The sequence below is a fragment of the Salvelinus namaycush genome, chromosome 28 (genome assembly GCF_016432855.1).
Source record: "Salvelinus namaycush isolate Seneca chromosome 28, SaNama_1.0, whole genome shotgun sequence".
Classification (NCBI taxonomy): Eukaryota; Metazoa; Chordata; class Actinopteri; order Salmoniformes; family Salmonidae; genus Salvelinus; species Salvelinus namaycush.
In genome coordinates, this window is record NC_052334.1 from 6882545 (window position 1) to 6953099 (window position 70555).

At 45.2% G+C, this 70555-nt stretch overlaps 5 protein-coding genes across 5 annotated transcripts in view; 4 read left to right on the forward strand and 1 right to left on the reverse strand.

The window, feature by feature from the left end:
• The window catches only part of LOC120023003 (intersectin-2-like), a 113305-nt gene extending 105458 nt beyond the window's left edge, over positions 1-7847 (reverse strand). The window contains 1 exon segment of the mRNA XM_038966955.1: positions 7697-7847. Within this exon segment, the coding sequence (XP_038822883.1) occupies positions 7697-7847 (151 nt within the window).
• Positions 7848-15160: 7313 nt separating this feature from the next.
• Positions 15161-28164, forward strand: gcfc2 (GC-rich sequence DNA-binding factor 2). The gene is made up of 18 exons (XM_038967588.1): positions 15161-15558; positions 16072-16167; positions 16261-16437; positions 16797-17039; positions 17355-17458; positions 17541-17668; positions 17841-18024; positions 18192-18315; positions 18479-18542; positions 20251-20345; positions 20604-20803; positions 20925-21069; positions 21910-22031; positions 24261-24337; positions 24660-24726; positions 27321-27467; positions 27646-27779; positions 27887-28164. Exons 1-18 carry the CDS (start codon positions 15228-15230, stop codon positions 28002-28004), a joined length of 2556 nt encoding a protein of 851 aa, XP_038823516.1. The 5' UTR covers positions 15161-15227; the 3' UTR covers positions 28005-28164.
• A 329-nt stretch (positions 28165-28493) lies between these two features.
• pfn4 (profilin family member 4) lies at positions 28494-31017 on the forward strand. Its single transcript, XM_038967742.1, has 3 exons — positions 28494-29722; positions 30060-30194; positions 30356-31017. Exons 1-3 carry the CDS (start codon positions 29606-29608, stop codon positions 30596-30598), a joined length of 495 nt encoding a protein of 164 aa, XP_038823670.1. The 5' UTR covers positions 28494-29605; the 3' UTR covers positions 30599-31017.
• Positions 31018-38808: 7791 nt separating this feature from the next.
• Positions 38809-59374, forward strand: LOC120023833 (protein eva-1 homolog A-like). Its single transcript, XM_038967950.1, has 4 exons — positions 38809-39283; positions 57007-57344; positions 58124-58480; positions 58595-59374. The coding sequence occupies exons 2-4, from the start codon at positions 57236-57238 to the stop codon at positions 58705-58707; spliced, it is 579 nt and encodes a 192-aa protein (XP_038823878.1). The 5' UTR covers positions 38809-39283; positions 57007-57235; the 3' UTR covers positions 58708-59374.
• A 5156-nt stretch (positions 59375-64530) lies between these two features.
• LOC120023670 (XK-related protein 5-like) overlaps positions 64531-70555 on the forward strand; it is an 11241-nt gene continuing 5216 nt past the window's right edge. Inside the window, exons 1-3 of the mRNA XM_038967722.1 lie at positions 64531-64752; positions 66518-66713; positions 66818-66984. Coding sequence (XP_038823650.1) covers positions 64635-64752; positions 66518-66713; positions 66818-66984 — 481 coding nt within the window. The 5' untranslated portion in view covers positions 64531-64634. The remainder of the gene's footprint in view (positions 64753-66517; positions 66714-66817; positions 66985-70555) is intronic.

A 70555-nucleotide genomic window follows, 5' to 3' on the forward strand; every position in this document is an offset into this window, starting at 1 on the left:
GAATTTCGGTAAAATCTCTTCGTTTTTTTGTCTCCCCATGTTTTCCAAAAAGTCTTAAATATCTGCTCCGAATTAAGATTCACCGATGTCTTCAGAAAGAACGGGGTGTCAGCTACGACATGACACAATGACTTTGAAAAAAATCTCTTTTGGTTATTGAACTAGGTTAACATTAAGTGAAGTGGATTTACACCCGGTAACAGTATTTCATCATGGGATCTGTACTACAGAAATGCATAATGATGGATATGAATGTCATTCTCTTCATGGTGATGTATCCTAAATAGGTACACAAAAACATATAAATATACAATATCCTCCTTTGCATATTTGGGTATTAAACAACACACTGGCTATTATTGTAATGAGTTCTACCCCAAAACAAGACCAAATTTGGTTGGTCCACATAGGACCAAATCTGAACCAATCATAGACGTCTGTTTCACAAGTTTCAACATCAAAGTACAGCACAGTAGAGTTCAGTAAAGTAGAGAAGACTACAGTTCAGTACAGTATATAATTTCAGTAATACCAATTACCCTACTGAAGATGTTCCTTAAAAAAAAAGTATACTTATACTCGGTCATAAGACTTTATATGGGCCAATAAAATTCAAAATAAAAAGGAAAGTTTTACATCTCCCATAGTCTGAGGGTGGTTTTAACCTTCCTGACTTGGAAGTGTATCAACTCGCTATTCCAGGGCTTCTACTTGTGACATATAGTTCAACGCACTAAAGAGAAACAATGGGAACATATTGAAGATGAGCATGCTCATCCCCAGAATATTTATCCCTGTCTATTTTCAAAGGATAATGCTAAGAACATTAACAAATTCATAGTTAACATCACTATAAAAACATGGAAGAAAATGAAATGTATTCTACAAGAACCAGTATTACTCCCTAAAAACACAACCTTCTGGAACAATCCTTGGATAGCTTTTAGGAATTCACCGATGCATTGGTCCGCATGGAAAACTAAAAGGAATAGAAACCGTAAAGGACTTGGTAACAGGTCATTAAAAAGGCATTTTGGACTGACAAATTTAGAAATTTTCAATATCACAGCTCTCTTTTATTCATGTCCCCTAACACAGCTCTATTTATCCCCGTCCCGTCCCTTGACACAACTCTGTTTATCCATGTCCCTGTCTCGACACAGCTCTGTTTATCCCCGTCCCCTAACACAGCTCTGTTTGTCACTGTCCCCTAACACAGCTCTGTTTATCCCCGTCCCCTAACACAGATCTGTTTATCCCCGTCCCCTAACACAGATCTGTTTATCCCCGTCCCCTAACACAGCTCTGTTTATCCCCGTCCCCTAACACAGATCTGTTTATCCCCGTCCCCTAAGACAGATCTGTTTATCCCCGTCCCCTAACACAGCTCTGTTTATCCCCGTCCCCTAACACAGCTCTGTGTATCCATGTCCCCTGTCACAGATCTGTTTATCCCCGTCCCCTAACACAGCTCTATTTATCCCCGTCCCCTAACACAGCTCTGTTTATCCCCGTCCCCTAACACAGCTCTGTTTATCCCGTCCCCTAACACAGATCTGTTTATCCCCGTCCCCTAACACAGCTCTGTTTATCCCCGTCCCCTAACACAGCTCTGTTTATCCCCGTCCCCTAACACAGCTCTGTTTATCCCCGTCCCCTAACACAGCTCTGTTTATCCCCGTCCCGTAACACAGCTCTGTTTATCCCCGTCCCCTAACACAGCTCTGTTTATCCCCGTCCCCTAACACAGCTCTGTTTATCCCCGTCCCCTAACACAGCTCTGTTTATCCCCGTCCCCTAACACAGCTCTGTTTATCCCCGTCCCCTAACACAGCTCTGTTTATCCCCGTCCCCTAACACAGCTCTGTTTATCCCGTCCCCTAACACAGATCTGTTTATCCCCGTCCCCTAACACAGATCTGTTTATCCCCGTCCCGTAACACAGCTCTGTTTATCCCCGTCCCCTAACACAGCTCTGTTTATCCCCGTCCCCTAACACAGCTCTATTTATCCCCGTCCCCTAACACAGCTCTGTTTATCCCCGTCCCCTAACACAGCTCTGTTTATCCCCGTCCCCTAACACAGCTCTATTTATCCCCGTCCCCTAACACAGCTCTGTTTATCCCCGTCCCCTAACACAGCTCTGTTTATCCCCGTCCCGTAACACAGCTCTGTTTATCCCCGTCCCCTAACACAGCTCTATTTATCCCCATCCCCTAACACAGCTCTGTGTATCCATGTCCCCTGTCACAGATCTGTTTATCCCCGTCCCCTAACACAGCTCTGTTTATCCCCATCCCCTAACACAGCTCTGTGTATCCATGTCCCCTGTCACAGATCTGTTTATCCCCATCCCCTAACACAGCTCTGTTTATCCCCGTCCCGTAACACAGCTCTGTTTATCCCCGTCCCCTAACACAGCTCTATTTATCCCCATCCCCTAACACAGCTCTGTGTATCCATGTCCCCTGTCACAGATCTGTTTATCCCCGTCCCCTAACACAGCTCTGTTTATCCCCATCCCCTAACACAGCTCTGTGTATCCATGTCCCCTGTCACAGATCTGTTTATCCCCGTCCCCTAACACAGCTCTATTTATCCCCGTCCCCTAACACAGCTCTGTGTATCCATGTCCCCTGTCACAGATCTGTTTATCCCCGTCCCCTAACACAGCTCTGTTTATCCCCGTTCCCCTAACACAGATCTGTTTATCCCCGTCCCCTAACACAGCTGTTTATCCCCGTCCCCTAACACAGCTCTGTGTATCCATGTCCCCTGTCACAGCTCTGTGTATCCATGTCCCCTGTCACAGCTCTGTTTATCCCCGTCCCCTAACACAGATCTGTTTATCCCCGTCCCCTGTCACAGCTCTGTGTATCCATGTCCCCTATCACAGCTCTGTGTATCCATGTCCCCTGTCACAGCTCTGTTTATCCATGTCACAGCTCTGTGTATCCATGTCCCCTGTCCCAGCTCTGTGTATCCATGTCCCCTGTCACAGCTCTGTGTATCCATGTCCCCTGTCACAGCTCTGTTTATCCATGTCCCCTGTCACAGCTCTGTTTATCCATGTCCCCTGTCACAGCTCTGTGTATCCATGTCCCCTGTCACAGCTCTGTTTATCCATGTCCCAGCTCTGTGTATCCATGTCCCCTGTCACAGCTCTGTGTATCCATGTCCCCTGTCACAGCTCTGTTTATCCATGTCCCCTGTCACAGCTCTGTTTATCCATGTCCCCTGTCACAGCTCTGTGTATCCATGTCCCCTGTCACAGCTCTGTGTATCCATGTCCCCTGTCACAGCTCTGTTTATCCATGTCCCCTGTCACAGCTCTGTGTATCCATGTCCCCTGTCACAGCTCTGTTTATCCATGTCCCCTGTCACAGCTCTGTGTATCCATGTCCCCTGTCACAGCTCTGTGTATCCATGTCCCCTGTCACAGCTCTGTGTATCCATGTCCCCTGTCACAGCTCTGTGTATCCATGTCCCCTGTCACAGCTCTGTTTATCCATGTCCCAGCTCTGTGTATCCATGTCCCCTGTCACAGCTCTGTGTATCCATGTCCCCTGTCACAGCTCTGTTTATCCCCGTCCCCTGTCACAGCTCTGTTTATCCATGTCCCCTGTCACAGCTCTGTTTATCCCCGTCCCCTGTCACAGCTCTGTTTATCCATGTCCCCTGTCACAGCTCTGTTTATCCCCGTCCCCTGTCACAGCTCTGTGTATCCATGTCCCCTGTCACAGCTCTGTTTATCCATGTCCCCTGTCACAGCTCTGTTTATCCATGTCCCCTGTCACAGCTCTGTTTATCCCCGTCCCCTGTCACAGCTCTGTTTATCCATGTCCCCTGTCACAGCTCTGTTTATCCATGTCCCCTGTCACAGCTCTGTGTATCCATGTCCCCTGTCACAGCTCTGTTTATCCATGTCCCCTGTCACAGCTCTGTTTATCCCCGTCCCCTGTCACAGCTCTGTGTATCCATGTCCCCTGTCACAGCTCTGTTTATCCATGTCCCCTGTCACAGCTCTGTGTATCCATGTCCCCTGTCACAGCTATGTTTATCCATGTCCCCTGTCACAGCTATGTTTATCCATGTCCCCTGTCACAGCTATGTTTATCCCCGTCCCCTGTCACAGCTCTGTTTATCCATGTCCCCTGTCACAGCTCTGTTTCTCCCCGTCCCCTGTCACAGCTCTGTGTATCCATGTCCCCTGTCACAGCTCTGTGTATCCATGTCCCCTGTCACAGCTCTGTTTATCCCCGTCCCCTGTCACAGCTCTGTGTATCCATGTCCCCTGTCACAGCTCTGTTTATCCATGTCCCCTGTCACAGCTCTGTTTATCCATGTCCCCTGTCACAGCTCTGTTTATCCCCGTCCCCTGTCACAGCTCTGTGTATCCATGTCCCCTGTCACAGCTCTGTTTATCCATGTCCCCTGTCACAGCTCTGTGTATCCATGTCCCCTGTCACAGCTCTGTTTATCCATGTCCCCTGTCACAGCTCTGTTTATCCATGTCCCCTGTCACAGCTCTGTTTATCCATGTCCCCTGTCACAGCTCTGTTTATCCATGTCCCCTGTCACAGCTCTGTGTATCCATGTCCCCTGTCACAGCTCTGTTTATCCCCGTTCCTCACTAGCTCTGTTGTTGATCCCTATTCGATGGTCCTCAAGTTATGGAAAACAAAGCAGGTTGTGTGCAGTGCAGTCTGTTTGACAGTGTTAAATAATCAACCATGAGTTCAACCTTCCCCACCTGCTATATACAGGTGAGTCTGGATCATTCAGCGCTACCCAAATGAATGCAGGCCTAATAGAAGATAACACATCTAATACCATGTCCACTCCACTATCAACAACAGCAGCCTGTCTGGGGGATGGGATGTTACATCTGTGTAGAATCACATCACCAAGGTTTGCTGCCAGAAAACAAAAAGTAAACAGGCACGATGCTTTATACAGTATGATCTTTATACTGTTTGGAATGACCAGATGATAATGATTGAAATTGCTGTGACGTCCCTGGGTATGTAGATCCATGGACAACATCAGACACAAAACAACCGTTCAAGTGGAGGATAGGACGGCTTAGTTTATTTACAATGTAGGCTAACAGTATCGATAGTATCAGAAGCACTTTGCATTGTGTTATGTTGTACTGCTACTATCAGATCTAAAACTGACACCTAGCTGGCTACTGTGGAATTCTCTGATCACTTGTCTCAAACAAGAGAGACAAATTAGCAACCTGCTCAACAAGTTTGGTTTGAGAAATCTAAGGGAGTTTTTGTGCATGAAATACGGTTTTAAACACAACAGACTAATTATTGGCTATCTAGATAGCAACGTCTTCTTTGCCATTTTAGCTAATCTTTTAGTTCGACCAACTTCAAACAAGTTCGTGTGAGGAAGGCACACTATCAGTGTTGATTTAAAAAACAATCCATATTTCAAGTGCATCAACAAAAAAATCCCTAGTTAGGCATAATACAATTATTACGTAGCTAAGTACATTCAATCAATATTTTATTTAAATAAGGGCAACAACTCAATGTAAGGACGGGCAGTAGCTCAATGTTTTCGCAAGCAATATCTTCCCAACAAAAATAACATGGGCTCGCTGGGAAAGGCAGTTTGGGGTCGCTTACCTCTCTCCATGGGGAGAAAAAAAACATAAACTTCATCTTCTTTTCTGTCCGCAGTAAAAAAAATCTAAATAGCCCCGACAAGGTCTCCCTGGCGTTATGCAGCCGTCTCGTAATGGCAGAATGGTGTAATTCCGAGAGCAATGTGTAGTTTAATAAACCAGACCTGTTGCTGACAGCTTGGTCACATAGACAACATGGATGATAGGCGGATCGCCGGTGCGCGGGCACGGCGAAGTTTGACTGGGAGGAGGGGAGCGCGCATGGAGTTATCCAGCTGATTAGACAATCTTCTTCTTCGGTATCGTAACGTTCGAACATTTGTCTGTGCATGCCGCCACCTACTGTGCGGGAGTGTGTGGTCGATCACGTTACATTTGGTGATACAAACATTTAAAGGAATCACCATTTAAAATTGTAGCAACAATTACACCTATATAGCATAACTTTGACCCTTACTGCTCCTACTCCAGGCTGGTGGCCTGGGAGGACAGGTCTCTTTCGTTCAACACACCTTGTTGCTCTTCTGCAGTAAAACCTTGTACACCCAAGTACTTAAAAAAAAATGTTTAATTTAACCTTTATTTAACTAGGCAAATCAGTTAAGATCAAATACTTATTTGCAATGACTGCCTACCCCAGCCCAACCCGGACGAAGCTAGGCCAATTGTGCGCCGCCCTATGGGACTCCCAATCACGGCCAGATGTGATGTAGCCTGGATTTGAACCAGCTACTTCTCTGCAGCTGTCAACACAACATCTATTCTCTGTTATTTGCATTTGATTTATGCGGTACAGGTGATAACCATGGCAATTAATGCTAAGAAGCCAACCTTACTGAAGCACAAATTTGTATCTCTATGTATTGGCCTAGGACTACTACTCACCTCTGACCTATCATCCTCTACTCAGCATACGGCACCTTCTGTTCGACTCTGACAACCTCAAACTGTCTCTATTGCACCGGGACCTTCTGATTCCCAGCAACATATCCCCACGATACGACACTTCTGATCCCCACGATACGACACTTCTGATCCCCAGCAACATATCCCCACGATACGACACTTCTGATCCCCACGATACGACACTTCTGATCCCCAGCAACATATCCCCACGATACGACACTTCTGATCCCCACGATACGACACTTCTGATCCCCAGCAACATATCCCCACGATACGACACTTCTGATCCCCACGATACGACACTTCTGATCCCCAGCAACATATCCCCACGATACGACACTTCTGATCCCCACGATACGACACTTCTGATCCCCAGCAACATATCCCCACGATACGACACTTCTGATCCCCACGATACGACACTTCTGATCCCCAGCAACATATCCCCACGATACGACACTTCTGATCCCCAGCAACATATCCCCACGATACGACACTTCTGATCCCCAGCAACATATCCCCACGATACGACACTTCTGATCCCCACGATACGACACATTTGTTTGTCCCATGCCCTCCTGCACAATTCTCACATCTTGGAATCTCCATCCTATACACTGTTGCATCATGACCATAAGCTTGGCATCTAAAACACCTTAGTGGGTTCGGCACAAAAGCTCTCAAGGGATAACTGACATATACTAACATGACATTGCCAGTTAAAGACTCCACTTCAAAACTCAAAAGGACAGACTGTGTCTTCTCAGTTTCAACACGCTCGCCACCGGGTCTGCGTCACACCAAACAATGGGCGTCACAGACACAGGCAATCCTTTATTTCAGTTGCACCACCTCCACACTTAACGCCACCCCAATAATCACTCCTTTTAAAGGTGCCCTGCTCCGGAGAACAAAGCAAGTCACAGATCTTGACTCAAGACGTGTGATGCGAAGCACCTGCTCCATCTGGGTGGAAGAAACATGGAAAATTATCACATCACTGATTTAACTGTAACCAATTTATTTTCCACCCAGCCTGACACTAAATGTGGGTCAGCCAAAAGGCAGGGATCCACATTCTCCAAAAATGTCACTCCAACTGGGGCAGAATCATTCTGCATGACCATCGGGAGGTCTCCACCACACCTGCCACCACAGGTAATTCATCCTCACTCTCGTCAGGTTCCATTTCTGAGCCATCAGAGACAGCAGAGTATGGTTTGTAGTACTTGGTGCCATTCTTCCTCAACACATCTTCCGTCCTGCACTGGGCTCCTTCTTCTTCCTCGCTGTCCATAACCACGTCTATCAGTTCACCACACTCATGCCTCACCTTCATCCACTGTATTGTTTGCAGAACATACCCACCTTCTGTTCCTTAACCCAATTTCATAGTCTGGCTATCGCTGGCCTGGCCATGCCCGCAAAATGTGCCACAGTCGTCAGCCAGGTCTCCTCCTCGTCATCCATCTTCGGACGTGTCACATCCTTCCACCCCTGATCTAAGGTCAGTTTTGCGGTCAGTTATTGGTCGTATACCCGTCCTAAGACGGGTTGCATGCATCAACTAATGGTTGGGTGCCACATCATCAACTGCTCCGTTGGGCATCTGATTGCTATAATGCTGTGTTCAAAAGAACTGGGAACTCTGAAATCTCCAACTTCTGACTTTAGTGAGTTCAAGACAACTAGGAACTCAGAAGAAATAAAGCTAGTTCCGACTGGGGAAAAATCGTTTTGAATGGTCATCCAACTCAGAATTCCAAGTTGGAAACTCTGGCATCTCTGTAGAGCTCTGACTTTTCCCGACTTTTTCTGAAATCCTCAAGACGTTTCCTAATCACACAAAAAGGACAAATGTTGACATAATATTCAGAGGAAGCATAACACACCCATTTGTGTACACTGAGCTAAAACCATATTTTCAGTTCACGTTTGGTAAACTGTGACAGAAGGTTAGATAGACTGGGACAGTCTATTTGTACACCACAGACAATTCAATTACATTTTGTGTAATTAGGAAACATGGCATAGTAATTTAATAGGATATCTGTGGTTGTACTGCCAGAGGGTAAACTGATCCAAGATTTATGCCTACAGACATCCTGACTTCCCAAGCCAGCCACACACACCCAGCCACATGGCTCAGCCCCCCCCTGGAAGTTGCCCCATCAGTTGTTTGATACATTTTAAATTCTACTGCCTAAAGAGGCCTTGCAGTTGCATCACAATCACCTAGCAACTGCACCAGGCGCCATGTTGGAAGACCAGAGTCGGTCTGGTGGAGAAGCCACTCAGCTGTTGTCAAAAGAATTGATGCGGTAGCCTTCCAACTTCCCTCTATGGACGGGTTGGTTGTTTAGCAACAAATCCGACTGGTGCGCAACTATGGGGTAAACTATATTTCATCCCCAACGTTTATTGAAAACAAAGTTGCATAATGAGCACTTGATTCTCAAATACATCTTTACAGTTGTTGATTAGCTAGCTAGCAAATATTTTGCCCTATTATCATCAGTTGTGTTTATTCATGGACGCCAAGGGAAGCCAGGCCCCCCACCCCCAAAACAAACATTACATTATTTATCTTTCGTGTCTTTTTGTTTCATAATTTTCCTTCAATTCACAAGAGGCAGAACGTATCTCACAGGAGAAAGCATCACGGCGAGTAAAACAGCGTCCCTCTGTCTCTCTACGTGTAGGCCATCTATCTGATACTGTCTGGTCCAAACGAGTATGACATTGTTGCCGCCCGTAGCATTGAACACAAGGGAAGCCAGCGAGAATTTGGACACCCTTGACAAAAAAAGTATTAAAAAATTTGCCAATCAGCGTTGAACTAAACTGAGCGAGCTCAACTGTGAATGGTCCTGCCGTGAAGGAAAAAAAAGTGTCAAGGGCAGCCAGCTTTGATTTGGCGTATCTCTTGTCAAATTGCTTTGAGAGCATACATCATTAACAGAAACAACTTGAATTGTTGCGTCTCATTGTGTTGTTGTCCTCCGGTGGCTAGCTAGCTAGCTACAATTGTCCATTTCCTAAATTAGCAATGGATGGAGTTAGGGATTTGGACTTGTGGTTTTACTTAATTTTCAGTACTGGCCAATTATTATAATGGTGATTCTGATTCAACCATTAATTCAGACAGTGTTGCGCCCCTGGTCTGTGAGGATGGAAGTTTAATATGTAGCCAGACGTAGAAGGCTAATGTTAACTAGCAAACGTTGCCCATGAATGGAAGTTAGGCTAGCGAGCAAGCATTTTAGCCTGGTAGCCCAGGACAACAAAAAATAAAAGCGTGTACTGTATGATAGACCGTTTCCTCAACATGAAAGAGAGGATGGCATTGGCATTTCTCTACAAGTAGGGTGAGTCATGTTTTTTTCTACTTGCTCAAACGATCACTCGCACACGAGCAAACAGAAATCAGAACCATGGACAGCCATATCATATTTAGCTTATGTTGATTGGACTAAATTGTTTTTGGTATCTTTTAGTTGTCACTGTATTAGACTAAGCAGAGGTGATTTGATGATGTTTAAATGGTGCTGGAATAGTGGAGCGGCTCCTGACTTGCAATATCTGTCTGTGGTTCTAAATCAATAGTTGTTTAGTAGTCCGAAAATGTTGGAAACTAACTTGCTTGACCATGCTGTAGGTCACGTCTGTTACATGCAAAATGCATCGTGGACTTCACCGGACAGGAGTTGCTATCTGGTTTTGTGATAATCAATCAATCAAATGTATTTATAAAGCCCTTTTTACATCAGCAGATGTCAAAGTGCTATACAGAAACCCAGCCTAAAATCCCAAACAGCAAGCAATGCAGATGTAGGAACAACATGGCTAGAAAAAAATCCCTAGAAAGGCAGGAATCTAGGAAGAAACCTAGAGAGTTGTATGGCATTGAAGCTCGTCTGGAGGTTAGTTAACACAGTTTCCAAAGAAGAAAAAAACTTTACCTCACGTTAGTCTCATTCCAAACGTCGTAAATTGTTGGTTATCTGCACGAACCCAGCCTTTACAATGAATCATCCATACATGAATTATATTAATCATTTATTTACTAACTAATTAAATAATCACAGAAATGCATAAACAAACAGTAGATATGGTTACAAGGAAATGATAGGGGAGGTTCCCTAGTGGGCTAAGCCGATATGATGGTTTGGTGGACAAAGGGAAGTGGGTGTGGACTGAGAAGGGTGGGAAAGACAAGAGTCACAACACAGTTGATAATTATATTAATTGAAATGCTAATACTTTGCACATGAACGCTCACTCATTCGGGAATAATTGCAATCCATATATATTTACGCTCAGTGTGTCGTCGTGATCTCTGTTGGAATCGTCCGTCTTTCTGTTGGAAAGTTCATCTAAGCGTCTCTCTGCTTCCCTGGAGTCTTTCGTGGTTAGAATGGATACATCAGAGTAACATTCAGAAATGTTCTATAGAATAGATGTTTCGGCGGATGTCGGTCTTCGCATTTCAGGTTGACATAATGTCTAGCTGCAGACTAGTAATTAGTATCTAAGATTTGCTCTTATTCTGTCAGGATTGATAGTCTCAGAGTTTAACCATTTCCCGCCGTGTAGCCAATACTCCACGTGGTATGGTTAGGAATTCAAAAACCATTACAACCTTAGCTTATACTGAGGTTTTTATGGTCTCTTCTCAAACCGTGACTGAGGTACGCAAGGTCTGAAGAGGATTTCTTCAGGTGGGGTTTTTATTCCTAACAGTAGAAAAGGGCTGTCCCATGAGCCAGATCATGTCTGTGCTCATGGGGGCGGGACAATGACTTAGTTGAACTTTAAAGGGAATACAATTCTCTCACATTAACATCATTACATCATTTCACAAATAGTTTCATCTTTACTCATTCATTTTATACAATAATTAGACGCAAACCTCATAACGGGGGCACCTGTATAAACAGAGTTATGGTAATGTGGCTGTATTGTCTTTCATGCGGTCACAAACATGAATCAAAACGGACCGGGTCGTAGCTGGCTTTTCCACCGACCGTTTACACATTCTTCAAAACATGGACATTGTTCAGTTCTCAAGTTCTGTGATTTAGAAGAAGTTCCTTTGTTCTATTGTGGAACTCTCTCTCTCTATACTGCATGGCCAGGAGGACGGTTTCTCCTCCAGGAATTTATGACCTGAGATAACAGAACCTGGGTGTAGGAGGGAGAGAGAGGGGGATGCCACACTCTATACCAAGAAAGGGCCACGTCATGACAGCAGTTATGATATCATTTAGGACCTTGAGCTTGGCTGAGGTGCACCCATGACCAGCTCTGAAACCAGATTCCATAGCAGAGAAGGTACGGTGGGATTCGAAATGGTCGGTGATCTGTTTGTTAGCTTGGCTTTCGAAGACCTTAGAAAGGCAGGGTAGGATAGATATAGGTCTGTAACAGTTTGGGTCTAGAGTGTCTCCCCCTTTGAAGAGGGGGATGACCGCGGCAGCTTTCCAATCTTTGGGGATCTCAGACGATACGAAAGAGAGGTTAAACAGGCTAGTAATAGGGGTTGCAACAATTACGGCGGATAATTTTAGAAAATTATCCAGATTGTCTAGCCCGGCTGATTTGTATGGGTCCAGATTTTTGCAGCTCTTTCAGCACATCAGCTTTCTGGATTTGGGTGAAGGAGAAATGGGGGAGGCTTGGGCAAGTTGCTGTGGAGGGTGCAGGGCTGTTGACCGGGGTAGGGGTAGCCAGGTGGAAAGCATGGCCAGCCGTAGAAAAATGCTTATTGAAATTCTCAATTATCGTGGGTTTATCGGTGGTGACAGTGTTTCCTAGCCTCAGTGCAGTGGGCAGCTGGAAGGAGGTGCTCTTATTCTCCATGGACTTTACAGTGTCCCAGAAGTTTTTGGAGTTTGTGCTACAGGATGCAAATTTCTGTTTGAAAAAGATAGCCTTTGCTTTCCTAACTGCCTGTGTATATTGGTTCCTAACTTCCCTGAAAAGTTGCATATCGCGGGGGCTACTCGATGCTAATGCAGTACGCCACAGGATGTTTTTGTGCTGGTCAAGGGCAGTCAGGTCTGGAATGAACCAAGGGCTATATCTGTTCCTGGTTCTACATTTTTTTGAATGGGGCATGCTTATTTAAGATGGTGAGGAAAGCACTTTTAAAGAACAACCAGGCATCCTCTACTGACGGACTGAGGTCAATATCCTTCCAGGATACCTGGGTCAGGTCGATTAGAAAGGCCTGCTCGCTGAAGTGTTTTAGGGAGCGTTTGACAGTGATGAGGGGTGGTCACTTTGACCGCAGACCCATTACGGACGCAGGCAATGAGGCAGTGATCGCTGAGATCCTGATTGAAGACAGCAGAGGTGTATTTGGAGGGCAGGTTGGTTAGGATGATATCTATGAGGGTGCCCGTGTTTACAGATTTGGGGTTGTACCTGGTAGGTTCATTGATAATTTGTGTGAGATTGAGGGCATGTAGCTTAGATTGTAAGACGGCCGGGGTGTTAGGCATGTCCCAGTTTAGGTCACCTAACAGTACAAGCTCTGAAGATAGATGGGGGGCAATCAATTCACATATGGTATCCAGGGCACAGCTGTGGACAGAAGGTGGTCTATAGCAAGCGGCAACGGTGAGAGAGTTGTTTCTGGAAAGGTGGACCATCAGGGTTAAATAATATTCACAGTGGTTGTAGAGGGTGCAACAGGTCAGTACCTCAGGAGAAAATGTCAGTTGGCTTTTCATAGCTGAGCATTCAGAGTTCGAGACAGCAGGTGCGGTTGAGAGAGAGAGTTGAAAACAGCAGGTCCGGGACAAGGTAGCACATCTGGTGAACAGGTCAGGGTTCCCTAGCCGTAGGCAGAACAATTGAAACTGGAGCAGCAGCACGACCAGGTGGACTGGGGACAGCCAGGAGTCACCAGGCCAGGTAGTCCTGAGGCATGAACGTAGGGCTCAGGTCCTCCGGGAGGGGAGGGAGAATTAAAGGGAGCATACTTCAAATTCCGTTAAATTCTGTTCAAATAGAACTTTGTTCTCTTCGTTATGCTTGACGCGGTGCAAGTCCCATCTCTCCCATCTCCTCATTGGTTTTTAGGAGCATTTACCCACATGGGTGATTGAAAGATAAACTGAGGTTCACACTCCAGTCGGTGGTGGTGGCAATGCTCCTAGTAAAGTTGGTTGTTAACCACCATATAAAATCCAAAGAAGAAGAAGCCTAAATAGGAGAGATTACTAGAAACAAACTTGGTTTACACTTTTATCTGTGGATTAATTCTCGGAGTAGAGAACCTTGTGCTTTTCAGGTAAAATAACAACCCAATGTTTGGCTTCCTCAGTGATTTTACCCCCGAACCGCTACTGATTAGCATAGACATGACATCATACAAAACACCTCCAAACAAGACACGGTATTAAGAACAAGATCAAACGAACATACACAATTCACCACGACAGTTTCTTGTAATTATTGCTTGCAATCTGGCCAACCATAACAACACACTGCCTTTTGCCCCTTTGAAGCTCCTGCATCGTTTTCGTGACTTTGCTAACTCTTCAGAGGACAGAATATTTCCAAATAATTCCCATAGAGATAGATAGAGGACTGTAGTGCCCGGAAACCTGTTTTAGCATGGGCTGCGCCATGGAGGACTTTCACCATTTTGAAGTAGTCAACTGGGTGGGACTTCCTATGGTTTAAGGAAGGATCACATGATTCCATCTGGGTCATCAGGAGGGATCAGTCAAAGACAGTACAGTATGAAGATAGGCAGAAACTTATTCTCTCATTGAAATCCCTGATCACGCTTTAAGGTGGTGTCATGGCGACGTTGGCTAGCTCGTGCAGAAACACATAATTTGGATTTGATTTGATTTGAAAGGTCGTCTGGCGAAGGAACTGTGCAGGCCGTCAAATCAAAGGAACGCCTTCGATATAAAGTTGTTTTTGACAAAGATGTAAATGTGTGAGTTTGTCACTTTCATGAGGTTGGAGTAATAACATGTTCAACTACTTAAGACATTGGCTCAAGTTGAGGTTGTGCCTTTAGATTTAAAAAAAAAAAAAACTATTATAATAATGTTTAACTTCTTGTGAGCAAACATTCCATATCTGTAGGTGGCAGTAAATCGCCAACCTTGGCTTTATACATGCTGAAACAACACACTCTAGGTGGAAGTATGCACCCTTTCAGTTTGTTTGCCAATACATAGAAGTAGTAGAATAAGAAAATTGACTAGGCCTACTTCAAAATGGAGATGGCCTCAATGGCGCTGCCCATGCTCTCGCAAATGCCATGATGGATCAGATACAATGATGCGATGTCTATCTAAGTCTATGGGTATTCCTCTTGTTGGATCAGCTAAAAAGGAGGACTAGGAAACAATAATAAGAAAATACTCTTACTGTTTTTCAGACTTCCATAGTGTTTTTAATCTATTAATCACATAATACTGTAACTATCACATAATACTATAATTTCAGAGATTGGTAAAATATTGATATAATTAAAACGTCGTTATTGTGACCGTGAACGCACCCCACCCCCGAGTCCTCGACACTGACTAACTACATGACCCAAAATGCATTTCGAGAGGATTGCCGACACATTTACTTCTTCTCAAATGTATTTCCGACTTACCGTATTGCGATTTATTTACATGGCGATCACCTTGTCTTGAAAATGTTCAACAAGAAACCGCGAAGAAACTTCAGGCAAAGGAAAGGAAAATCGAGCGATGAAGATGAACACAAGAGCGGAGAGGATGATGGAAGTAAAACACAAGCTACCGCTTCTAGCATAAAGCCCGCCAAGTTGCCGCAGAATCGGGGGATCTCATGCAGTTCCAAGCGGGAGGCGATGTCACCCAAGTCGGACTCGAGTGGTGCTGAAGACGCGGTAGAATATGGTACTAGTGGGCTGTTCGTTGGCACTAGACCGCCTAACAGTAAAGAGGAAAAGGATGGACGGAAGAAGAAAGGAAACGTGCTCAGCTTCTCTAATGAGAAAGAAGGTAAGCGTTTGACCTGTTTTGTTACGTAAACTCACAGTCCACAGACGTATTTCAAACGTCACTAACTGACGGTAAGGTGGGTGTTGTGTAAGAGTATCTGTAAAGTGGCTTCCCCTCCTTGTGTCCTTAATTTGTACTGTCTGAAAAGTGAAAACACAGGACTGGTGGCGGCAGCAATATGGGACATTAATTGCATTTCCTATATATGAATTTTCTATCCTTCACCTGGCTAGTTCTCTAGTTCAGGTGGAGGAGAGGGGTGAATCTCTATTGTATTTCCTTGATTCCATGCATTGTCGCTTCTTGCCCCCTTCTCAAAACACATTGGAAGAGAAGATCAGAGGGGAGGGCATGAAGAATCAAGGAAATACAATTTAGATTCACCCAAGGTTTCAATAACTTGTTTGACAAGGATAGGAAGCCATTTCAGATGTATGGTGAACCCAATGTCTTGATTTAGAGAGACAATCAGTTGTGTTATTAACAGTTTTTCTATCTCTTCCCATTTTGAAGGATCTGAGTTCAAACTAAAGAAATCGTCAGATAAAGCTGTGGTCTTCCAAGCCAGGAGAAAGGAGGCTTCCCCTGAAAAGACCTCCCGGCCTACTGGTGAGCACAACGTTGCCATTTTAATGCTGTAAAAACACACCACAGTTAAGGCTAGATGATTGATCAGTCTAACCATGTCTGTTTTGACCCCAGCCAGGAAAGATGTGACTGTGGTTGTGTCCCGGAAAGAGAGGTCCGGTAGCAATGTGTCCGGAGAAGAACTGTCATCAGAGAGTGACGGAGAGGGAGACGCCAAGTCAACCACATCCAGCTCTGCCTCCTCCATGTCCTCCACATCCTCCAAGTCCTCCACTCAGAAACAGAAACCAGGTCAGTCTCACAGATAGCTTGGGCTCCAAAGAAAAGGCTATAATTTATCCAATGCCAAAAATGTGCACCAGCAATCAGCCAAATGCTGGTGAAAATTCTGAATGGCTAGTAGGTTTTTTAAAAATCAGTCAGCCACACTGGCTGGTAGATGCAAAAGTTAGTTTCAGGACATGGACTAAATCAAAGAACTCTGAAGAGTGAGTTTGTCTTAACCAGCCTGTAGCTACAACGGACCCTTGCAGGGTAAGATAATCCACCCCTGGTCTACACAGAGACAGGCAGATAGGCAGCATTCTGAAGAGACTGTGTGTGTGTGTGTGTGTGTGTGCGTGTGTGCGTGTGTGTGTGTGTGTGTGTAGTGGTGATCCCAGATGCAAGAAGGATCCAGGCGGCCAGAAGGCAGCGTCAGGCGGCCAGAGCCCAGAAAGACTATATCTCCCTGGGGAGAGACGGGGAGTGTTCCCCCCGGACCCCAGACCAGGACCTGGAGGAACGCACTGACGAAGATTATGATGATGATGATGAGCCAGACGACCATGAACGCAGGATTGAGTTTGCCCCGCGGTCCAAAACCATCAGGGAGAGGATAGCAGAGAAGATGGGTGAGGAGGGAGTTGAGAGAATGGAAGATCTATTGTTTTGTTGTCTTGGTCAACAGTTTATTTTTTTATTCATTTTAGTAATAAATAATAAACAGGCAGTTTTATAATCAAACCCCATAATGATGTATCTATGGCTTTGAGACAGTGTAGTGAGTTGTAGATGAATTTATCACACCTCCTTTGACTGAGTGCTGAAATGTGTTCTCTTTGTTTTTAGTCCTTGTTGTGTTGATTTTTGAGGTAGTGACAGTCTGTCTTTCTCTCTGTATTTCTGTGTATGGCTCTGTCGCTCCATCCCTGCCGGTGTTGGTACAGGAGGTAGTGGTGCTAGTCAGTCTGACGACCAGGAGAGCGAGGACAACAACCTCTGGGAGGAGCAACAGATTGGAAAGGGAGTCAAGAGACACCCTAGGGAACAGGTAATATACTCACCCCTCTCTCACCTACCCACACACACACTTTCAGTTTCATTCCACCGCCTAACTCTGTCTGTCCCCCTAGAGTCCATCAGGCAGTGAGGGCAGTGGCTCTGTGAGGAGCAGTAGTAGTAGACGGAAACAGAGAGTCAACATCCCAGAGTGTCTGCCCCTCATCAGCCTCAGCGTGGTGAAGAAGAGGATCACTGGGAAGTCAGTTCATTCATCCTTCCATTGCCCTCTCAATACAATGTACCTCATGTACTCTAGCTGCAAAATAATGTTTGTCTAGTAAATCAAAGCTCCACCTTTTCTCCATTTCTCTCCTCTCTCCCCTTCATCCTCCCACCATACCTCTCCTTCTTCCTCTCCTCCCCGTCTCCAGACTGTGTGATCTACGGGAGGTCCACAGGGCTCATGAGGCAGACCTGAGGAGGATGGAGGTGGACATGGACAGCTCTAGAACCTCTCTGGAGAACCTGGAGAGCTGTTCCTCCGACCGACAGCTTCAGTTCTACCGGGCCACCAACGCCTACATTCAGAACCTGGTGGAATGTCTCAGAGAGAAGGTCAGAGAACAGAGGGATTCTGGGTAACAGGAAGTGTCTGTTGGCATGATCTGGTCTTTAAAATGACAAACAGAAGCACTGTGAGATATAATGTGAAGGTTTGTGATTGAGACAATGTTAAGGAGGGGTGATAATAAGTGATTGACTGATTAATTGGTCATCTCTAGGTGGTAGAGATCAACAGTGTGGAAGTGGACATGCACACTCTTCTGTCTGACCAGGCGGAGGTACTGTTGTCACGGAGACGAGAGGCCATACGGCAGGAGTCATCTAGCCTACAGCAGCTCAGCTGTGAGTGTCTGTTTGTGTACTATGATTGTGTGGTCCTAGTCAGTGAAAAGGCAGAATGTTAACCATAGTACTCCTCCTCACACTCTCTTGATTGGCTTATTTTTTCTGATTAGCTGTAGTTGGGTGAATTTTCTAGACGTATTATCTCTCTCTCTCACTCTAGATGCCACTGATCCACAAAGTGAAGGAGACTCCGGGGAAAGCGGGAATGAAAAAACAAATAAGAGGTGAGTGAGGATACTCCGTTTAGTACTTACACATCGCTTTAGCTGCTGTATTCACCAGTCACAATGTTATGAGGTCATTTCCACCACTGCGTCACGATGTTATGAGGTCACAATGTTACGAGGTCATTTCCATCACTGCGTCACAATGTTACGAGGTCATTTCCACCACTGCGTCACAATGTTACGAGGTCATTTCCACCACTGCGTCACAATGTTATGAGGTCATTTACACCACTGCGTCACAATGTTACGAGGTCATTTCCACCACTGCGTCACAATGTTACGAGGTCATTTCCACCACTGCGTCACAATGTTACGCGGCCATTTCCACCACTGCGTCACAATGTTACGAGGTCATTTCCACCACTGCGTCCCAATGTTACGAGGTCATTTCCATCACTGCGTCACAATGTTACGAGGTCATTTCCATCACTGCGTCACAATGTTATGAGGTCATTTACACCACTGCGTCACAATGTTACGAGGTCATTTCCACCACTGCGTCACAATGTTACGAGGTCATTTCCACCACTGCGTCACAATGTTACGAGGTCATTTCCACCACTGCGTCACAATGTTATGAGGTCATTTCCACCACTGCGTCACAATGTTACGCGGCCATTTCCACCACTGCGTCACAATGTTACGAGGTCATTTCCACCACTGCGTCACAATGTTACGCGGCCATTTCCACCACTGCGTCACAATGTTATGAGGTCATTTCCATCACTGCGTCACAATGTTACGAGGTCATTTCCACTACTGCGTCACAATGTTATGAGGTCATTTCCACCACTGCGTCACAATGTTATGAGGTCATTTCCACCACTGCGTCACAATGTTATGAGGTCATTTCCACCACTGCGTCACAATGTTACGCGGCCATTTCCACCACTGCGTCACAATGTTACGAGGTCATTTCCATCACTGCGTCACAATGTTACGAGGTCATTTCCACCACTGCGTCACAATGTTATGAGGTCATTTCCACCACTGCGTCACAATGTTACGAGGTCATTTCCACCACTGCGTCACAATGTTACGAGGTCATTTCCACCACTGCGTCACAATGTTACGAGGTCATTTCCACCACTGCGTCACAATGTTACGAGGTCATTTCCACCACTGCGTCACAATGTTATGAGGTCATTTCCACCACTGCGTCACAATGTTACGAGGTCATTTCCACCACTGCGTCACAATGTTATGAGGTCATTTCCACCACTGCGTCCCAATGTTACGAGGTCATTTCCACCACTGCGTCACAATGTTACGAGGTCATTTCCACCACTGCGTCACAATGTTATGAGGTCATTTCCACCACTGCGTCACAATGTTATGAGGTCATTTCCACCACTGCGTCACAATGTTATGAGGTCATTTCCACCACTGCGTCACAATGTTACGAGGTCATTTCCACCACTGCGTCACAATGTTACGAGGTCATTTCCACCACTGCGTCACAATGTTACGAGGTCATTTCCACCACTGCGTCACAATGTTACGCGGCCATTTCCACCACTGCGTCACAATGTTACGAGGTCATTTCCACCACTGCGTCACAATGTTACGAGGTCATTTCCACCACTGCGTCACAATGTTACGCGGCCATTTCCACCACTGCGTCACAATGTTACGCGGTCATTTACACCACTGCGTCACAATGTTACGCGGTCATTTACACCTACTGTTTGATCTGATCATCCAGTGAGTCAGGAGAGCCAGGTGAGGAAGACTATGGTAGCCTGACGGCCGACAGCGAACCTTCCCCTGAGGAAGAGGCAGAACTGCAGAGGGAGAGAGGTGAGAGGTGTAGCTGTCTTGGGCGAGGACATATGTCTTCCACTTACCAAACGTGTGTTGGTGACACCTTAATTTCAGCCTAGTATTTAATTCCCAAATGGGTGTCTGCAATAAAGGTTTTCTGCAATATTCAAAATATATCTATCTATCTATCTAAAGATTTGCCATCCCATTCCTTAGAGTTTAGTGCTGCTCTCTAAACCGTAGAATAACAGCGTTTCCACTCTCCCATCTCTTTATCCCTCCTGTCTAATTCAGCGGAGATCCTGAGCAGGTCCCAGGATGTGTTCTGTGACGTGCAGGAGGACTTCTGGGAGGTGAAGAAGGTTCTGTCTCGCTTCAACGAGTGGAGAGTAGCCTTCTCCGAGTCCTACCACTCAGCCTACATCAGCCTCTGTCTGCCCAAACTACTCAACCCACTCATCAGACACCAACTTTTAGGCTGGAACCCCCTACAGGTACGGTACACACACACACACTCTGTACAAAATCCGTACTGGACGTCACACAGTTCATTCTTTGTGTTTATTTTGACGTACCTCTGTATTTGTTGTCATAATAATTCTCTGTGTGTATCAGGCTGCAGGAGAGGACTTTGAGGCTCTGCCGTGGTTCTCTGCTGTAGAGACGTTCTGTCACGGACTGGGTTACCAGGAGGCAGATCACACTGACAGGAAAACACTGCCTGCTATCATAGAGAAGACTCTCCTGCCCAAAATACAAGGTCACCATACACACATAGAGTACCAGTCAAAAGTTTGGACACTAATATTAAGTGTTTCTTTATTTTACATTGTAAAATAACAGTGAAGACATCAAAACTATGAAATAATACATGGAATCATGTAATAACCAAAAGTGTTAAGGAAATAAATACAAATATGTATTTTTTATATATATATATATATATTTTTTTTTTAAAAATACATTCTTCAAAGGAGCCACCCTTTGCCTTGATGACAGCTTTGCACACTCTTTCAACCAGCTTCATCTGGAATGCTTTTCCAACAGTCTTGAAGGAGTTCCCACATATGCTGAGCACTTGTCTGCTTTTCCTTCACTCTCCACTCGTTGAAGCGTGGCTTCTTTGAAGAATGTAAAATATATTTTGATTTGTTTACTACATTTTTTTTTTATTTAACCTTTATTTAACCAGGAAGGACTCATTGAGATTTAAAATCTCTTTTTCAAGAGCGTCCTGGCCAAGATAGGCAGCACCAAGTCATTACAAAAATTACAGACAGACAACATGAAAAACTACATGTAATCTAGTAAAAACCATTGAATTCACTAGAGTATAACAAAATCAAAAACAGCAAATTTAAAAACATTGACAGGTCAGGGAATCAGCCTCAAAATACATGATTCCATATGTGTTATTTCATCATTTTGATGTCTTCACTATTGTTCTACAATGTAGACAATAGTAGAAGTGAAAACCCTGTTTGTGTGTATACTTAACTCAATACTAATGTGTAACTCACTCCCTTTATCAATGTTGTCATGACTGGACCTGTGATTTTACAGAGGATTGTCTCACTTTAATCTGCATCCCTCCTTTCAGGTTTTGTGGAGTTGGTGTGGGACCCTCTGTCCAGCCGTCAGTCTCTGTGTCTGTCTGAGCTGTGTCGCAGACTGCAGGATGACTACGCTCTGTTTGAGGGAGAGCAGAGCAAACCGGTCAAGGTAACAGTTAATATTGCATCTACAGTGCAGAGCCCGGGTCTAGCAACAACACTCCCAGCCAGTCACATATGCAACTCCCCACTGGAGACAGTCCGTCTCCCCCTCTGTTTCCAATGCAGGTTGACGTTTTATTGTCATGAATCTTGTCCTGGAGGCAGAACTGAGCAACTTTGTCTTATATAGGCCAGCTGCAGAATTGGCTATATTGTAAAAAAAAAAAATATATATTAAATGTCATAATTTAAGGTTAGGTTTTAGGGTTAGCAGTGTGGTTAAGGTAAAGTTTATAATCAGATTTTATGACATTGTGTCTGTGCCAGCTAGTGACCACTGCAGAGCTGCCTCCAGAACAACATTCATGACGAAAAACGCTAACCTGCATTTCAAACAGTTTATAAAGTGTACCTTTAAAAAACAAAAATACTAATACAGTGAATTCAGGAAGTATTGAGACCCCTTGACTTTTTCTACATTTTGTTACGTTACAGCCTTAATCTAAAATGGATAAAATTATTTTTTCCCCCTCATCAATCTACACACAATACAACATAATGACAAAGCAAGCTCTGTCATGTTGGATGGGAAGCGTTGCTGCACAGCTATTTTCAGGTCTCTCCAGAGATGTTTCGATTGGGTTCAAGTCCGGGCTCTGGCTGGGCCACTCCAAGGACATTCAGAGACTTGTCCTGAAGCCACTCCTGTGTTGTCTTGGCTGTGTACTTAGGGTCGTTGTCCTGCTTGATGGTGAACCGTCACCCCAGTCTAAGGTCCTGAGCGCTCTGGAGCAAGTTTCCATAAAGGATCTCTCTGTACTTTGCTTCGTTCATCTTTGCATCAATCCTGACTTCTCCCAGTCCCTGCCGCTGTAAAACATCCCCAAAGCATGATGCTGCCACCACCATGCTTCACCGTCGGGATGGTGCCAGGTTTCATCCAGATGTGACGCTTGGAATTCAGGCCAAAGAGTTCAGTCTTGGTTTCATCAGACCAGAGAATATTGTTTCTCATGGTCTGAGAGTTCTTTAGGTGCCTTTTGGCAAACTCCAAGTGGGCTGTCATGTGCCTTTTACTGAGGAGTGGCTTCCGTCTGGCCACTCTACCATAAAAGCCTGATTGATAGAGTGCTGCAGAGATGGTTGTTCTTCTGGAAGGTTCTCCCATCTCCATAAAGGAACTCTGGAGCTCTGTCAGAGTAACCATCGGGTTCTTGGTCACCTCCCTGACCAAGGCCCTTCTCCCCCGATTGGCCGGGCAGCCAGCTCTAGGAAGAGAATTGGTGGTTCCAAACTTCTTCCTTTCTTCCAGAATGATGGAGGCCACTGTTTTCTTGGGGACCTTCAATGCTGCAGACATTTTTTGGTACCCTGCCCCAGATCTGTGCCTCGACACAATCCTGTCTCGGAGCTCTACAGACAATTTCTTCGTCCTCGTGGCTTGGTTTTTGTTCTGATATGCACTGTCAACTGTGAGACCTTATATAGACAGGTGTGTGCCTTTCCAAATCATGTCCAATCAATTGAATTTACCACAGGTGGACTCCAATCAAGTTGTAGAAAAATCTCATGGATGATCAATGGAAACAGGATGCACCTGAGCTCAATTTCGAGTCTCATCGCAAAGGGTCTGAATACTTATGTATATAAGGTATTTCTGTTTTGAATTTGTTATAAATTTGCAAACATTTCTTAACCTGTTTTCACTTTGTCGTTATGGGGTATTGTGTGTAGATTGAGGATTTATTTTATTTTTTTAATCCATTTTAGAGAAGGCTGTGACGTAACAAAATGTGGAAAGTCAAGGGGTCTGAATACTTTCTGAAGGCACTGTATATATACAGTACCAGTCAAGTTTGGACACACTTACTCATTCAAGGGTTTTTCTTTATTTTTACTATTGTCTACATTGTAGAATTATAGTGAAGACATCAAAACTAATGAAATAACACATATGGAATCATGTAGTAATCAAATAAGTGTTAAACAAATCAAAATATATTTGAAACTCTTCAAAGTAGCCACCCTTTGTCTTGATGACAGCTTTGCTTTGGGAACCACTGCCCTAGTCAAGGTTCTAGTCACAAAGAATGCCAACCAGAAAGTTGACTGGCTGTAGTCACAGAATTGGAGAGAAACCTAACCTACTTCCTGTGAGTGTGTCAGAATGTAAATAAGTCTCGTTCCCTCTGTCCGTCCCTGTCCTGTGTTTTCATTCGGTCCTGTCCCCTGCCAGGCGTTTGTTGAAGCAGTGATTGGTAGATTGAGGAGTTCTGTGGATGATGACATCTTCATCCCTCTGTACCCTAAGAAGTGAGTGAATCCACCCAGGGTTGTCTCAATGTGATTCTTTAAGTGGTTCATCTAGCTAGACCAAGGCACTCCAACCATGTTCCTGGAGAACTATCCTCCTGTACGTTTTCGCTCTAACCCCAGTTGTGATCAATTGATCAACCAGCTAATTATTAGAATCATGTGCGCTAAATTAGAGTTGGAGCGAACATTTACAGGATGGTAACTCTCCAGGAACAGGGTTGGAGAGCTCTCAGCTAGACATTTCACACTGGTACATGTGTTTATACCAAGCTTGTCATAACATAGCTTACTTGACCATAACTGGCAGGTGTTTTGACAGGTTTTTAGATGACAAGTCCTCTCCACAGAGGAGGTTCAGAGACCAGCAGTTCTGGACAGCTGTGAAGGTACGTAAAAACACTCTATTTTTAAAATATACCGTAATTGCTGGACTATTAAGCGCACCTGAATATAAGCCGTACCCACTGAATTTTAAAAAAAATATGTATTTTGTACATAAATAAACCGCACACGTCTATAAGCCGCAAGTGCCTACCGGTACATTGAAACAAATGAACTTTACACAGCCTTTAAACGAAACACGGCTTGTAACAAAAATAAACAGGCTTTTAAACGAAACACGGCTTGTAACAATTTTTTTTTTTTAAATAGCAGTAAACAGTAGCCTACCAAGAAAGTCAAACTTCATTGCGGTGGCGATTGTTTTGGCTTTCAGTCGGATCTGCACAGTTGAAACACCTCGGCCGTCTGCTCTCTGTGTGTTAACCCAGTCTTCAAGCTCATTTTCTAGTTCGGGCCATCTGCTTTTCTTCTCTGAAAGCTTTTGTTGTCAGCGTCAGTTCCTCACGCTGCTGTTTCCAACGTCTTATCATCGACTCATTAAGGCCAAGCTCCCGTGCAGCAGCTCTATTTCCTTTTCCAACAGCCAGATCGATCGCCTTCAACTTGAAAGCTGCATCATATGCATTTCTCCGTGTCTTTGCCATGATGAGGGTGACAAAATGACTACCGTAATCAGAATGATGGGAAGTTTGAGCGCGCTCGATTTACGTGACATTATGTGACGGTGCTAGGTTTTTGGCAGCGTGAATCTTGTGAAAAAAAAAAAAAAACATAAATTAGCCGCGTCATTGTATAAACCGCGAGGTTCATAGCGTGGGAAAAAAGTAGCGGCTTATAGTCCGGAAATTACGGTAGTCTTTTTTCGATGGTGTGCTTCCCATGAGTGGATGGTGTACTGTAGTGACCATGTGGCTCAGTTAGCCCACTACAACTTCCCACTACAAATGCTAACTCCCGTTCGTATAAACTGGTAGCATAGCTAACATACAGAAATCGGTGGTGGTAGTCAGTCATTTTTAACTGCAATGCATTTGATTGGTGACAATGACATGCATTATCCACATGTCATTATCCATAAGCATTATACTAAGATGTTTACCTCAACATCGTGTGAAATACACATATCAGAAATAGCCTAATGCAGGCAAATTTTGCTGCAAAAAAATTTGGAGATTACAATTTCTACCAATAGTTAAGTGACGAGATAGACAGAGCTTTGTGTGCTGGTTATTGCTGCTACAGTGCATTCGGAAAGTATTCAGACCCACATTTTGTTATGTTACCGCCTTATTCTAAAATGTATTACATTTTTTCCCCTCATTAATCTGCACACAACACCTCATAATGACAAAGCGAAAACCGGTTTCTAGAAAGATTTGGAAAAAAAGAAGAAAAAAAGCAAATGGCTTCCCGACTGGTGCAGCGGTCTAAGGCACTGCATCGCAGTGCTAGAGGCGTCACTACACACCTGGGTTCGATCCCGGGCTTTATCATAACCTGAATGCCAAACATCACTTCTGGAGGACACCTGGCCCAATCCCTACGGTGAAGCATGTGGTAGCAGCATCATGCTGTGGGGATGTTCTTCAGCGGCAGGTACTGGGAGACTAGTCAGCCTATAGGGAGGAGGTCAGGGACCTGGCAGTGTGGTGCCAGGACAACAACCTCTCCTTTTGTCTTGCTCAATGTGAGCAAGACAAAGGAGCTGATCGTGGACTACAGGAAAAGGAGGGGACGAACATGCCGCCATTCACATCAACGGGGCTGTAGTGGAGCGGGTCGAGAGCTTCAAGTTCCTTGGTGTTCACATCACCAACAAACTCTCATGGTCCAAACACACCAAGACAGTCGTAAAGAGGGCACGACAATACCTATTCCCCCTCAGGAGACTGAAAATATTTGGCAATGGTCCCCAGATCCTCAAATAGATATACAGCTGCACCATCGAGAGCATCCTGACCGGTTGCATCACTGCCTGGTACGGCAACTGCTCGCTATCCGACCGTAAAGCACTACAGGGGGTATTGTGTACGGCCCAGTACATCCCTGGGACCAGACTTCCTACCATCCAGGACCTATATACCAGGCGGTGTCAGAGGAAGACCCTAAAAATTGTCAAAGACTCCAGTCACCCTAGTCAGACTGTTTTCTCTGCTACCGCACGGCAAGCGGTACCGGAGCGCCAAGTCTAGTTCCAAAAGGCTACTTAACAGCTTCTACCCCCAAGTCACAAGACTCCTGACCAGCAAATCAAATGGCCACCTGGACTATTTACATTGACCCCCCCCCCTTTGTTTCTACACTGCTGCTACTCGCTGTTTATTATCTATGCATAGTCACTGCACCCCTACCTACATGTACAAATTACCTCAACTAACCTGTACCCCCGCATTTTGACTCTGTACCGGTACCCCGTGTATACAGTCTATTAATTTTTACTTTCATTTATTTACTAGATATTTTCTTCACTCTTTCTTGAACTTAATTGTTGGTTAAGGGCTTGTAAGGAAACATTTCACTGTAAGGTCTATACCTGTTGTATTCGGTGCATGTGACCAAATAAAATTTGATTGTCTCTTGCTATTTCTGTAACATCCAATGCATTGCTTTTAGTGTTGTTTTGTCTCTTGTGCATCAGCTCCTAGGTAACGTTGGCCAGTGGGATGGGTTGATACCTGAACATGTTCTGATGGAGCTAATGTTGGACAAACTCCTGAACCGCTACCTGATGTTGACGCTACTCAACGAGACCCACTCGCATGACTCTGTCCACACATGTAAAAAGGTTTGTAGGTGAATCGCATGTGTGTCTAATGTTAATGTTTTGTCTATGGAGGTTTCAAGTTGTTTGCTTAGGGAATAATTGCTCTGCTGTCTTTTGAGATGACTCAGTTTAGTGGTGTCATTTTCAAGTTTTTCTCAAATTAACTAAGATTTCCCTCACGCTCTTTCTCTCTGAGCAGGTTGCGGTGTGTTTTCCTAAGTCCTGGTTTAAAGACTTGAGCTCCTGTCCCTCTCAGCTGAAGTCCTTCAGTGACCACCTCCTCCAGACTGCCCATTCAGTCTGCAAACAGCAGCCTGACCACCCCAACACACGGTAACACTGCCTGCCTACCTCAAATGTACTTTTAGGATTTAGGCAGATTAATGTACCATGGTGAAGGTAGTGTTTTGATGTTAATGTATGTAATGTGGTTTCTGTAGGGCTGTGGTGAGCGATGTGCTGACTGTTTTGGGAAGCATCCAGGCCTGGGACAAGGTAGAGACGATATCGGACAAATACCATTACCAAGACCTGGTGGACACACTCAACCTGTCCTAGTGTGTCCTACTGTGTCAACCATACATCATGTAATATCTGTTGTAATTGTGTGTATTACACAACTTTATTTGTACGTTTTTTTATAAATAAATAAATATTTGAGCTCTGTTAACAGATGTTTGTTCCAGTTGCTCTCCAAACTGTTTTATTTTGGCTTCTGTCTTATCTCACAAGAAAAAGGTTGAGTGTTTGTAGCTTCATCCCCAGGGCTAAAAAGGCATCCTTCCTTCCATCCTTCATCCCCAGGGCTAAAAAGGCATCCTTCCTTCCTTCCTTCCTTCCTTCCTTCCTTCCTTCCTTCCTTCCTTCCTTCCATCCTTCATCCCCAGGGCTAAAAAGGCATCCTTCCTTCCTTCCTTCCTTCCTTCCATCCTTCATCCCCAGGGCTAAAAAGGCATCCTTCCTTCCTTCCTTCCTTCCATCCTTCATCCCCAGGGCTAAAAAGGCATCCATCCTTCCGTCCAGGGCTAAAAAGGCATCCATCCATCCTTCCAGGGCTAAAAAGGCATCCATCCATCCTTCCAGGGCTAAAAAGGCATCCATCCTTCCTTCCAGGGCTAAAAAGGCATCCATCCTTCCTTCCAGGGCTAAAAAGGCATCCATCCTTCCTTCCAGGGCTAAAAAGGCATCCATCCTTCCTTCCAGGGCTAAAAAGGCATCCATCCTTCCTTCCAGGGCTAAAAAGGCATCCATCCTTCCTTCCAGGGCTAAAAAGGCATCCATCCTTCCTTCCAGGGCTAAAAAGGCATCCATCCTTCCTTCCAGGGCTAAAAAGGCATCCTTCCATCCTTCATCCCCAGGGCTAAAAAGGCATCCTTCCTTCCTTCCATCCTTCATCCCCAGGGCTAAAAAGGCATCCATCCTTCATCCCCAGGGCTAAAAAGGTATCCATCCTTCCTCCCAGGGCTAAAAAGGTATCCATCCTTCCTCCCAGGGCTAAAAAGGCATCCATCCTTCCGTCCAGGGCTAAAAAGGCATCCATCCATCCTTCCAGGGCTAAAAAGGCATCCATCCATCCTTCCAGGGCTAAAAAGGCATCCATCCTTCCTTCCAGGGCTAAAAAGGCATCCATCCTTCCTTCCAGGGCTAAAAAGGCATCCATCCTTCCTTCCAGGGCTAAAAAGGCATCCATCCTTCCTTCCAGGGCTAAAAAGGCATCCATCCTTCCTTCCAGGGCTAAAAAGGCATCCATCCTTCCTTCCAGGGCTAAAAAGGCATCCATCCTTCCTTCCAGGGCTAAAAAGGCATCCATCCTTCCTTCCAGGGCTAAAAAGGCATCCATCCTTCCTTGTAAAAATGTGTTGAATGGGTGTTTTGTGTGTAGAGGAGGAGCAAACAAATAATTGTAAAGTATGTAATGGCAGTGTTTTAATTTATTTTTGAATTGATGTACGCAAAATGTATCAAGGATCAATTACAATGGGAACCATTAGCAGACGCATGTTTTCACTACGATCTCTTTAGGCTGGTAACACCCACCGATGGTCTCCATGGAAACGTCGTCCACCACACTGAAGGGGGAAAAGTATCAGCAGTAACGCTAACGTTAGTTCTCTGACCTTAACCAAGACATACTATACAATCTGACAAAATTGGTTATTATGAACCAATTTCAGAATTTGATAAATGACTGTCTTATCGATACAAAACACGTGGAAAGCGCTGTCATTCTGGTTGCCAAGACTGCAGCAGTAACTGCCGCATCTGCAAGGTTTCAGGCAAGTTCGTCATGTCGCTTTTGTTCTAATATTTTTTTTTTTTTTTAACATTCAGACATCGCAGTCAACACAATCCAATTCCCGTGTTGACATCCAAGTCAAAGCCCACTTCACAGGACACCCCATTGTGTAGCAACTACTTATCTTCCAATACCTCAAATTGGAAGAAGTATTGTGGTGCAATATATTACTTTTCAGAATTCAGGATTTTCCATATATGGGGTTGAGGCAGCTGGATGGATCAAAGCAATGGGGAAGTGGATTCATCTTGAAGCCTAAAAACCATCTGTCTCCGATCAGATTAATTATGTTACCCTTCATACTCTTAACTTTACAGGTTCTTCCCACACAAGCCCAGATTTTCATAGACTCTTTCAAGCACATGACATTGACCAGAGAGCGGGGCTTCTACTTCCAAGACAAAGCATACACCTGTGTCCGAGCTGACAGGAACTCCATCTACTGCAAATGTGTCAGTAGGCTCATCACAATTTATGAACATACATGTATTATTGTCTCCAGTTTTCCAGCAGTGGTTCTGCAGTACACTGCAGGTTAGTGCAGCTATACTGCACTGTACTTGTTTGTTGTTGAAAGGGTATGTCTGGTCTGATGGATATTTTTCTCTAACAGGGAACACATGGCTTGATTCTTGTGAAGACTGCTCTGTACATTATAGTGGCCACATACAACGACAGCATGTATCCTAGCGTGTGTGTGGAGGCTGTCGAGAAACTAGGTAGGGGGATGTTGGTGCTTCTAACAGCATACAAGCTTCAACAGCTTTCAACTGCAGGTTTTAAAGGTGATGGATTATTGACTGTGTATTATTTACAAATCAGATATGAGGGATATTTGTTTTATGTGTTTGACTAATATGTAATATCATGAGCTATATGCATTTCAGCTGTGTACCTCAAGGATAAGGGGAAATGAAGCACGAACTGAGGAGGAGCAGCATTCTGATGGATGAAACTGATGAAGTGGACTGGTCAAAAACAGTTGCCTACAGGTCCATGTTAGGCCACCTGCTAAGGAGGACAAACATGTTTAGGAGAAAGTCAGTGTGCGTTTGTTTTCTTTCTATGAACTTGCCCCTGTCCCCTCTCACAGTATACAGGTTTAACCACTAGGTGGTAGTAAATAGTAATTAACCCAGCTACGTGGTCCAAGAACAGATTTGAGTGCAGAGAACCTCTTAGAACAGGGATTATGACCAACCATGTGTAACAGTATAACTTTAAACCGTCCCCTCGCCCCGACACGGGCGCGAACCAGGGACCTTCTGCACACATCAACAACAGTCACCCACGAAGCGTCGTTACCCATCGCTCCACAAAAGCCGCGGCCCTTGCAGAGCAAGGTGCAACACTACTTCTAGGTTTCAGAGCAAGTGACGTAACTGATTGAAACGCTAGTAGCGCGTACCCGCTAACTAGCTAGCCATTTCACATCCGTTACACATGGTCAATGAGATGCTGTAGTTCTACTCCTCAGCAGACAGACAGGGGCTTCGTGGCTAAAGGCCTTTTAAAACTCTGTGTTCATCGCAGACGTTCTGTTCAAATGCTTCAATTACTCTCCACCCCCTCTGGTGATAACATGACTTACCTAGCTACACACTCGCACGTACACATATGCGCATGAACACACACACACACACACCCTGACGTAGCCTTGATGAGTGTTTCAGACCTGAAATGTGTAAATGAATTTCCTCATGTGAACAAATAAAGGAAATCTGTAACTGAGTCAAAACATCAAAGAACCACCACTATATTTTACAGTAGGGATGAGGTGTACTCTGCATATTTTACAGTAGGGATGAGGTGTACTCTGCATATTTTACAGTAGGGATGAGGTGTACTCTGCATATTTACTGTAGGGATGAGGTGTACTCTGCATATTTTACAGTAGGGATGAGGTGTACTCTGCATATTTTACAGTAGGGATGAGGTGTACTCTGCATATTTTACAGTAGGGATGAGGTGTACTCTGCATATTTACAGTAGGGATGAGGTGTACTCTGCATATTTTACAGTAGGGATGAGGTGTACTCTGCATATTTTACAGTAGGGATGAGGTGTACTCTGCATATTTTACAGTAGGGATGAGGTGTACTCTGCATATTTTACAGTAGGGATGAGGTGTACTCTGCATATTTTACAGTAGGGATGAGGTATACTCTGCATATTTTACAGTAGGGATGAGGTGTACTCTGCATATTTTACAGTAGGGATGAGGTGTACTCTGCATATTTTACAGTAGGGATGAGGTGTACTCTGCATATTTTACAGTAGGGATGAGGTGTACTCTGCATATGTGTCGTTGTTTCGGAAGGACTAACCCACCACTGGTGTGCTTGGCCTAATACCTACATTTTCATGTCATCTGACCATACCACTGCCTGGAGTTTGCTAAATGGCTTTGACACTTGTATTGGAATTGTTGCTATGGTTATATGACAAGAAAATAGAGCTCTGGCCACACTGCAGCAGTGGCTTTGGCCTTCGAAAGAACAGCACATATGCAGAAAATACCTCATCCCTACTGTAACATATGGTGGTGGATCGTTGATGTTATGAGGCTATTTTACTTCCGCTGGTCCAGGGGCCCTTGTTAAGGTCAACGGCATCATGAACTCTACCAAGTACCAGGACATTTTTTGCCCAAAACCTGGTTGCCTCTGCCATGAGGCAGAAACTTGGCCGCAAGTGGATCTTCCAGCAAGACAATAACACCAAGCATAAAATAATAATAAATGTTTTAGCATGCAATGTAGCTCGCTCTCTGTATTGTTGATTATTGTTACAGTCTTTTTTCCTCATCTTTGTCAAGTGATCCAGTAATTCCAGACTCCACAGTACATGCTGCAGAGAGACAAACACCAACGCACGGTAGCACACAGACTTCCTGCACTCTCTGTCACATGCGGTTAGGGCACCTGTGCTTTTAAAGGAATGTGACTTTTGTTGTCAAGTTCTGGTTGAAACCTCTAAAAATGGAAGCTGGGCGGTCACAAAGAATCAGTCGCCTGTCCATTTTGTTGCACACACACTCTGAGACGTCTCCTGAATTCCTCAGAGAGGATTTGTGCTTGTGTCAGCCTGCATGATTGGTTAGAAGAGGAGAGACCTATTTAACATGGGAGAACAACATCTATCAAGCACAGAGTACCACAGTATGAGTCATAAAACCCATAAATCTCTGTGGTCAAAAAAGGAAATGGTTCCAATCATTTTTCCACCATTCATTTTAGAAACACTTAAAATAATTGCTATGTTTTGATAACCGTGTAAATCTCTCTAAGACAAGATTATTTATATCAATATATTCGCCTGAATTTACCCCCCCCCCCCCCCCCACACACAATTTGTTTAACTAATTACTGTAGCATCTTAGAATCAGACTAAATAGAGCCGATATGTCACCCTGTCCGAGAGAGATCTACATGGTTATCAAAACGTCACGCCAGCGTAAGCCTACATGAAACGCAGCCCTTATTTCAAGTGTTTCTAAAATTCCCTATGGGAAAAATTAATTGTGCAAAAACAATTGGAACCATTTCCCTGTTTGACTGCTAGGTTGTGTCGTGTCTTTGGCATCATTAAAACTGAAGACTTATCTTTATCAAAAATTCTCTGTAATTATTATTACGTGATTAAACTGATTAATCATGTAACTGTAATTAACTAGGAAGTCGGGGCACCAAGGAAAATATTCAGATTACAAAGTTATAATTTTCCTAATATAACTTTCAGATGTTTAATATCTGATCAATTAGTCTTCGAATTAATTAATTATTATTTACCTCACGTCAGTCTCATTCCAAACGTCGTAAATTGTTGGTTATCTGCGCGAACCCAGTCTTCACTATGAGTCATCCAGACATCAATTGTCTTCAAATCATTTATTTACTAACTAAGTAATTCACAGAAATGCATCACACAAACAAACATAATAGAAATGTTTACAAAGAAATGATAGGGGGATGTCCCCTAGTGGGCTAAACCGGTATGGCGGCTTGTTAGACAGAGTGATAATTATAACAATTGAAATGCTAATCCTTTGCACATGAACACTCACTCATTCAGGAACAATTGCAATCAATATATATATATTTACGCTCAGTGTGTCGTCGGGATCTCAGTTGAAAAGTTAGTTTCTGTTGGAGAGTCTGTCCGCCCTCTCTTTCTCTCTGTCGTGGTTAGAATGGATAGTTCAGAGTGACATTCATTCATGTCGTTATAGGATAGATGTTTCGGCGGTTGTCGGTCTTCTCGTTCAATGATACCGAATTCCTAGCTGCAGACTAGTAATTAATATCAAAGACTTGTTCTTATTCTGTCGGTATCGATAGTCTAAGAGTTTAACCACGTGGTATGGTTAAAAGATTCAGCCATCTACTCAAACCTTAGGTTTATGGTCTCTACTCAAACCTTGGCCCTCTCGTGGTAAGCTGGTCTGCAATCTTGAGCCATCTCGTAATTGAGGTAAGCTCGGTCTCCTCTCAAACCTTGGCCCTCTCGTTATCGAGGTAAGCTGGTCTGGTGATAGAAAACCCGGGTGGGGGTTTTATTCGGAAGAGCAGAAAAGGGCCTGTCCCAGGACGCCAGACCATAACTGTGCTCATGGGCGGTCCTCTGATTTAGTTCAACTCCAAAGGGAATTGGAGTTTCCTTCATTAAACAGTCCAAAATCACATTACACAAATTCACAAACAGTATCATCCTCACTCATTCATCTTATACAACAATTTGATGTAAGCCTCATATCTGAGGCTATTGTATAAACAGCGTTATGGTAATGTGGCCGTATTGTCTCTCGTGAGTTTCACAAAATTGTACCAAGCGGACCAGTTTGTAGCTGGATTCTTCACCGATCTTTTATACGTTCTCCAGAACATAAATACTGTTCAGACCTCCAGTTCTGTCAGGTGGAAGAAATTCCTTTGTTCTCTCTATGAAAACTCACTCTCTCTATACTGTGGCCATGAGGAGATAATCTCCAGGAATTTACGACCTGAGGTCGCAGCAGCCTGAGTGTAGGAGACAGAGAGAGGAGGATGGTGCTCGCTGTACCCAAAGAGGGCAACGTCATGACAGTTGTGTCATGACGTTGGCCTGTGGGTAAGGTTTATGACCCCCCATAAATACCTTTCTCCCCTCTCTCTCTTGACTCTACTGAAGAACTCTTGAATAGCCTTTGTTAAACATAGAGAGTCTGGGAACATCAAACAAGTGGGGGAAAGGAACCATATTTCGGGAATAGAACCAGTTGAAAATATGCGTTGGTACTTAATGAATATGATGTCAGTTCGGTTGTCATCTGAGACATTATGACTGATGACAGGGTGACGTAAACTGTATCTGGGAAAGTCTACACATTCTAGTTATCAGATTCACATGGAATTGTTGTGCAATTTAAATGTTTAAATATGACACTATTTGTGAAAAGATTAAATGTAATTTTAGCTTCCAAATGAGAGATTTGGGTTTTCATGAAGTTAGAGCTCTGCTCAATCAGTGGCCCGCCCCTGTGAAGAGACATGGGTTATAAACTATGAAACACACCCTTCTCTCCCTCCACCTTATAAGCCCTTGACGAAAATGTAACTATCTGTTCCGAGGACGATAGGACGACGGTCCATACGTTGAAAAGGACTAACATGTCAACTACAGAACTAAGCCAACCTCAGCGTGAGCTTTGGTTGTGAATGGTATAAACTTTGAACTCTTATTCACTAAAGAAGTGAGACATCCTAGCCGTTGAGTTAGCAACAGCAGCTGTAAAAGTGGGCTAGGAAAGGACGGAAGACCTATCCCGTCTACCACACAACGACGATACTTCAACGTATCTAATTTACCACCAGTGACATTCTTCCGAGGACAGGAAGATCTCTGTTGACCAACACGGCCAGCATCTACGACCAACCTACCGAAGCGCAGCTCAGAGTAAATATTTATTGCATTTTCCTTTTCCAAATGGGCGGTAATTTAGAATGCATAAGATACTGTATTTACGATAGCACAGCTTCTCCCTTTGTTCCTCAGTCTTCCCGCTCTTTCACTCAAACCCAACCCCCTTTTCTTTGTGTAACCAGCTGTCAAATCTGTTCCGTCCGCTAGGGACGTTTTCCTTTATGACATAATTTGTAATCATTCTGTGTATATGTAATTCTGTGTGATTAGTTAGGTATTTAGTAAATAAATAATTAAACCCAATTTTGTATTGCTGATTCAAATTATTAGCCAAGGTTTGTGAAGATAACCAAGAATTTACAACTTTCAGATGAGACTGAAATAAGGTGACGATTAATATTGACTGCTATTGATGTAAAATATTACTAGGTCTTTAAGAGTTTATTCGGAAGATAACAGCTCTATAAACACTCTTTTGTGGTGCCCCGACTTTCTAGTTAATTACATTTACATGATTAGCTCAATCAGGTGATATTAATTACAGAGAAAGGATTTTATAGAATAGCATGTCATATCACTATCACAATCCGGCATAGCCAAAGACACGACAGTTGCATGGGTATTATGTCACATCCCCTGTGGGGCTCTATTATCAACAGAACTCACAGGAAAACATAGATCTTGTGTAACTTGAAGGCATATTATTTGTTAGTGTTAGCGGAGAATACTCTTTCACAAGGGAGAAACAGCAGTGAGACAATGGATGAAAGGTTACGTAATGATCCTCCAGTGAGATTGAGGCGCAGAGGAGGACTATGGGTAAATGAGGAGCAGCGGTGCGCACGAACAACTCTGTAGTGTCCTGCACCCTGCTACGTCTGCATGGTGACATCTCTTAAGTGCACTCCATGACCCACTTATCAGAGGTGTTTACTTTTGAGAGCACTCCAACTCCATTGTACGGTATATGATGTGACTGAAGTCTCTCACTGGAACTTTAACACAGCGGTGGGAAACACTCCTCCTGGAGAGATACACAGTTTTCTCCACCCTCTGCTCCAACAGCAGCTAATGACACAATGTCCTGATGAACGGGGCACCCTTGTCTGTAACTTGAAGACTGATGTTAGCGGATGCCAAGCTTTTAGCTCAGTGGGCTCACACAGTCTTGAGTCATTCAACCAACTGCCATGTTCTTATATTTTATACATTGCTAAGGGTTGTTTGTTAATATGTGCTGGAGAAAAAGGGAGGCGTATATTCCCTGATGTGTGTGTGTGTGTGTGTGTGTGTGTGTGTGTGTGTGTGTGTGTGTGTGTGTGTGTGTGTGTGTGTGTGTGTGTGTGTGTGTGTGTGTGTGTGTGTGTGTGTGTGTGTGTGTGTGTGTGTGTGTGTATTTCCCTTGACGTGGCCTCTCTCTCTGCATGCCAGTCTTGGTTGGTTTGTGTTTTTGGCTCAGAGACAGTCGCTTCATTATTTTTTGAGATGTGTGTGTGTGTGTTACATAAATGGTGGTCCTACACAGTCATAATCTAATCATTCCCATGACTGAGGCAGTAGGAGCAGAGACCCAATCTGCCTTTCCTTCTCCCCTCTTCTAGTCTCTATCCCACTCTTTCACTCTCTTTTTCTGGGAGTTCCTCTCCTAATCTAGACATTAATGAGCAGATTAATTCAGACAGGCAGGCAGGGAGGCAGGCAGGCAGGCAGGCAGACAGACAGGCAGGCAGTCAGGCAGGCAGGCAGACAGGCAGGCAGGCAGGCAGGCAGACAGGCAGGCAGGCAGACAGGCAGGCAGGCAGGCATGCAGGGAGGCAGGCAGACAGGCAGGCATGCAGGCAGGCAGAGAGGCAGGCAGGGAGGCAGGCAGGGAGGCAGGCAGGCAGACAGGGAGGCAGGCAAGCAGGGAGGCAGGCAGACAGGCAGGCAGGCATGCAGGGAGGCAGGCAGACAGGCAGGCAGGCAGGGAGGCAGGCAGGGAGGCAGGCATGCAGACAGGCATGCAGGCAGGCAGGCAGGCAGGCAGGCAGACAGGGAGGGAGGCAGGCAGGCAGGCAGGCAGGCAGGCAGGCAGGCAGGCAGGCAGGCAGGCAGGCAGGCAGGCAGACAGACAGGCAGGCAGGGAGGCATGCAGACAGACAGGCAGGCAGGCAGGGAGGCAGGCAGGCAGGCAGACAGGGATTGGATAGTCAGATACACACAATAACTCTGTTCTCATACAGAGGAATGTCTGTTCTGTTGGCAGGTCAATAGGTAGGTGATCGGGGGTTGTGTGGAAGTTGTATGCTGGTTGTGTTCTCTAAAAGGTTGTGGGAGAGTTGTGTGCGTTTATTGGTCGAGTCAAAGTTGTGTAGGCCTACAGTGATGTTGTTGTTCTCTAGGGAAAAGGTTGTCTTTGTGTGTTGGGTGACTAAGGTCAGCAACAATAAATGATGCCTTCAGCAACCTTTTCATTCAACAGAGTGAAAGACATGCACCTTATCATCTAACACTGATAACATTTGAATGGCTCATTCAGATCATTTGATCATGTTTCCAGTTCTCAAATACACAGACACACACACACACACACACACACACACACACACACACACTCATATGTGTGCGTGATCGTAGCAGGGGGTCTTGTTCAGCCCACTGGTCAACAGTACTACTCCTAGTAGGAGCAGGAACTATGGACAGGATTATTCAATGAAGTGTTTGTTGTCATTCATATAGAGACTAATAGCTCTCATGCATCAAACGTCCTAGTTAGATGTAAAATTGCGCGACTAAGACCTCCTTGGCAAAAACGTCAAAATCAATGACAGATTTCTTGATTTATCTTAGATGAATTCTGCCTATTTTGAGGAAGTGTTATTGGGTATGTTTTTGCTACGGTGGCTCAAGAGACAAACTTTATATTGACGGGAAAAGTCAGGAGGCAGATTCCCAGTCAAAGCTGAATGAAATTCCCATGCCATACTCACTCCTCCCTCTATTTCTCTGTCTCGTTCCCGCTCTCTTTCACCCTCACTTCATTGGTTCTCCAATCTTATTCGCTTGTCTCTCTTTTTCTCCATAGCAATATCCAAAGCGCTACCCCCCACCACACCCTGCTTCTCTCTCTCCCTCTTTGTCTGTCTTTGTGCCACAGAGTTGCTCTCTCTGCTCAGTGTAGTCAGGTTGAGTGGTAAGAGGGGAATGTGTAGCAGAGACGATGGGTCTTACAGAGTGTGGGAGATGAGTGTTTTTTAGGGAGAAGAGTGCGGAGCACGAGTGTGTGTGTGTGTGTGTGTGTGTGAATATCGGTGGGGGTGAGCTTCTCTTGTGTCACATTCCAGCTTCCAGGGCTCGATCCCTGCCTGCTGAGAGACGGACCTGGAAAACTTTGGAAAATCATTCTTGGAAAACTGTGATTGGAAGCTGGAAAGTCTTTTGAAACCATCCCTGTATCTCTTTGTGACTTCGTATTGTTGCTGTAGGAGTGACTCCCTCTCTGCTGCTGCTGTTGTTTTGGGGTCTCTGGGCTTTGGATAGTGGTCTCACTGGAGCCGCGCTGACGCTCTCCGCATTACTACGGCAGAGGAGAGGAGGGGAGAGAACATGGAACTTCAAACGTGTTTCATTGGAAGGGATTTATAATCTGGATCATGGATATGTAAGTATGAACAGTACTAGAGTCTTTAGTCAACAAGCAACTACAGTCTTTTCTATACGTAAATGGCATCCTTAATATAAATACATCTGGCTTTAGACCTAAATATAGCACTGCTAGCACCACAATGCTTGTTGGGAGTGATATTGCAAACGTCTTGGATAATAGAAATAGTTGTGCTGCCATGTTTACTGAACTATGCAAAGCTTTTGACAGTGTTGATCATGGAACTCTGTTAAATCAGCTGTCTTCGATTGGACTGGGCGCTGATGTTTGCTTATGGTTCAATAATTATCTCCATGAAAGAACCCAAGTCATCATGGCAGATGGTATCAAATCTGAGTTTCTAGCGTTTCAAAAAGGTGTCCCATAAGGCTCAGTACTATCTCCGCTATTGTTTAATATCTATATTAATAACATAAATGACAAAATGAGAAATTGTAAAATTCATTTATACACTTATGATACTGTGTTATTCTCCATTGCTCCTACTATTGGCCAAGCATTTTCACATTTGAAATCAGATTTTCTGGTGCTAAATGGTTTTCTGGTGCTAAATGCAAACAAAACCAAATATATTCTCTTCTCTAGACTACATAATTGTTTTTATCTACAGTTGCAAGAAAAGTATGTGAACCCTTTGGAATTACCTGGATTTCTGCATAAATTTGTCAAAAAATTTGATCTGATCTTCCCCTAAGTCAAAACAATAGACAAACACAGTGTGCTAAAACTAATAACTTGTCTATATTGAATACATCATTTAAACATTCACAGTGTAGGTTGGAAAAAGTATGTAAACCCCGAGGCTAATGACTTCTCCAAAAGCTAATTGGAGTCAGGAGTCAGTTGACCTGGAGTCCAATCAATGACACGAGATTGGAGATGTTGGTTAGAGCTGCCTTGCCCGATAAAAAACACTCACAAAATGTGAGTTTGCTATTCACATGAACCTGTTGTGAACCATGCCTCGAACAAAAGAGATCTCAGAAGACCTAAGATTAAAGATTGTTCACTTGCATAAAGCTGGAAAGGGTTACAAAAGTATCTCTAAAAGCCTTGATATTCATCAGTCCACTAAGACAAATTGTCTATAAATTGAGAAAGTTCAGCACTGTTGCTACTCTCCCTAGGAGTGGCCGTCTTGCAAAGATGACTGCAAGAGCACAGCGCAGAATGCTCAATGAGGTTAAGAAGAATCCTAGAGTGTCAGCTAAGGACTTACAGAAATCTCTGGAACATGCTAGCATCTCTGTTGATGAGTCTACGATACGTAAAACACTAAACAAGAGTGTTGTTCATGGGAGGACACCACGGACCACCAAGCCACTGCTGTCCAAACAAAAACATTGCTGCACGTCTGAAGTTTGCAAAAGAGCACTTGGATGATCCAGAGCGCCACTGGCAAATATTCTGTGGACAGATGAAACTGAAGTTGAGTTGTTTGGAAGGAACACACAACACTATGTGTGGAGGAAAAAAAGGCACAGTACACCAACATCAAAACCTCATCCCAACTGTAAAGTATGGTGGAGGGAGCATCATGGTTTGGGCTGCTTTGCTGTCTCAGGAACTGGACATCTTGCTGTCATCGACGGAAAAATGAATTCCCATGTTTATCAATACTTTTTGCAGGAGAATGTAAGGCTATCTGTCCGACAATTGAAGCTCAACAGAAGTTGGGTGATGTAACAGAACAACGACCCAAAACACAGAAGTAAATCAACAACAGAATGGTTTCAACTGAAGAAAATATGCCTTCTGGAGTCCTGACCTCAACCCGTTTGAGATTCTGTGGCATGACCTCAAGCCTGGTTCACACCAGACATCCCAAGAATATTGTTGAACTGAAACAGTTTTGTAAAGAGGAATGATCCAAAATGCCTCTTGACCGTTGTGCAGGTCTGATCCGCAACTACAGAAAACGTTTGGTTGAGGTCATTGCTGCCAAAGGAGGGTCAACCAGGGTTCACATACTTTTTCCACCCTGCGCTGTGAATGTTTACACGGTGTGTTCAATAAAGACATAAAAACGAATAATTGTTTGTGCGTTATTAGTTTAAGCACACTGTGTTTGTCTATTGTTGTGACCTAGATGAAGATCAGATCAAATTTTATGACCAATTTATGCAGAAATCCAGGTAATTCCAAAGGGTTCACATACTTTTTCTTGCCACTGTAAATGACTATAAAATTACTTGGCTAAATGGCATAGAAATGGAACTAGTTCCTTATTATAAATATCTTGGTAAATGCCTAGATGACAAGTTGTCTTTCAAAACACATATCTGAGCTGGTAAGAAAGTTGTAGTTTAAGATTTGGTTTATTTTACAGAAACAAAAGCCTGCTCATCATCTGCTAATAGAAAGAAAATGGTTCAGGCTACCTTTATGTGTGTATTGGATTATGGGGAAGTTATTTACATGCATGCTGCAGCGTCCACACTTAAACCCTTGGATGCTGTATATCATTATGCCCTGAGGTTCATTACTGGCTCTGGTTTTAAATCTCACCACTGTTCCTTATATCTAGAAGTAGGTTGGGTCTCTTTAACCGACAGAAGAGAGTAGTAGTTTGTTATTTATCTATAAAGTGTTAATGCAAAAAACACTTCCAATGTATCTCTAATCTCTTATAGAATTACTCATTATAAATTACTAATTATAAAACTAGGTCAATGAATTACATTACACTTTCAGATCCCCCAGTTTCTACACAGATCGGAAAATGTGCCTTCAGTTATGCTGCACCTTACATGGAGAACAATTTACAAAAAACTCTTGGAATAGATGTTCCGGTCCCTCCTTGGGAAATAAAACTCTTGGAATAGATGTTCCGGTCCCTCCTTGGGAAATAAAACTCTTGGAATAGATGTTCCGGTCCCTCCTTGGGAAATAAAACTCTTGGAATAGATGTTCCGGGCCCTCCCCCACCCTTCTTTTGGAAAAGCTGACCACGACTCCATTTTGTTGCTCCCAGCCTATAGACAGAGACTAAAACAGGAAGCTCCCGTGCTCAGGTCTGTTCAAAGCTGGTCCGACCAATCTGATTCCACGCTTCAAGATTGCTTCGATCACGTGGATTGGGATATGTTCCACACTGCGTCAAACAACAACATTGACAAATACGCTGATTCGGTGAGCGAGTTTATTAGCAAGTGCGTCAGCAATGTTGTACCCACAGCAACTATTAAAATATTCCCAAACCAGAAACCGTGGATGTCACAGGAAGGCCATAAAGATCATCAAGTACAACAACCACCCGAGCCACTGCCTGTTCACCCCGCTATCATCCAGAAGGCGAGGTCAGTACAGGTGCATCAAAGCAGGGACCGAGAGACTGAAAAACAGCTTCTATCTCAAGGCCATCAGACTGTTAAACAGCCACCACTAACATTGAGTGGCTGCTGCCAACATACTGACTCAACTCCAGCCACTGTAATAATGGAAAAATGTATGTAATCTTTTTTTTCACTAGCCACTTTAAACAATGCCACTTAATATAATGTTTACATACCCTACATTACTCATCTCATATGTATATACTGTACTCTATACCATCTTGTCACAGCCGTTAAAAGAAGAGGACCAAGGTGCAGCGTGGTTAGCGTACATTTTCCTTTATTAATATAAATGACAGATGGAAAAAAGGGATACCTAAGTATGGTTCTCAATCAGAGACAACGATAGACAGCTGTCTCTGATTGAGAACCACACCTGGCCAAACACAAAGAAATAGAAAACATAGACATAAAGAAACTAGATTGCCCACCCTAGTCACACCCTGGCCTAACCAAAATAGAGAATAAAAGCCTCTCTATGGCCAGGGCGTGACACATCTACTGCATCTTGCCATCTTTATGTAATACATGTATCACTAGCCACTTTAAACAATGCCACTTTTATATGTTTACATACCCTACATTACTCATATCATATGTATATACTGTACTCTATACCATCTACTGCAACTTGCCTATGCCGTTCAGCCATCACTCATTCATATATTCTTATGTACATATTCTTCATCCCTTTACACTTGTGTGTATAAGGTAGTAGTTGTGGAATTGTTAGGTTAGATTACTCGTTGTTATTACTACATTGTCGGAACTAGAAGAACAAGCGTTTCGCTACACTTGCATTAACATCTGCTAACCATGTGTATGTGACAAATACATTTTTATTTTATTTGTATAAATAAAATGAATAATAATAATAATAGTTAACGTTAATGTTCCTTTAACGTTTCTGATGGACGAGCTGGAAATAGGACATACATGTGTGATGTTGTGTGTGACGTGTGTGTGTGTGTGTGTGTGTGTGTGGGTGGGGGGGGGTGGGGGGGGGGGGGGGGGGGGTGTTTGTGCTTCAGAAAGGCCTGATGCCTCATACCAGAGGGATCTCATGGGGGGATGAGAGGAATCTGTTACAGTGAAAATATCCGCTACTCTCACTCTCAGCACTAAATCTACAAACCTATACTATTTCCCTTTCTTACTCTCACTCTCCATCTTTGTCTGTATTCCCATTCGCTCTTTAAGCAGATTCATGAGATGATAAAGGGATACTTCAGGATTTTGGCAATGAACCCATTTATCTACTTCCCCGGAGCCAGATTAACTCGTGGATAACATTTTTATGTCTCTGCGTTCAGTTTGAAGGAAGTTGCTATCTAGTGATAGCTCAATTGCTAACTAGCGTTAGCGCAATTACTGGAAGTCAATGACTGGAAGTCTTATGGTAACTGCTAGCATGCTAGTAGATACCATAGACTTCCAGTCATTGCGCTAAAGCTAGTTAGCATTGGCAAGAGAAACTACCTCCCACTTCCTTCATACTGGATGCAGAGACATAAAAATGATATCCACGAGTTCATCTGATTTGGGGGAAGTAGATAAAGGCCTTCATTGCCAAAATCCCAAAGTATCCCTTTAAAAACAGAAAGAGAGGAAAGGCCAATGTCACTATGCATCAGTCTCAGAGTCAACACAGGCATGCTTTTTGGGCTAAATTTGGTCTGGAAGCTGGAGGCATGGTTTCTCTGGAATATTAAGGCCAGGGTGGTCAGAGCTCTGTGTGTGTGTGTGTGTGTGTGTGTGTGTGTGTGTGTGTGTGTGTGTGTGTGTGTGTGTGTGTGTGTGTGTGTGTGTGTGTGTGTGTGTGTGTGTGTGTGTGTGTGTGTGTGTGTGTGTGTGTGTGTGTGTGTGTGCGTGCGTGCGTGCGTGCGTGCGTGCGTGCGTGCGTGGTCATGATTCTGCACACACTGGTCAGTCATTCCAAAGTGGGGTAGGAGTTGGACAGTGTAGGAGAGAAAGCCCGATTTAAAACAGCACAGGGACACTGCACTACATTGGACTATTGTGCTGTAAGACACTGTGTGTCTGTCTGTCTCTCGGTCTGTCTGCATACATCTTTATGTTTTACCAAAGCGATAGGTTTTAGTCTGCACCTGCTTTTCTACAGAAAGACAGTGGTGACTTGAAGAAGAAAACAGAGAGAGAGGAGACATACAAATAGAAAGAGGAGAACAAGAATTAGAAAGATAAGAAAGAGAGTTCATGAACTGTTGAGTGTTTAGTCGAGTCAATCTAACTGTATCAGACTGTAATCCGTTTAGTTGAATGTTCTAACGAACTGTAACGATGTCTAACGAGCTGAAACCACCTTTAATTAACAAGGCGTGTGTGAGCCTGACTCTTATAAAACTCACCTATCATCTCAGCTCAGTTTGATTGATAAGGAAATCTGACAAACCATACATAGGTATTTAGTAGATTTAATTTCACCTTCAGCTGATCTGTGTTCAGTTTTCAGTTGATCTGTTCAGTTTTCAGCTGATCTGGTCAGTTTTCACCTGATCTGTGGTCAGTTTTCAGCTGATCTGGTCAGTTTTCACCTGATCTGTGGTCAGTTTTCAGCTGATCTGGTCAGTTTTCACCTGATCTGTGGTCAGTTTTCAGCTCTGTTGTTCTCTTGTTCTCTCCTTTCTCTCTCTCCATCCACCACAAAGCTGCATTCCTGGATTATATCACTGACACCTTATCATTAACTCAGTCTGAGGTCACACACACACACACACACACACACACACACACACACACACACACACACACACACACACACACACACACACACACACACAGGCCACACAGAGGGATGGAATGGCCTCTGACACTCAGACCTGAATTAAGCATGACTGACGGGTGGAGAGAGAGATGGTAGTCATTCAGGCAGGTTACCTTAGTGTTCAGGGGCTGCCCAGACTATTTGCACCCTCCCCCCCTACGCTGCTGCTACTCTCTGTTATTATCTTTGCATAGCCACGTTAATAACCCTTCCTGCATGTACATAATTGCCTCAATTACCACGACACCGGTGCCACCGCACATTGGCACATTGACTCTGTACCGGTACCCTCTGTATATAGCCCCGCTATTGTTATTTACTGCTGCTCCTAAATTATTTGTTTTTCTTATCTCTTACTTTTTTTGTTGGTATTTTCTTAAAACTGCATTGTTGGTTAAGGGCTTGTAAGTAAGCATTTCACTGTATGGTGAATTTGGCGCATGTGATAAATAAAATTGATGTTTGTATGTAGATGGAAGGATGATCTGCAGGACCAGAGGTTGCTAGCACTTAGCCCCAGCTCAGCCTATAACAAGGTAAGTTCTGTAGTAGGTTGACAGGGCTAGCACTTAGCCACAGCTCAGCCTATAACAAGGTAAGTTCTGTAGTAGGTTGACAGGGCTAGCACTTAGCCACAGCTCAGCCTATAACAAGGTACGTTCTGTAGTAGGTTGACAGGGCTAGCACTTAGCCCCAGCTCAGCCTATAACAAGGTAAATTCTGTAGTAGGTTGACAGGGCTAGCACTTAGCCACAGCTCAGCCTATAACAAGGGTAAGTTCTGTAGTAGGTTGACAGGGATAGCACTTAGCCCCAGCTCAGCCTATAACAAGGGTAAGTTCTGTAGTAGGTTGACAGGGCTAGCACTTAGCCCCAGCTCAGCCTATAACAAGGTAAATTCTGTAGTAGGTTGACAGGGCTAGCACTTAGCCACAGCTCAGCCTATAACAAGGTAAGTTCTGTAGTAGGTTGACAGGGCTAGCACTTAGCCCCAGCTCAGCCTATAGCAAGGTACATTTTGTAGTAGGTTGACAGGGCTAGCACTTAGCCCCAGCTCAGCCTATAGCAAGGTACGGTCTGTAGTAGGTTGACAGGGCTAACACTTAGCCCCAGCTCAGCCTATAGCAAGGTACGTTCTGTAGTAGGTTGACAGGGCTAGCACTTAGCCACAGCTCAGCCTATAACAAGGTAAGTTCTGTAGTAGGTTGACAGGGCTAGCACTTAGCCCCAGCTCAGCCTATAGCAAGGTACATTTTGTAGTAGGTTGACAGGGCTAGCACTTAGCCCCAGCTCAGCCTATAGCAAGGTACGGTCTGTAGTAGGTTGACAGGGCTAGCACTTAGCCCCAGCTCAGCCTATAGCAAGGTACGTTCTGTAGTAGGTTGACAGGGCTAGCACTTAGCCCCAGCTCAGCCTATAACAAGGTCAGTTCTGTAGTAGGTTGACAGGGCTAGCACTTAGCCCCAGCTCAGCCTATAACAAGGTAAGTTCTGTAGTAGGTTGACAGGGCTAGCACTTAGCCCCAGCTCAGCCTATAACAAGGTAAGTTCTGTAGTAGGTTGACAGGGCTAGCACTTAGCCCCAGCTCAGCCTATAACAAGGTACGTTCTGTAGTAGGTTGACAGGGCTAGCACTTAGCCCCAGCTCAGCCTATAACAAGGGTAAGTTCTGTAGTAGGTTGACAGGGCTAGCACTTAGCCCCAGCTCAGCCTATAACAAGGGTAAGTTCTGTAGTAGGTTGACAGGGCTAGCACTTAGCCCCAGCTCAGCCTATAACAAGGGTAAGTTCTGTAGTAGGTTGACAGGGCTAGCACTTAGCCCCAGCTCAGCCTATAACAAGGGTAAGTTCTGTAGTAGGTTGACAGGGCTAGCACTTAGCCCCAGCTCAACCTATAACAAGGCAGCATCCTGTAGCACCCAGTGTGCCACTCCTGTGTGTGTCTGTTGTAGATGGGGTGTGCAGTTGTCACCACCTTCTCCTAAGCAACCGCCAGAGACCCACACCAAATGGTCTCCCAGCGGTGTGGGGTCTTTCTCCAACACTGTCATCATCAGCATGGCCTGTGGAGCATCGCTGCCAATCAGAAACTCCACGCCGGCCCCAATATGGCCCTGCTGTACAAAGTCAGACTGCCCCTGTTCCACACGATCCAACATCTTTTTTAATCTGTCAATTTCTTTAAATGTTCTACGAATATCTTCAGTAAGCATTTTATCAGAGCAGTTCTGGGAGAGAACGTTGTTCTCCACTTCCTTTACAGTCCGTCTACATCTCACGCAGCCCGTTCACCAGAATGTTTATTCAATGACACGAAGCCACTCTTTTTCTTTTCACCAATGCTCAGATAAAACAGAGCCCAATACTTTGTTCAAATGTTCATAAATGAAGCGTCAACATGTCGGATAGCATCTTCCCAATGAAACACTGACTCCAATTCCTATTCCACGACGCTGCAATTTACAAAACAGTGTTCAACTTGCATGGCGCAGCACAAGAGGGAAGCACAAGTACCAATGTCCTTTGATGAGGCAATGGCGCGGGAGATTTGCCGTTCTGGATTCTTCTCGTTTCTCTGGGAAAATGTTTGGCACAATCATTGTTCATTGTCACAGCCATAGCACGAGTGATTCCAATAATCCGACATGCTGCATGCAATGATCAATTAGTCCAATTTCCAATGGGAGTTCTTACTCTTGTAACGGTGGTCCTCTATGAAAAGCCACGGGCACAGCAGAGAGCCGTCCATAACACGTCCACACACATACATACATACTATATATATATTTTATATGCCCAATAAATGGTAACTTCACATGAAAAGAGTAATGTATAGAAACTGATTCTTGTGGACGTGTTATGGACGGCTGTCTGCTGTGCCCGTGGCTTTTCATAGAGAATCACCGTTGCTACACTAGTAAGAGCTGTATGTCCTCTCCTCTCACATGTGCTGCCAAGCTGGGTCATCAGTCTCTCTGTGCCGAACGTGACTGTGCTTCCTGCCTCTAGGAAGGCGTACGTCTGGATAACCTGGTTGCTTTTACTGTGTTTGACCTCTACTGATACAATAGCAAGTAGACATTCTTGGTCGCTGGTCACGGTATGCCCAACTGGTCACGGTATGCCCAACTGGTCACGGTATGCCCAACTGGTCACGGTATGCCCAACTGCTGCTTCTGATGACTGTTCTGCTGTTTCTCATCAATATGAAGCACACTTGAGTGAGTTTGGCTACATACACTGCATTTGAGACGCTTATTGCAGTCTCTTGACGTGTCCACTTGACAAGCAACCAAAACAAATTCTGTTTCCCTATAGGAAACCAATCTTCTCCCTGTGGCTCCTTTTCCTAAGTTGTGGACACAGCTCCAGCTGCTCTCTGTGGATTTGTGAATAGACGTGAATGAGCCTTGACTGTAGCCTTTGAGTCTTGCTTCTGGATTGTGTTGGATCTTGAATATCACGAACACTGGATGTGTGGCCATTCTCACATGTTATTCAATGAACAGGATGAGATCAAGGAGTCTAGCACGCCTGCCATGGCACTGCTCCTGTAACTCACAAGCAACCGACCTCCACCTCTCCCTGAGCTTGTAGGGTAGTTTCAGGATACAATTGGCTCAGCGTCGTCCGGGTTAGGGTTTGGCCGGGGTAGGCCGTCATTGTAAATAAGAATTTGCTCTTAACTGACTTGCCTAGTTAAACAAAAGTTAAATAAAATTAAAAATAAAAATACTGGTAACCCACCGATGGTCTCCATGGAAATGAAAAATAAATAAAATAAAAATGATGTTTTTTAAGCTGGAGGCCAGATCCATCTCTTCCATTGCATTACAACAACCTCCGAGGTATAATGTATAGGCGTGTAATGCCATGTGGTCTTCGGATTTTATTGCTAGGCCAGCTAAAAGCCTTCTCCTTGTATGCATTGGCAACCTTGTATTCATTACCATAGATCTCCTGTAATAAGCCCTTGGCTTTCTGATAGCCCCTATCCTAACTAGCTCTCGAGCCTGCCCTCTGGTGTACTGTTTGAGGAAGTGCAGTTTCTCCTGGCTAGTTTGGGCTCTATTCTCTAAACCATGTTCAAATGACTGAATGAAGGACCTGTACTGCAAAATGTCACCATCAAAAACACTAGTCTCTCTGGGTGGCGGAAAGATGTTGCTGTTTGACTAACATAGCAGTAACTTCATTCTGTCTTTGGAGATGAGAGGGTATTCTATGTTTTCTTGTGAAATGTCCTGAAAGTCTTGCCTGTTTCCCCCGTAGTCGGTCAGCACAGAGGGGCCTTGTCCTGTGGAGACCTGCAGACTTAGAGTCTGGTGGTGCAGCAGTGTGCTCTCTATGAGCGGCTGTCTAAATCCCACTGTGTCCTGACGGTCCTGATTGAGCTGAAACTGTTATGCTGGTGAATGAGGACCCAAAAGCGACGTAATAGTAACAGAGTCTTTATTCCAGTAATAAACAAATAATGATTCTCCTGGATATTATCAATGGTCAATCCAAAACAGGAACTGAAATCCTCTCGTCAATAGAGAGGAACGACTGGAGACGCGACCACAGACTGCAGGTCGCTTCAGGAAGGCACTGGCCGTAGCTGACATAGACACCTGCTCACACGCAGCATCTGAAGAAGGCAAAGAACACGACAGGGCGGAACAAGGACACAGGAACAGCAAACATCAAACAAGAATCCGACAAGGACAGAAGCGGAAAACAGAGGGAGAAATAGGGACTCTAATCAGAGGGCAAAATAGGGGACAGGTGTGAAAGAGTAAATGAGGTAGTTAGGAGAATGAGAAACAGCTGGGAGCAGGAACGGAACGATAGAGAGAGAGAAAGAGGGAAAGAACCTAATAAGACCAGCAGAGGGAAGCACAGGGACAAGACATGATGAAAGACAAAACATGACAGTACCCCCCCACTCACCGAGCGCCTCCTGGCGCACTCGAGGAGGAACCCTGGCGGCAACGAAGGAAATCATCAATCAACGAACGGTCCAGCACGTCCCGAGATGGAACCCAACTCCTCTCCTCAGGACCGTAACCCTCCCAATCCACTAAGTACTGGTGACCACGTCCCCGAGAACGCATGTCCATGATCCTTCGTACCTTGTAAATAGGAGCGCCCTCGACAAGGGGGGGGGGGGGGGGGGGGGGAAGACGAACGGGGGCGCGAAGAAAAGGCTTGACACAAGAGACATGGAAGACAGGGTGGACGCGACGAAGATGTCGCGGAAGAAGCAGTCGCACAGCGACAGGATTGACGACCTGAGAGACACGGAACGGACCAATGAACCGCGGAGTCAACTTGCGAGAAGCTGTCGTAAGGGGAAGGTTACGAGTGGAAAGCCACACTCTCTGACCGCGACAATACCTAGGACTCCTAATCCTACGTCTATTGGCGGCTCTCACAGTCTGCGCCCTGTAACGGCAAAGTGCAGACCTGACCCTCCTCCAGGTGCGCTCACAACGTTGGACAAAAGCCTGAGCGGAGGGAACGCTGGACTCGGCGAGCTGGGACGAGAACAGAGGAGGCTGGTACCCAAGACTACTCTGAAACGGAGATAGCCCGGTAGCAGACGAAGGAAGCGAGTTGTGAGCGTACTCAGCCCAGGGGAGCTGTTCTGCCCAAGACGCAGGGTTTCGAAACGAAAGGCTGCGTAATATGCGACCAATCGACTGATTGGCCCTTTCTGCTTGACCGTTAGACTGGGGATGAAACCCGGAAGAGAGACTGACAGAAGCACCAATCAAACGACAGAACTCCCTCCAAAACTGTGACGTGAATTGCGGACCTCTGTCTGAAACGGCGTCTAACGGGAGGCCATGAATTCTGAACACATTCTCAATGATGATTTGTGCCGTCTCCTTAGCGGAAGGAAGCTTAGCGAGGGGAATGAAATGTGCCGCCTTAGAGAACCTATCGATAACCGTAAGAATCACAGTCTTCCCCGCAGACGAAGGCAGACCGGTAATAAAGTCTAAGGCGATGTGAGACCATGGTCGAGAAGGAATGGGAAGCGGTCTGAGACGACCGGCAGGAGGAGAGTTACCTGACTTAGTCTGCGCGCAGTCCGAACAAGCAGCCACGAAACGGCGCGTGTCCCGCTCCTGAGTAGGCCACCAAAACCGCTGGCGAATAGAAGCAAGCGTACCCCGAACGCCGGGATGGCCAGCTAACTTGGCAGAGTGAGCCCACTGAAGAACAGCCAGACGAGTAGAGACAGGAACGAACAGAAGGTTACTAGGACAAGCGCGCGGCGACGCAGTGTGAGTGAGTGCTTGCTTTACCTGTCTCTCAATTCCCCAGACAGTCAACCCGACAACACGCCCTTCAGGGAGAATCCCCTCGGGGTCGGTAGAAGCCACAGAAGAACTAAAGAGACGGGATAAGGCATCAGGCTTGGTGTTCTTATTTCCCGGACGATAGGAAATCACGAACTCGAAACGAGCGAAAAACAACGCCCAACGAGCCTGACGTGCATTAAGTCGTTTGGCAGAACCCGGTATTCAAAATGCCCTAACGGAGTGTTAAACGCCGTTTTCCACTCGTCCCCCTCTCTGATGCGTACGAGATGGTAAGCGTTACGAAGGTCCAACTTAGTAAAGAACCTGGCTCCCTGCAAAATCTCGAAGGCTGACGACATAAGGGGAAGCGGATAACGATTCTTAACCGTTATGTCATTCAGCCCTCGATAATCCACGCAGGGGCGCAGAGTACCGTCCTTCTTCTTAACAAAGAAAAATCCCGCTCCGGCGGGAGATGAAGAAGGCACCACGGTACCGGCGTTGAGAGAAACAGACAGATAATCCTCGAGAGCCTTACGTTCGGGAGCCGACAGAGAGTATAGTCTACCCCGAGGGGGAGTGGTCCCCGGAAGGAGATCAATACAACAATCATACGACCGGTGAGGAGGAAGGGAGCTGGCTCTGGACCGACTGAAGACCGTGCGCAGATCATGATATTCCTCCGGCACTCCTGTCAAATCACCAGGTTCCTCCTGAGTAGAGGGGACAGAAGACACAGGAGGGATAGCAGACATTAAACACTTCACATGACAAGAAACGTTCCAGGATAGGATAGAATTACTAGACCAATCAATAGAAGGATTATGACATACTAGCCAGGGATGACCCAAAACAACAGGTGTAAAAGGTGAACGAAAAATCAAAAAGGAAATGGTCTCACTGTGGTTACCAGATACTGTGAGGGTTAAAGGTAGTGTCTCACATCTGATACTGGGGAGAAGACTACCATCTAAGGCGAACATGGGCGTGGGCTTCCCTAACTGTCTGAGAGGAATGTCATGTTTCCGAGCCCATGCTTCGTCCATAAAACAACCCTCAGCCCCTGAGTCTATCAAGGCACTGCAGGAAGCAGCTGAACCGGTCCAGCGTAGATGGACCGACAAGGTAGTACAGGATCTTGATGGAGAGACAGGAGTAGTAGCGCTCACCAGTAGCCCTCCGCTTACTGATGAGCTCTGGCTTTTACTGGACATGACATGACAAAATGTCCCGCAGAACCGCAATAGAGGCAAAGGCGGTTGGTGATTCTCCGTTCCCTCTCCTTAGTCGAGATACGAATACCTCCCAGCTGCATGGGCTCAGTCTCTGAGCCGGTGGGAGGAGATGGTTGAGATGCGGAGAGGGGAAACACCGTTAACGCGAGCTCTCTTCCACGAGCTCGGTGACGAAGATCTACCCGTCGTTCTATGCGGATGGCGAGTGCAATCAAAGAGTCCACGCTGGAAGGAACCTCCCGGGAGAGAATCTCATCCTTAACCTCAGCGTGAAGTCCCTCCAGAAAACGAGCGAGCAACGCCGGCTCGTTCCAGTCACTGGAGGCAGCAAGAGTGCGAAACTCTATAGAGTAATCCGTTATGGATCGATCACCTTGACATAGGGAAGCCAGGGCCCTGGAAGCCTCCTTCCCAAAAACTGAACGATCAAAAACCCGTATCATCTCCTCTTTAAAGTTCTGATAATCGTTAGAACACTCAGCCCTTGCCTCCCAGATAGCTGTGCCCCACTCCCGAGCCCGACCAGTAAGGAGTGATATGACGTAAGCGATCCGAGCTCTCTCTCTTGAGTACGTGTTGGGCTGGAGAGAGAACACAATATCACACTGGGTGAGAAAGGAGCGACACTCAGTGGGCTGCCCAGAGTAACATGGTGGGTTATTAACCCTAGGTTCCGGAGACTCGGAAGACCAGGAAGTAGCTGGTGGCACGAGATGAAGACTCTGAAACTGTCCAGAGAGATCGGAAACCTGAGCGGCCAGGGTCTCAACGGCATGACGAGCAGCAAACAATTCCTGCTCGTGTCTGCCGAGCATTGCTCCCTGGAACTCGACGGCAGTGTTGAGAGAATCCATAGTCGCTGGGTCCATCTTGGTCGGATTCTTCTGTTATGCTGGTGAATGAGGACCCAAAAGCGACGTAATAGTAACAGAGTCTTTATTCCAGTAATAAACAAATAATGATTCTCCTGGATATTATCAATGGTCAATCCAAAACAGGAACTGAAATCCTCTCGTCAATAGAGAGGAACGACTGGAGACGCGACCACAGACTGCAGGTCGCTTCAGGAAGGCACTGGCCGTAGCTGACATAGACACCTGCTCACACGCAGCATCTGAAGAAGGCAAAGAACACGACAGGGCGGAACAAGGACACAGGAACAGCAAACATCAAACAAGAATCCGACAAGGACAGAAGCGGAAAACAGAGGGAGAAATAGGGACTCTAATCAGAGGGCAAAATAGGGGACAGGTGTGAAAGAGTAAATGAGGTAGTTAGGAGAATGAGAAACAGCTGGGAGCAGGAACGGAACGATAGAGAGAGAGAAAGAGGGAAAGAACCTAATAAGACCAGCAGAGGGAAGCACAGGGACAAGACATGATGAAAGACAAAACATGACAGAAACACTGTGAGCCTGGGCTGATTGAATGTCAATGTGCTCATTGAATTGGGGTCCTTCTTTGAGATGCACACTTGGTGCATGTCTGGCTGAAGTGCCCCTCTGCCCTGTGTGAAATTCCAGGTCTGAGATCCTGTATCTCTCTGCCGTTTCCTCAAAGTAGTCCTTCTATTGTTGTTGAGTTGGCATTTCCTTCTTCCCCTGCAGATGTCAAGACCGTGAGCTTTGCTGAGGCAGCTGCTATTTCAGTCTCCCTGTTTTCCTCCGTCTTTTGTTGGTTTGACAGGAATCTTTGAATCCACTCAACATTTCATTCAACTGGAGCATTTTTATTTATGTTTTTACTACTTCAACATTCTTATTGTCAGTCATCAGATCAGTAACAATGTTCATTTTGCGAGTCAGATTTTCCCAGTCTACCCCTTCTGGATTTGAGCATTTGGGAAACGTTCTCCTTCAAGGCCGTTCCTGATAAAGGCTCCTCCACTAGCGCCATGTTGCTCCCACATACACAACGCTATCTGCAGTGGGAGAATTCTCTTCAGTCATATTCCCGCGATCACATCAATATCTATTTCACCATGTAACCATGAACATGCACCAATAAGAGCTCCGGTGCACTGCGCTCCTTTAACACTATATGAATCATCTTTACACTTCAATGAATTAGGCAGCGGAGATTGGAAATGGGATTCTGTGGATTCGATCCTTTGTCCGAATAAGTCACTCCAATAGCAACATCTCCATTACTTTGAATGCATGATAAACGTAGCCATAAACACTTCCATGTGCCCATCAATCAATGCAGAAGTTTGTGCGTTTCTTTTCTACTTCATTCCTTGGTTATACGTCTTTCCAAACAACACCGTTTTTCAATTCCAACAAAGTATTTTCCAGCGAAGTATTTTTGACTAAATGTAGTGGCTAAATTGTCCAATATAATTGTCCCAATACAATTCCCATTCTAATTCCATTCTTAGTCACAATGGAGAGTTGTGAAATGTTAGTCTTGACGCAGACAAATCCAATACCCAGAGTTTGATTCAAGTTGAAAATTAATAATACATTTATTTTGTCGCTATTCTGGATACAAAAATGTAAAGAAAACTCTACCAAAATGAATTCTGATCATTCAAACTAAAGAAACAAACAGCATGGTAAACATTGCCTGGCTCCTACACAGTGCTTTCTGTCATGTTTAAGTTTTTTTCCATCTTTCTGGTGCGTGTGTGTGTGTGTGTGTGTGTGTGTGTGTGTGTGTGTGTGTGTGTGTGTGTGTGTGTGTGCGCGCGTGTGTGCGTGTTTGTGTGTGCGTGTGTGTGCGTGCGTGCGTGCGTGCGTGTGTGTGTGTGTGTGTGTGTGTGTGCGCGCGCGTGTGTGTGTGTGTGTGTGTGTGTGTGTGTGTGTGTGTGTGTGTGTGTGTGTGTGTGTGTGTGTGTGTGTGTGTGTGTGAAGGAGAGGAGACGAGGAACGGAAGAGAGGGAGAAAGTGGGGGGAAGCGGAGAGGGGGAATGTAATAGAGGGTGCATGTCTGTTCAGGGTTGCAGGTCTGTTATTCTGATCAGACAATGACTCATGGACCCCACCTTCTCTCTCTCCCTCTCTCCCTCTCTCCCTCTCTCCCTCTCTTTCTCTCTTTCTCTCCTCTCTCTCCCTCTCCTTAGAAAACCCTGGTCCGAGGAACCAGGCTTGCCAAACCAGGAAAAGCAGTGCTGCCTCGTTATGTTTACAATCTGTCCTTTATGATGTTTTTCTCAGACATATTTTTTCCCTTCACTAAATACTCTCTTTATGTCATCTCCTTCTGATCAGGGAAACGCCACTGGGTTTGGGTAAAAGCTGAGTGGTATTTCTGGGACTAAATCACTGTGTGAGTTTGAGAGAACGTTTAGTGGTAGGACTTAGCTTCCAATTACAGAGCCTTTTTGTAGCTTTATTGACTACATACAGATGTAGGATCTTAATTTAAGCCAGTTTGATACAGCAGGAAAATAATCCTGCAGCCTCAGGAAATGTGAATTATGTTGATTATAATGTATCAACATTTTTGTAGTGGTTGATCCTACATCTGTGACTATATTGGAATGTTTACAGTGGGAAAAATGGAAACCAATGATTGCTGGGTATTCTACGACTTTTCCTATGAGCACTCTGTAATTTTCTCTGGCTTCGTCAGACAGCCCCATAATCCTCCAGAGCCATCAGGGTAGGAGACAGAGTTCATCTCTGGTTCAATGTTTATGTGACACTTTGATTGAACATGTGGCTAACGAGGAGACAGCAGGATGCAATTATTTCTCAGACTTTCTCGTAAATTATGCAAGAATTATGAGATCATCTAGAATTATCTGACTTTGTCACTCACTACTCTCTTTTACTCGCTCTCCTCCTCCTCCTCTCTCTCTCTCTCTCTCTCTCTCTCTCTCTCTCTCTCTCTCTCTCTCTCTCTCTCTCTCTCTCTCTCTCTCTCTCTCTCTCTCTCTCTCTCTCTCTCTCTCTCTCTCTCTCTCTCTCTCTCTCTCTCTCTCTCTCTCTCTCTCTCTCTCTCTCTCTCTCTCTCTCTCTCTCTCTCTCTCTCTCTCTCTCTCTCTCTCTCTCTCTCTCTCTCTCTCTCTCTCTCTCTCTCTCTCTCTCTCTCTCTCTCTCTCTCTCTCTCTCTCTGTTTGAACCATACAGTGACAGAGAAGACTGCTGTCCTGTTCTCAGCTGAGGGGACCAGTGCATATTTCATAGAAGACAGAAGAGAGAACCCAGTTCAGACTTTATGGAAGGGGGTAGCCAGAAATTGTTTCCATAAAACCATAGAATAGAATTAAAGACCACAGTCAGCCAAGTCTGACTCATACACAGAAGATATGAGCCTAGGCCTCTCTCATGCCAGAGAGAGACAGTTAGTGACATCATCATGAACGCCCCGCCCACAGGAAGCCCCAGCCAAAATATGGAGGTGAAGGTGGTCTCCCAGGAGATGGCTTTGTTTAGCAATGCCCTGGCAGCCTACACCTTCATAGCAGGTAAACATTGACTGAAACATCAGATGTTCAGGTGTTATTGTTGAACTGTTTGAATATTTTTTGTTACAAATGATGATAGAAAAACATGTTCAGGTGTCTGTCAGTGTAACCTGGATAAATACATCACTCTTTTTATTTTATTTTCTGCTCTCAATCTCTTTGTCTCTCTCTCTCTCTCTCTCTCTCTCTCTCTCTCTCTCTCTCTCTCTCTCTCTTTCTCTCTCTCTCTCTCTCTCTCTCTCTCTCTCTCTCTCTCCTTCTCTCTCTCTCTATCTATCCTCCTCTCTCTCTCTCTCCTCTCTCTCTCACCCTCCTCCTCTCTCTCCCTCTTCCTCTCTCTCTCTCTCTCTCTCTCTCTCTCTCTCTCTCTCTCTCCCCTCCTCTCTCTCTCTCCTCTCTCTTACCATCCTCCTCTCTCTCACCCTCTCTCTCTCTCCCTCCTCCATTCTCTCTCTCCCTCTTCCTCTTTCTCTCTCTCTCTCTCTCTCTCTCGCTCTCTCTCTCTCTCTCTCTCTCTCTCTCTCTCCTCCTCTCTCTCTCTTTCTCTCTCTCTCTCTCTCTCTCTCTATCCTCCTCTCTCTCTCCTCTCTCTCACCATCCTCCTCTCTCTCTCACCCTCCTCATCTCTCTCTCTCCCTCCTCCATTCTCTCTCTTCCTCCCTCTCTCTCTCTCCCTCCTCCTCTCTCCCTCCTCCCCCCTCTCTCTCTCTCTCTCTCTCTCTCTCTCTCTCTCTCTCTCTCTCTCTCTCTCTCTCTCATCTCTCTCTCTCTCGTCTCAGACCAGCCTGAGCGAGTAACTCTGGTGTTTGTTAGTGGTGTGTGTGTGGGTCTCCTCCTCACCCTCTGTGCCCTCGTGGTCCAGATACACTGTCGCACCGACTGTCACTACAGTAACCGACGACGACATAACCATCAGCATAGCAACAGGCATCCCCACCATCACCATGGGGACCATCACTGTCACCACCATCCCCGACCTGGCAACCCTAACACTAGCAATCCCGGCGTAACCACAGAGATGAGCGGAGACAGCGAATCAGTGGACTGGGACGACGGGACTTCTGACCTATCGGCTCGACGACGGAGGCGCTTTGAGAGAACGCTACTGCACACTAGCGTGTTCACGTCCGTAGAAGGTAAACACACACACTACGTTGGAAACTCTTCAGTACTTAGTTGTTTTTTTATTGTTAAGTATACAGTGCATTGTTTAGTTAATGTTGTTGGTTTTGTTGTGTTTTGGTCTGTAGAGTTGGAGCGAGCTCAGAGGGTTGAGGAGAGAGAGAGGATCATACAAGAGATCTGGATGAACGGACATCCTGACGTCAACACTGTCACACGCAGCCTCAACAGATACTACTGACAGGGACAGAGAAAACAGGGCAAAAAATAGATGGATAGACAGACAAATGGACAAAGAGGAAGGATAGGGATAATATACACTTTTAGACAAGGTAGCATCGAGAGGCTCATGAAGCACAGGACTGTTAGCCAGGGAGAGAGGGGACAATGACACTGGGCCACAGAACCATGGGTGTGTCTGAGAACACCAGACTGATGTCACGACAGGATATGAACCCGGGTCCCCCATTGGAGAAACCAACGTCTTGACCATTAGACCAAGAGGAAATGACCAAGAGCAACCATGACCTGACTCCACTAACCCACAGCTTTTAGATCTGTGATGGGGCAAGTAGGGAATGAGAATGCCTCCTGATTGTGGCCCAGGATGGTTCCTCCGGGGTCAGACCCCTTTCACATACTGAGGTGGATGATGTCACCACCCCGTGGATACACTGTGACCTTCCTGACACCATCCCCATCACCGTTGACAAAGGCCCACAATTCACCTCTGTGGAATACTCTGATTTCCTAGCCGAACGTACCGCACTACGTTGTACCTGACTGTTACGTTCATACACAGCACGGTTCACTACCAGGACAAGGACCACAGAGAAAACCTGTTAACTAAAACATATCATGTTTGCCTTCACTCAATCTTAATGTGTATTTAATTGATCCACTCTTGTCTTTTGTAAATAAATTCATTTTTATAAAATAGCAACACTTTGTTTGTTTGTCTCAGGGATGTTTTTAAGGGTTGTTGTAGGGGAAAATGTTGTTATGTATTTTTAAGATGGAGCAACAATCATTCCTCAGAGAGACTGTGACTATAAAACTATATGTGGTTGGTTGTCAGCAGAGGAGTATTAAGTAGGGACCCTTAGTCACTACAGACAGAGGCAGTGCTCCAATCCAATCCAGTCAGCTCCTGAGTAGTTCCCTTCAGCCCCAGCTCAGCCTATAACAAGGTCAGTTCTGTAGTAGGTTGACAGGGCTAGCACTTAGCCCCAGCTGCACCTGGTCCCTTCAGCTCTGCTAACACTGAAGCGGTAGCTAGACTCCCTTCAGCTCTGCTAACACTGAAGCGGTAGCTAGACTCCCTTCAGCTCTGCTAACACTGAAGCGGTAGCTAGTCTCTCTTCAGCTCTGCTAACACTGAAGCGGTAGCTAGACTCCCTTCAGCTCTGCTAACACTGAAGCGGTAGCTAGACTCTCTTCAGCTCTGCTAACACTGAAGCGGTAGCTAGACTCTCTTCAGCTCTGCTAACACTGAAGCGGTAGCTAGACTCTCTTCAGCTCTGCTAACACTGAAGCGGTAGCTAGACTCTCTTCAGCTCTGCTAACACTGAAGCGGTAGCTAGACTCTCTACAGCTCTGCTAACACTGAAGCGGTAGCTAGACTCTCTTCAGCTCTGCTAACACTGAAGCGGTAGCTAGACTCCCTTCAGCTCTGCTAACACTGAAGCGGTAGCTAGACTCTCTTCAGCTCTGCTAACACTGAAGCGGTAGCTAGATTCCCTTCAGCTCTGCTAACACTGAAGCGGTAGCTAGACTCTCTTCAGCTCTGCTAACACTGAAGCGGTAGCTAGACTCCCTTCAGCTCTGCTAACACTGAAGCGGTAGCTAGACTCTCTTCAGCTCTGCTAACACTGAAGCGGTAGCTAGACTCCCTTCAGCTCTGCTAACACTGAAGCGGTAGCTAGACTCCCTTCAGCTCTGCTAACACTGAAGCGGTAGCTAGACTCCCTTCAGCTCTGCTAACACTGAAGCGGTAGCTAGACTCCCTTCAGCTCTGCTAACACTGAAGCGGTAGCTAGACTCCCTTCAGCTCTGCTAACACTGAAGCGGTAGCTAGACTCTCTTCAGCTCTGCTAACACTGAAGCGGTAGCTAGACTCTCTTCAGCTCTGCTAACACTGAAGCGGTAGCTAGACTCTCTTCAGCTCTGCTAACACTGAAGCGGTAGCTAGACTCTCTACAATACGTGTTGCTTTTGAAGTGACGTGTGGTGGTGCACACCCATTCATTGAAGAATAAAACCCTCTAGAAGCAAATGATGTGCCTGCTCTGTTCTGGTCTGGTCTGTTCTGTTCTGTTCTGTTCTGGTCTGTTCTGTCCTGTTCTGTCCTGTTCTGGTCTGTCCTGTTCTGGTCTGTTCTGGTCTGTCCTGTTCTGGTCTGTTCTGGTCTGTTCTGTCCTGTTCTGGTCTGTCCTGTTCTGGTCTGTCCTGTTCTGGTCTGTTCTGGTCTGTCCTGTTCTGGTCTGTTCTGGTCTGTTCTGTTCTGGTCTGTGCTGTCTTGTTCTGGTCTGGTCTGTTCTGTTCTGTTCTGGTCTGTCCTGTTCTGGTCTGTTCTGGTCTGTCCTGTTCTGGTCTGTTCTGGTCTGTTCTGTTCTGGTCTGTGCTGTCTTGTTCTGGTCTGGTCTGTTCTGTTCTGTTCTGGTCTGTCCTGTTCTGGTCTGTTCTGTTCTGGTCTGTCCTGTTCTGGTCTGTCCTGTTCTGGTCTGTTCTGTTCTGGTCTGGTCTGTTCTGGTCGTCCTGTTCTGGTCTGTTCTGTCCTGTTCTGGTCTGTTCTGGTCTGTCCTGTTCTGTTCTGGTCTGTCCTGTTCTGTTCTGGTCTGTCCTGTTCTGTTCTGGTCTGTCCTGTTCTGTTCTGGTCTGTTCTGGTCTGTCCTGTTCTGGTCTGTCCTGTTCTGGTCTGTCCTGTTCTGGTCTGTTCTGGTCTGTCCTGTTCTGTCCTGTTCTGGTCTGTTCTGTTCTGTCCTGTTCTGGTCTGTTCTGTTCTGTCCTGTCCTGTTCTGTTCTGGTCTGTTCTGTTCTGGTGTGTTCTGTCCTGTTCTGGTCTGTCCTGTTCTGTTCTGGTCTGTCCTGTTCTGTTCTGGTCTGTTCTGTTCTGGTCTGTTCTGTCCTGTTCTGGTCTGTTCTGGTCTGTCCTGTTCTGGTGTGTTCTGTCCTGTTCTGGTCTGTCCTGTTCTGGTCTGTTCTGGTCTGTTCTGATCTGTTCTGTCCTGTTCTGGTCTGTCCTGTTCTGGTCTGTTCTGGTCTGTCCTGTTCTGGTCTGTTCTGGTCTGTTCTGGTCTGTCCTGTTCTGGTCTGTTCTGGTCTGTTCTGTTCTGGTGTGTTCTGTCCTGTTCTGGTCTGTTCTGGTGTGTTCTGTCCTGTTCTGGTCTGTTCTGTTCTGGTCTGTTCTGTCCTGTTCTGGTCTGTTCTGGTGTGTTCTGTCCTGTTCTGGTCTGTCCTGTTCTGTTCTGGTCTGTTCTGGTCTGTCCTGTTCTGGTCTGTCCTGTTCTGATCTGTTCTGTCCTGTTCTGGTCTGTCCTGTTCTGATCTGTTCTGTCCTGTTCTGGTCTGTCCTGTTCTGGTCTGTTCTGGTCTGTTCTGGTCTGTCCTGTTCTGGTCTGTTCTGGTCTGTTCTGTTCTGGTGTGTTCTGTCCTGTTCTGGTCTGTTCTGGTGTGTTCTGTCCTGTTCTGGTCTGTCCTGTTCTGTTCTGGTCTGTTCTGGTCTGTCCTGTTCTGGTCTGTCCTGGTCTGTTCTGTTCTGGTCTGTTCTGGTCTGTCCTGTTCTGGTCTGTCCTGGTCTGTTCTGTTCTGGTCTGTTCTGTTCTGTCCTGTTCTGGTCTGTCCTGTTCTGGTCTGTTCTGTTCTGGTCTGGTCTGTTCTGGTCTGGTCTGTCCTGTCCTGTTCTGGTCTGTCCTGTTCTGGTCTGTCCTGTTCTGGTCTGTTCTGTCCTGTTCTGGTCTGTTCTGGTCTGTCCTGTTCTGTTCTGGTCTGTCCTGTTCTGTTCTGGTCTGTCCTGTTCTGTTCTGGTCTGTCCTGTTCTGTTCTGGTCTGTTCTGGTCTGTCCTGTTCTGGTCTGTCCTGTTCTGGTCTGTTCTGGTCTGTCCTGTTCTGTCCTGTTCTGGTCTGTTCTGTTCTGTCCTGTTCTGGTCTGTTCTGTTCTGTCCTGTCCTGTTCTGTTCTGGTCTGTTCTGTTCTGGTGTGTTCTGTCCTGTTCTGGTCTGTCCTGTTCTGTTCTGGTCTGTCCTGTTCTGGTCTGTCCTGTTCTGTTCTGGTCTGTCCTGTTCTGTTCTGTTCTGGTCTGTCCTGTTCTGGTCTGTTCTGTCCTGTTCTGGTCTGTTCTGGTCTGTCCTGTTCTGGTGTGTTCTGTCCTGTTCTGGTCTGTCCTGTTCTGGTCTGTTCTGGTCTGTTCTGATCTGTTCTGTCCTGTTCTGGTCTGTCCTGTTCTGGTCTGTTCTGGTCTGTCCTGTTCTGGTCTGTTCTGGTCTGTCCTGTTCTGGTCTGTTCTGGTCTGTTCTGTTCTGGTGTGTTCTGTCCTGTTCTGGTCTGTTCTGTTCTGGTGTGTTCTGTCCTGTTCTGGTCTGTTCTGGTGTGTTCTGTCCTGTTCTGGTCTGTCCTGTTCTGTTCTGGTCTGTTCTGGTCTGTCCTGTTCTGGTCTGTCCTGTTCTGATCTGTTCTGTCCTGTTCTGGTCTGTCCTGTTCTGGTCTGTTCTGTTCTGGTGTGTTCTGTCCTGTTCTGGTCTGTTCTGGTGTGTTCTGTCCTGTTCTGGTCTGTCCTGTTCTGTTCTGGTCTGTTCTGGTCTGTCCTGTTCTGGTCTGTCCTGGTCTGTCCTGTTCTGTTCTGTCCTGTTCTGGTGTGTTCTGTCCTGTTCTGGTGTGTTCTGTCCTGTTCTGGTCTGTCCTGTTCTGGTCTGTTCTGGTCTGTCCTGTTCTGGTGTGTTCTGTCCTGTTCTGTTCTGGTATTTCCTGTTGTGTTCTGGTCTGTCCTGTGAGCTTATACCGCCATCTGCTGTTGACTATAATATACTACACTCTTCCCATCCCTCCAAAACTTGGGAGTAGGCATGAATGGGGCTTCCTCTCCTCATCTCCTTTCCTTCATGTGCATTCAGCACAGATCATTTAACAATTTGATCCATGAATAGCTATTTCTATTTGTAGTGGTCAAGGAATGACATGTCATCAGCAGTGGTGTAAAGTACTTGAGTAAAAATACTTTTAAGTACTACTTAATTAAGTAGTTTTTTTGTACTTTACTATTTTTGTATCTGTACTTTACTTTACTATTTATATTTATGGCAATTTTTACTTTTACTTCACTACATTCCTAAAGAAAATAATGTACTTTTTACTACATGTATTTTCCCTGACACCCAAACGTATTACATTTTGACAGGAAAATGGTACAATTATCAGGAGAACATCCCTGGTCCTCCCTACTGCCTCTGATCTGGCAGACTCACTAAACACAAATGCTTGGTTTGTAAATGATGTCTGAGTGTTGGAGTGTTGCCCCTTGCTATCCGTAAATAAATAAAAACAAGAAAATGGTGCCGTCTGGTTTGCTTAATATAAGGAAGTTGAAATGATTTATACTTTTTCTTTTGATACTATACATTTTAGCATTTCCATTTACTTTTACTTAAGTATATTTTAAAACAAATACTATTAGACTTTTACTCAAGTAGTATTTTACTGGGTGACTTTCACTTTTACTTGAGTATTTTTCTATTAAAAGGTATCTTTAATTTTACTCAAATATGACAATTGAGTTCTTTTTCCACCACTGGTAACGAGAGGGACATGAAAACCTTGAAGTTACAGCCGACATCATTTTTTTGTCTCTTAAACAATAGAGTGATAGCACAAATCTTTGGTAATATTCTTAGTTATTTGGTAACCATCAGGATAATAATATGTTATTCTAATACAGGATACTAATAATGTATTAACTATCTAATAAAAGGCATGTTGTACCAATTTGATTCATCAGTTGAAAATTACTGAAACAAAATCACAGACTGTGGCTTTAATGCGAGGCCATGACGTCAGAAGCAGTCTCCAAGGGATAACGGAGCAGAGCACAGGGGTACCCTACCTTGGAACGGACGAGTCAATACTGCTGCGTGGGATTCATCGCAGCATTGCAGATCAAGATTCTACATCTCCGTGATGAGACAATACACCACGGCCCGGGCCATGGCCATTCGGGGAGGCTCGTGCGTGGCCTGCTGCCATGTCTGCGTCTTCGCATTTACTGCATTTCTCATTGTGGCTGAGCGGACTGCGCGTAAGTATCACTGCCTAAACGCACACGCACACCCCTCCAGTGATGGAGATAGGCCTGTATTCTCTCACCACACCTAGGCTACAATCATAACAGTACAGTGTTAAACCAGGGAAGGTTGCATGACGGTTTCATTGATATTTCCCAAAGTATTTTAATTTTAATCTGCATTTTCAGATGCATTACAATCTTTATAGGTGCGTGCATTACTAGTGTCGATGTAGGTGTTATGGTGTTATGAACATGCAACATCAGCCGCGAACAACATTTCTGCTGTACCTAAAGTCATGCTCATAGAAAAGTGGCGCATTTCTGTCATATTCGAGCGCCTTTTTCTGTATGCCATAAATGGATAGGGGAATGGGCGGACCCTATTCTCCCCTACTGGTCGGGCTGCTCCGGCAGATGGTTAATATTACTGGGACAGGGAGAGAGAACGAGGGGGAGGGGGTGGAGAGGAAAGGGAGAGGCGGACATAGAGCACCGCATCGTTCAGTAAGTGGTTCTTTAGAGGCAGGAGGCGCGTGCATTTTGTAGCCTATTAGAGATAAGAGACAGCAGCAGCATCACCCAGGCCCAACCCTGTCCTCAGCCTATAGTCATGATAGAGGTCACACACACACACACACATACACACACACACACACACACATACACACACACAGATGTTGAAACTGCCCTCACTGTTCTACTGCTTATCACACTTGCCGTTTGGGAAAATACATTACACATTCGTTAGATAATTACATATTGATTACGTTTTAATTAGCCTTCTCTGTGTCTTGGGTGTTATGGACAATTTGGTACCAGGTGTGTCCTGTTTGGTACCAGGTGTGTCCAGTTTGGTACCCGGTGTGTCCTGTTTGGTACCCGGTGTGTCCTGTTTGGTACCAGGTGTGTCCAGTTTGGTACCAGGTGTGTCCTGTTTGGTACCCGGTGTGTCCTGTTTGGTACCAGGTGTGTCCAGTTTGGTACCCGGTGTGTCCTGTTTGGTACCCGGTGTGTCCAGTTTGGTACCAGGTGTGTCCTGTTTGGTACCATGTGTGTCCAGTTTGGTACCAGGTGTGTCCTGTTTGGTACCATGTGTGTCCAGTTTGGTACCAGGTGTGTCCAGTTTGGTACCAGGTGTGTCCTGTTTGGTACCCGGTGTGTCCTGTTTGGTACCCGGTGTGTCCTGTTTGGTACCAGGTGTGTCCTGTTTGGTACCAGGTGTGTCCAGTTTGGTACCAGGTGTGTCCAGTTTGGTACCCGGTGTGTCCTGTTTGGTACCCGGTGTGTCCTGTTTGGTACCAGGTGTGTCCTGTTTGGTACCAGGTGTGTCCAGTTTGGTACCAGGTGTGTCCTGTTTGGTACCAGGTGTGTCCTGTTTGGTACCAGGTGTGTCCTGTTTGGTACCAGGTGTGTCCTGTTTTGTACCAGGTGTGTCCAGTTTGGTACCAGGTGTGTCCTGTTTGGTACCAGGTGTGTCCAGTTTGGTACCCGGTGTGTCCTGTTTGGTACCAGGTGTGTCCAGTTTGGTACCAGGTGTGTCCTGTTTGGTACCCGGTGTGTCCTGTTTGGTACCAGGTGTGTCCAGTTTGGTACCAGGTGTGTCCTGTTTGGTACCAGGTGTGTCCAGTGTTTTATGTTGACCTAAGTACCAAACAGTGCCCATCATTGTCACATTATGTAAAGACCAGCTGCCATTACACTAGAAAATACAGTGTGTGTATGTGTGTGTAGATGTCCTGTATCATCTCTAATGATCTACCTGTGTGTGTGTCCACAGTGATCTACTGTTTTGTGTACTACCTGTGGGTGGGGCATAACTATTGCTATGCCCACTGGGCGGGGCTTACGGCCTTGTTCCTCCTCCCTGGGTGGGGTCCCCAGTTGCTCAGTTGGCTGTGGTACCAGGCGGATGGACGTATACGTAGCAAAGACCTCAAATGGACTCACATCCTGCACCTGGGCATCTTTAGAAGGTAACGTACCACTGTAGTACCCTCTTTGGCGTTAGAGGTCCGGGGTTTAGAGGTCAACGATGAAACGAGAACACTCTCTCTGACTCTGTGTTGTTGTGTTCCAGGTTATGGGAGACTATGACGTCCACTAGAGAGGATCAGTGTAGTGAGATAATGCAGCAGGCTGACGTTTCAGCTCTCCGCCTGTTGGAGGCGCTGGTGGTCACTCTGCCACAGACCGTCCTGCAGACCTACGTCCTCATCTGTACAGATGTAGGACTATCTTCACCAGGTACTACATGTGTCTCTGTGTGTTTGTGTTGTTTTTGTTTTAGGAGGTAGTTCAGCTTTAATATCGCAGATAGATTGTAGCTTCCATCAATATACAGTTGAAGTCGGAAGTTTACATACACTTAGGTTGGAGTCATTAAAACTAGTTTTTCAACCACTCCACAAATTTCTTGTTAACAAATTATAGTTTTGGCAAGTCGGTTAGGACATCTACTTTGTGCATGACACAAGTCATTTTCCCAACAATTGCTTACACACAGATTATTTCATTTATAATTCACTGTATCACAATTCCAGTGGGTCAGAAGTTTACATACACTAAGTTGACTGCGCCTTTAAACAGCTTAGAAAATTCCAGAAAATGATGTCATGGCTTTAGAAGAATAGGCTAATTGACATCATTTGAGTCAATTGGAGGTGTACCTGTGGATGTATTTCAAGGCCTACCTTCAAACTCAGTGCCTCTGCTTGATATCATGGGGAAATCAAAAGAAATCAGCCAAGACCTCAGAAAAAAAATTGTAGACCTCCACAAGTCTGGTTCATCCCTGGGAACAATTTCCAAATGCCTGAAGGTACCACGTTCATCTGTACAAACAATAGTACGCAAGTATAAACACCGTGGGACCACGCAGCCGTCATACCGCTCAGGAAGGAGACGCATTCTGTCTTCTTCCCAGAACATCAGCAAAAGACCTTGTGAAGATGCTGGAGGAAACAGGTACAAAAGTATTTACATCCACAGTAAAATGAGTCCTCTATCGACATAACCTGAAAGACCGCTCAACAAGGAAGAAGCCACTGCTCCAAAACCTCCATAAAAAAGCCAGACTACGGTTTTCAACTGCACATTGGGACAAAGATTGTACTTTTTGGAGAAATGTCCTCTGGTCCGATGAAACAAAAATATAACTTTTTGGCCATAATGGCCATCGTTATGTTTGGAGGAAAAAGGGAGAGGCTTGCAAGCCGAAGAACACCATCCCAACCATGAAGCACAGGGGTGGCATCATCATGTTGTGGGGGTGCTTTGCTGCAGGGAGGACTGGTGCACTTCACAAAATAGATGGCATCATGAGGACGGAAAACTATTTGAATATATTGAAGCAACATCTCAAGACGTCAGTTAGGAAGTCAAAGCTTGGTCGCAAATGCGTCTTCCAAATGGACAATGACCCCAAGCATACTTCCAAAGTTGTGGCAAAATGGCTTAAGGACAACAAAGTCAAAGTATTGGAATGGCCATTACAAAGTCCTGACCTTAATCCTATAGAAGATTTGTGGACAGAACTGAAAAAGCGTGTGCGAGCAAAGAGGCCTACAAACCTGACTCAGTTACACCAGCTCTGTCAGGAGAAATGGGCCAAAATTCACCCAACTTATTGTGGGAAGCTTGTGAAAGGCTACCCAAAATGTTTGACCCAAGTTAAAGAATTTAAAGGCAATGCTTCCAAATACTAATTGAGTGTATGTAAACTTCTGACCCACTGGGAATGTGATGAAAGAAATAAAAGCTTAAATAAATAATTCTCTCTACTATTATTCTGACATTTCACATTCTTTAAATGAAGTGGTGATTCTAACTGACCTAAAACAGGGAATTTTTACTAGGATTAAATGTCAGGAATTGTGAAAAACTGAGTTTAAATGTATTTGGCTAAGGTGTATGTGAACTTCCGACTTCAACTGTAAGTCCCCAGCTTCAGCAAGTTTTGCAATTCGTTGTGTCTGCGTCATTTCTAATCCCCCATATATTTTTTTCTAAATATAAATATACAGTGCCTTCGGAAAGTATTCAGACCCCTTGACTTTTTCCACATTTTGTTACGTTACAGCCTTATTCTAAAATTGATTAAATAAAACATTTTCCTCATCAATTTACACACAATACCCCATAATGACAAAGATAAAATTGTTTTTTAGAAATGTTTGCTAATTTATTAAAAGTAAAAACGGAAATATAACATTTACATAAGTATTCAGACCCTTTACTCAGTCTTCTTGGGAATGACGCTACAAGCTTGACACACCTGTATTTAGGGAGTTTCTCCCATTCTTCTCTGCAGATCCTCTCAAGCTCTGTCAGGTTGGATGGGGAGCATTGCTGCACAGCTATTTTCAGGTCTCTCCAGAGATATTCAATCAGGTTTAAGTTGCTGGGCCACTCAAGGACATTCAGAGACTAGTCCCGAAGCCACTCCTGCGTTGTCTTGGCTGTGTGCTTAGGGTTGTTGTCCTGTTGGAAGGTGAACCTTCGTCCCAGTCTGAGGCTCTGAGAGCTCTGGAGCAGGTTTTCATCAAGGATCTCTCTGTACTTTGCTCCGTTCATCTTTGCCTCGATCCTGACTAGTCTCCCAGTCCCTGCCACTGAAAAACATCCCAACAGCATGATTCTGCCACCACCATGCTTCGCCATAGGGATGGTGCCAGGTTTCCTCCAGACGTGACGCTTGGCATTCAGGCCAAAGAGTTCTATCTTGGATTCATCAGACCAGTGAATCTTGTTTCTCATGGTCTGAAAGTCTTTAGGTGCCGTTTGGCAAACTCCAAGTGGGCTGTGTCATGTGCCTTTTACTGAGGAGTTGCTTCTGTCTGGCCACTCTACCCGTAAAGGCCTGATTGGTGGAGTGCTGCAGAGATGGTTGTCCTTCTGGAAGGTTCTCCCTTCTCTAGAGAGGAACTCTAGAGCTCTGTCAGCGTGACCATCGGGTTCTTGGTCACCTCCCTGACCAAGGCTCTTCTCCCTGATTGCTCAGTTTGGCCGGGCGGCCAGCTCTAGGAAGAGTCTTGGTGGTTCCAAACTTCTTCCATTTAAGAATGATGGAGGCCACAGTGTTTTTGGGAATCTTCAATGCTGCAAAAAAAAATTGGTACCCTTCCCCAGATCTGTGCCTCGCCACACTCCTGTCAAGGCGCTCTACACACAAAACACCAGTCTCAACGTCAACAGTGAAGAGGTGACTCCAGGATGCTGGCCTTCTAGGCAGAGTTCCTCTGTCCAGTGTCTATTTTTTTGCCCATCTTAATCTTTTATTTTTATTGACCAGTCAGATACCCTACATTACTAATCCTATATGTATATACTGTACTCTATAACATCTACTGCATCTTGCCTATGCCGTTCGGCCATCACTCATTTATATATTTTTATGTGCATATTCGTATTCATTCCTTTACACTTGTGTGTATAAGGTAGTTGTTGTGAAATTGTTAGGTTAGATTACTCGTTGTTATTACTACATTGTCGGAACTAGAAGCACAAGCATTTCGCTACACTTCCATTAACATCTGCTGACCATGTGTATGTGACAAATACATTTGATTTGATTTGAGATATGGCTTTTTCTTTGCAATTCTGCCTGGAAGGCCAGCATCCCGGAGTCGCCTCTTCACTGTTTACATTGACTGGTGTTTTGCGGGTACTATTTAATGAAGCTGCCAGTTGAGGACTTGTGAGGTGTCTGTTTCTCAAACTAGACACTCTAATGCACTTGACCTCTTGCTCAGTTGTGCACCGGGGCCTCCTACTCCTCTTTCTATTCTGGTTAGAGCCAGTTTGCACTGTTCTGTGA

What these genes read in the sequence shown, in the direction of transcription:
- gcfc2 (XM_038967588.1), top strand. Translation starts at nt 15,228, where the DNA reads ATGTTCAACAAGAAACCGCGAAGAAACTTCAGGCAAAGGAAAGGAAAA. An exon ending in CACTCAGAAACAGAAACCAG is followed by an intron (nt 16,438 to 16,796) that starts GTCAGTCTCACA and finishes GTGTGTGTGTAG; the next exon opens with TGGTGATCCCAGATGCAAGA. An exon ending in TGGAATGTCTCAGAGAGAAG is followed by an intron (nt 18,025 to 18,191) that starts GTCAGAGAACAG and finishes GGTCATCTCTAG; the next exon opens with GTGGTAGAGATCAACAGTGT.
- pfn4 (XM_038967742.1), top strand. Translation starts at nt 29,606, where the DNA reads ATGAACCAATTTCAGAATTTGATAAATGACTGTCTTATCGATACAAAA. An exon ending in CCGCATCTGCAAGGTTTCAG is followed by an intron (nt 29,723 to 30,059) that starts GCAAGTTCGTCA and finishes TTAACTTTACAG; the next exon opens with GTTCTTCCCACACAAGCCCA. An exon ending in ACTCCATCTACTGCAAATGT is followed by an intron (nt 30,195 to 30,355) that starts GTCAGTAGGCTC and finishes TTTCTCTAACAG; the next exon opens with GGAACACATGGCTTGATTCT.
- LOC120023833 (XM_038967950.1), top strand. Translation starts at nt 57,236, where the DNA reads ATGAACGCCCCGCCCACAGGAAGCCCCAGCCAAAATATGGAGGTGAAG. An exon ending in AGCCTACACCTTCATAGCAG is followed by an intron (nt 57,345 to 58,123) that starts GTAAACATTGAC and finishes CTCTCGTCTCAG; the next exon opens with ACCAGCCTGAGCGAGTAACT. An exon ending in CGTGTTCACGTCCGTAGAAG is followed by an intron (nt 58,481 to 58,594) that starts GTAAACACACAC and finishes TTTGGTCTGTAG; the next exon opens with AGTTGGAGCGAGCTCAGAGG.